Source organism: Dipodomys spectabilis, unplaced genomic scaffold, assembly GCF_019054845.1.
Source record: "Dipodomys spectabilis isolate Male_0828 unplaced genomic scaffold, ASM1905484v1 ptg000112l, whole genome shotgun sequence".
Taxonomy (NCBI): domain Eukaryota; kingdom Metazoa; phylum Chordata; class Mammalia; order Rodentia; family Heteromyidae; genus Dipodomys; species Dipodomys spectabilis.
In genome coordinates this window covers 1,157,624-1,229,712 of record NW_024870789.1, presented here as the reverse complement: position 1 = coordinate 1,229,712, position 72,089 = coordinate 1,157,624, and the positions used below count along the sequence as shown (strand labels likewise).

General features: G+C 42.3%; 1 protein-coding gene across 1 annotated transcript; it reads right to left on the bottom strand.

The window, feature by feature from the left end:
- Positions 1–30,890: 30,890 nt before the first annotated feature.
- Positions 30,891–65,635, bottom strand: LOC122114863 (spermatogenesis-associated protein 31A1-like). Its single transcript, XM_042688125.1, has 5 exons — positions 65,397–65,635; positions 46,251–46,587; positions 45,984–46,043; positions 35,378–35,502; positions 30,891–34,047 (listed from the first exon to the last, which is right to left on the bottom strand). The coding sequence occupies exons 1-5, from the start codon at positions 65,633–65,635 to the stop codon at positions 30,891–30,893; spliced, it is 3,918 nt and encodes a 1,305-aa protein (XP_042544059.1).
- Positions 65,636–72,089: the final 6,454 nt, after the last annotated feature.

Sequence of the window (72,089 nt, the reverse complement as noted above, 5' to 3'; positions counted from 1 at the left end):
ATCTCAGGCAAAAGCTTAAGGGCCTTTAGTTTGTGTAAAGGCAGCCCAGAGGGGAATCCTGAGGAATTTGGGATTGGGCTCCTCCCAGAGTGAGTGTGCAGAGTTGATGTGAGAGATCCATGGGCAACCCCAGTGGGAGTCTGGTCAGCTATCACAGGGAGCAGGCAGCAAGAGGAGTCATCACCTACAATTGCTGGTCCTGAACACAAAGGGAAGGAACAGGAGGGTCAGGATTGTTGGATCCCCCAGCCTATATAAAACAGCTAGAGGCCTAAGACTCACTGGAAGGGCTCAGAACTTGGTACCAGGTTTTCACCCTTGTGAACTCCCAACCCTGACACTAAATGCTTACTCACCCAGAAAAAATGTCAGATTGGTGACTTGTGGATGTAGAAAAGGCACTCAGTCAGGAGGCAATCACCTCAGTGGTCCTGTGGGTGGGCCTGAGATGGCCACCCTGCTTCTGCTCAAATTTCCTGAGGGGAAGAGCAAGGACCACTAGGGTAACCTAGTTCCGAGTGATGGCACCAATGAGTGTCTAAGCGTGGAAGACCACATGGCTACTAAGTCATGTACAGCAAAGTGTAATGTCAGCAAGCTGGCAAGCTAACCCTCTCAGGTAGGGATGGCAGCCTGTCTTTGTGTAAGGTCGCTTCATAGAAACAGAGCCTGTGGACTGGGAATAGTCTGTGGTCTGCTTTGAGTGAGTTGTGGAGTGGTGAGGTACATGAAGGCAAGGCATGCCATTACGGTGGGGCAACAATTTATGGCGACAGCTGCAGGATAGGGATAACAGGTGACTCTGTGTAGCGAAGCGAAAGGAACAACCAGGGCAGACAAACCAATTGTGCTTAGGCCTGGCCTGATCTACTGGTTTTGGGCAGGGCCTGTGGAACTGTGATGGAGGATACCAACACAGAATGGGGGAGGGCAGGCTAACAGAAGTACTATCCAGGCATTGCTCATGATTTTTAAATGACCCACACACTATCTGATAAACATGTGTGCACATGCACACAACTGCTCTGCCCTCTTCTGGACTCTGAATTTTTTCCTCCAATATTCTACAGATAGACCATATTGATTCATTGAACACACTTTTCTTACTCAGTTTGAATTAGTTCCTCTTGCTGTAGTATGTTGAACTTGTATCTTCCTTTTGGAAGAGCAGGAATTAACCCAGGAGGGTTTTTAACAGAGCAGGTATTTAACTGCCAAAGTGATGTAGACATGAACTGGACACAGATGAGGCAAGAGTCACAAGGAATCTCAATAGAAATAAGTGTGTGTGTAGAGATCCCTGTGTTATAGCCATGCAAAGGTAACACTTGATCCGAAACAGAAAATCTGCTCATGTTTCTTTTTTCTTTTGCAAACCAGAGAGAAGTTTTTATTTTCCAAAGAGGTCGTTGCCTGGTTATCCAATGATGCTTAGCACATCATTAAGATTCACTGCAAAAGACGAAAAGGTAGCAATGCTCTCCTCTGTGTTACCTTTTGCTAAAGATAATTGAAAATAAACATTGAAGGGCTAGCAGAAGAAGCATACTGCTATTCATCAAATAGGGAATTCCTATAGATTAATAGTTGCTAACATTTTTATTGTGAAAATACCATACAGAGGGGTTACAATTACATGAACAAGGTAACGAGTACATTTCTTATCAAGCTTTATTGCCTCCTCATTTGTTTCCCTTTACCATACGCTCCTGTCTCCCCCCAACCCTTCAGCCCCCCCCCATCAGCGCCAAACTTGTAAAGTTCATTTTTCGACATAACGTCTTGTACATATCATTGATACTTTGGGTCCACCTGTATCCCTACTTAAACAATTGGTTTGTTCCTTCCCCTCCTCAAATTATACCAACATCAAATACAGTGAAAACAGGGCTTATACTGTGGTGGAGGGACATACAAGAAATTACCTTGTCACTAAGCCTTTCTCTCTCCAGTCCACAGATACCAGCATCTCACCAAATAGAAGTTCCAGATACATCTGTCCCTCATTGTTCCAATTGTGCTGAAAGACTTACTTTACCTGTTTTAGTTCTTTGGTGGTCCTCCAAGAAGAGAAAAGGATATGTTGAAAAGTAAGACCATTTTGTGTAGAAATGAAGAGAGCAAGCAATGCACACGACATTTACCATGACTCTCAAGGCATTCATCGACAAGGTAAAGCCAAGTTTCCCTTGGGTGTATTCTGCATTGTGCAATTCATTCACAATTACTGCCTTTATAAGATCTGGCTTCTAGAAGGTACTCTTTGGCTATGCAGTTCCATCAGCAAGAATTATGTCTTTGGGTCCCTCTGAACACATAGATGTTACCCCCACTGTGCTGTAGCTTTTCCTCTGCTTTGTCTCCCACTCCATCCATTATCCATGCAAAGGAGGAGCAAGCAATGGAAAAGCTGAGGCCAATCTCTAGCAAAGGATGACCAGCCACAGAGAAGGATCCATTTTGTAAAGTCTAGAAGAGAAGGGAAGCTGGGATCTCATGGGACACATGGTTTTAGCAGCCTTCTTTGTCTAGTCTGGAAAATTAGGATCATCTTGATGATTGAAATATTCAAACTATTTTTTCAAATCTTTATCCAAAGAATTGTAAAGGTTTAAGGATGTGGCTTGACTTAAAGAGAGAACTGGAGGAATGTGGTCAAGCTATCAACATGAAGGATGTCCTGCCCAGAACTCTAAGTGTTGAAGCAAAGTCTGCAAGGGTAATGTTTGGCTCAAGCTGTGTCATTCAGGCAAAAACCTCACTAAATGAGATGTCTGATCTCACTATGGACAATGAGATTCCCAAAAGTTCAGAGACCACCTGACAATTTCTTGACCAATACATATCAGGCAATAGATAAGTTGTGCCTTAGCATCTCTCCTTCTTGAGTGAAACCTTCTGGAATAGCCCTCCTAGACAAACTGGGAAGACAGCACCCCACATTGCCACAGTTTCACAAACAGCCTCCAGTGTCACAATCTACTGTCCCATTCATGAATACATGGTCATGTACTCAAACAAATGTATGTCGGAACCCCAGTACAAGCACCTGGTCAGGAGAAGGCAGATTGTGGAGGTCCGGGCTCAGATTTGGGTCAGTTCATGTTGAAATCTGGGTAGTGCCTGTCCAAGGATATGGCATCTGTTTCACCCTCTGCACATTTTTTTGGGAATTGGGGGATGTTACTTGGTTGTAATAGACAAGAAGGAATGAGCATCACAATATAGTTTGCAGGGATCCACCTGCCCTATCCAACTAGGCCAGACCCTGAGCCTGAGTGAACTGCACAACAGGAGATCTTCTGAGGATCTTATGGCCACCCTGGGTTTCATTCCTCCACAACCTGCCGTCCTTCTCTGACATCCCCAGTGTTAGTATTAGGGCAGAAGTTCTTGTTCCTGCAGGTTGTGTCTACTTGTGATCTTTTTCTTGAAAGGATCCCTATTCTATCCCATCTTCCCACCAAGCCTCTGAGGGTTTGGGATGCTCACCTGAGATTGAAGGTGTGCAGATTCACTCTGCCATGTACTTCTCTGAAGGCCAAGGTCCTGAAAGCTCCTGTTCCTGATACCTAAATCAGGCTTTAATGTCTCAGGTCTACTAAGTGGCCTGAGGTCTTCTCTACCCTTTGAACTGTGACTAGACCCACAGTCAGCCCTGTTCAGCCCTCTGACATGATCAGGTCCACTTTGTCTGTCATATTCATCCTCAGCCCTTCTGCAATATGATACCCTCTCTCATGGTAGAAGCCCAAAGGAAGGCCCTTCCCAGATGCTGGCATCTTGATATTGAATTTCTCAGTCTCCATATCTGCAAAGCAATATACTTCTCATACCCATACACAGAATCACATACACAATCTGCTGTATTCTGCTAGAGCCAAATAGAATAGTCTAAGTTCTACATGAGTAGACCAACATAGTATTTGTCTTTTGTCTCTCGCTATAATTCATTTAGCATAATAATAACTAGATTCATCCATGTTGTAGCATCTGCCAGAATATTCTTTCTTTCAAGGCTGAGTAATATTTTTATTATACGTAGAACCATTCCTTGTTTATTTGAGTGTTGGATTGTTTGCACATTTTTATACTACTAATAAAATTCTTAGCATATAAATGTACAAATCTCTACTCATATTTCTACTTTTGATTCATTTGGGACTGGAACTGCTAGATATAATTATATGCTTGATTTATTCTGCAATTTCCACCGTAGATGTACTATTTTCATTAACACCAGCATTGTACAGGTTTCCAGTTCTAATCACCTCTTCAGTATTTTTTCCTTCTTCCCTCCCTTCCTTCCTATTCTCATTCCCTCTCTCTCCTTTCTCTTATTTCCTCTTTTCTTTCCTCCCACACTTTTTCTCCGCTTTCTCTTTCTTTCCATTCAATGGTTATCCTAATACTTATGAACTGGTATCTCATTGTGATTATGATTTATATTTATCTGATAAGATAAATATTTCTGATAAGAAGAAGACTTTTTGGAAAAGTTCTCAGAAAACCCACAATCAAAAGTACAATTATATCCCTAGTAACTGCCAGTTAGACAAAAGGAAACATGACCCCAGTTACTGAAAAATGGACAGGTTTGTCAAGTTCCTGGAAAAAGCAGCTGTCAGATCATAAACAGTTAAAAAATATATAGTGGCCTGCATTCCTATGGTTAGCCTTATGTATTCCAACCAATGATCTTCTTGCTATGTATGATTTAACCAATCCTGTATTCTCTAAGTTGGAAAGCCCCTACCCTTACTGAAAATGATTATGCCCATAACCAGTGAGCCTACCCTGAAACTTGCCGGTGAAATGCTGTCCAATTATGTAGAAGCCTGGGAAACTTAATCCAATCATGTAACTGTTAGAATGGAAGCCCCTCCTCTTGCTAGAAACCCTATAAAAATCCTATGTTTATTGCAGCATTATTTACCATAGCTAAGATATGGAACCAATCCAGATGCCTCAGTAGATGAATGGATCAAGAAATTCCATGCCTCCATCAGAAAGAATGACATTGCCACATTTGTTAGAAAATGGAAAGACTTGGACAAAATTATATTAAGTGAAGTAATCCAGGCCCAAAGAAACATAGGTCCCATGGTTTCCCTTATTTGCAATAACTAATATATGTCTGAATCAAGCAGAAAAGGTCAGCTAAGTTGATATTAGGGAAATGAACCCTAAGATATGTATTCAAATGTTTTTTTCTTTCAGGTGATTGTTTCTAATATATTTATAAGATGATTTCTATGATGCTTTGTATGTCCCTCCCCCATGGTATAGTCCCTGCTTTCACCGTATTTGATGTTGTTATAGTTTGTGGAGGAGAAGGGAAAAAACAAGTGGTTTAAATAGGGATAGAGGGGGACTCATTGCAACAATGAGATGTACAAGTCGTTATGTCTAAAAACGAACTTTACAACTTTGGTGAGGGGGGTGGAGTGGGGAAGGAGGATTTAGTGGTGGGGAAAGTGAGGATGGGAAGGGATGGGAAGAGGAAACAAAGAAATGTACTCATCTTGGCCATGTTATAGTAACCCCTCTGTACAGCGTTTTCACAATTAAAAAAAAAAAACGTGCTGATCATGTGGCTGGGGCTCACAACACTGACCCACTGTGTCGGTGACGATTATAAGTTCAGGCTCCAGCTTGCAAAGAAACGACTCTTTTGCTGTTCTCATTGTACGTGGTCTCTGGGAATTGCTCAGGGGTCTCAAGTTTGAGTCTAACAGCTTTTAGGAAGGATGGTAAGATTTTTAGTACACTATTGTTGGATTTGTGGTCATTTGGAAGTATGTTCAACAGTTGAGGTTTATATGCTAGTATTCCATGGTGTATGTGTACATGTGTATATAGTACCTAAGTATGATTCTGCATTTTGAAGAATTAATCCTCCCATCTCATCCTTCTGAGTAGCTAGGTTTGCAATTGTGAGCCACTGGTATCTGTCTCAATTTTATAAATGCCAGTTCTCTCATAAAAATCCTGTATTTGAGTGATGGAAAAGCAGATATTGTGAAAGGAAAAGGACTCCTTACTGAACTTATGAAAAGATAACTCCTCTGTAATCATCTTTATAATAACAATAAAAGATAATAATAATAAGAAGAAGAATTCATAAAAGGAAAAAATCCTCTTTTTTAGCAGGTTTTGGTGGCTATGCCTATAATCATAACTTCTTAGGAGGCTGAGTGTGGTTGGGCAATAACTTCCATGAAACTCTTATCTACAGTTAACCACTGAAGAAAGGTACAACTGAAGCTGTGGCTCAAGTGGTAGAATGCTAGCCTTGAACAAAAAAGCTCAAGGAGAGAGCACAGGCCCTCATTTCAAGCCTCAGAATCAACACACAGAGAGACAAACACAAATCCTCTTTAATCCTCTTGTTTTTCTCTTTCTTGAATATATTAGCCAGACAATATTAAGTCTATTGTCTATTACTCTCTATAACTGAGTCACTGTGACTGTTTTTTTTTTCCATGAATTTTCTCTTGGTTATGCAGAGAGTTTTCTTGTTTTGGGTTTTTTTTTTTTTTTTGGTCTGGTCATGGGGTCTGAACTCTGGGCCTGGATGCTGTCCCTCAGCTCTTCAGCTCAAGGCTAGCGCTCTACAACTTGAGCCACAGGGCCACTTCCGGCTTTTTTCTTATGTGGTGCTGAGGAATCAAACCCAGAGCCTCAGACATGCAAGGCAAGCGCTCTACCACTGAGCCACCTTCCCAGCCCGATGCAGAGAGTTTTTAATGAACAAAGTTTGACAGGGTGCCAAAAATTCCTCTGATAGTTGATGGGTGTCTTTTTCTTCTGAGACACATTGAATGTGGGGTTAAGGGGGTGATTTGCTACATCCAGTCTTACAAAATAGTTAAAAATCCACTTTCCAGCTTGATTACCTCTCCACAAATGTAGACAAGCAAGAAAGTTGTTTTGTGATTGTGATTGAATAGGCATTTAATTGGACTACAGTCACATAATGAGCAATCAGCTAAAGGACTACAGCTTCCATATAGACAATCAGCTAAAAGGACTGCAGAGAAAAAAGGGATCTCCTTAAAAGTAAGAAAAGTGAGGGAAGGGATGGGGTTGAAGTGGTTGGTGAGAATGTTATAAGGAGTGACATTGATCAAGAGGCACTGTATTCATAAACTGCTCTGCTGAATGGTAACTCCTTGGTACAATTACCTAAAGAAAATGAAAATATATAACAGCAATCAGAATCTCCTCCTTTTGTGCAGCCAAATGGATTCAACCATTGGAGGGAGGTGAATTGTTTTCATCTGCCACAAAAGAAGGTAAAACTTCTTGTATATTTTAAGCAGATTAGAGACAATGCTTGGAACAGTGACAGGGTCCACAAGGTTTGAATGGTGAGTGGAGCCACTGAGCTGCAACTTACTGGATGCAGGGGTTTTTCTCCATGGTGGTGCCCTGTATAGCATGTGGCTGTCAGTGTGAAAATTGGCCTTCTTCCAAGAATCACTAGCTTGTGCACAGATGGGAATGAGCTGCTCTCAACAACTCCAGACTTTTTTTTCTTAGATGTGCACAGTGTATATAAAGGACAAACAAGTCAAAATTTACATCTTCTTTTGCCTAATGTTAAAGAGGCTTCCCTGGAGGGAATAGACAAATACATTGAGTATACATTGTGTTAAAATTCGTGGGAAAGAGGGCTCTGAAAATCTCTTAGGAAGAGAAATAGTTTAAAAAAAACTTCCTTCGAAATCTTCTAGATGAATAAACCTGACCACTGGCTGATAGAGATGGGAGAATGTCTAGATTGGAATACTCCCAAATGATGACCTTCCTTAATTACCTGCCATTCTTTCATTGCTATTATAGGTAGAGTGGAATCAAGTCCCTTTGAGGAATATGTATTCCTACCAGATGTTTATAAATGCACTACCAGTGGGAAAGCTACAGGTGAAAGGAACACACTTTATATATTTTAGGCAGAATGGAATTGTGAACCTGATATCTTAGAGATTATTCCCACTAGACTTTATTGGGTGGCATTTTGATTGGGATGGGTTAAGGATGGTGAAGTAGGGGAGAAGCCCTGCATGCTAGATTGATCCAGCTGGTTTAGCCCTCATTCTGTATGTGCAATTATTTTAGTTCATACAGTTACATGTGAAAGGGTAAGTCCCAATGCATAAATTATATTAGAAGACAAAATCCCTACATAAATGTTTTGTTTTGTTTTTGGAAGAACTGTTTTGTTTCTGGAACTGTTGTGAATGTACCTTTGGAGCTTCCATAGTCCTGAACCTAGTCACTGGAGTGGAGAAGAGGGAGAAGAGGAGGTGAGGCAAGGGGCTACCCTGTCCATGTCTGGAAGAAAGATGTTTTTGGTAAACACTAGTGTTCAATACCAGAGTTCATTATTTCATAGCATAAAATGATGCTCTATAGATATACCAAGGTGACAGTGTTTGGTAAATCCAGTGAACTAGCCAATTTATGACTACATGTTTAAATGGGGAGAAAAATATGCATCTTGAGCACAGATTCATTATGCTCCCTTTGGGCAGTGTTTGCCCGGACTGGTTCATTATGTGGTGGTGAAAGATGGAAGGAAGCCCACTCAGAGAAAAAGAGCTGTGTGTGGGTGTCCTCAGATTCAAATTTCATGAGAAGCATTGGTGAATGTATCTTCTGGCTGTTCTGTAGGGGTATGTTATGTAGAGGGAACATAGCTTCTTGATAATCATGTAGTAGTATAGATCTGATAACAAGCTCTTAGAAATGCTATTCTTAGTATACTCTGTTCTTTATGCCTCATATAACAAAGTGTATGCAGTAATTTCATACAACTCTGCCAACAACTTTTACCCACAGCTTGTTGCTGTCTTGTCATTGAAAATTTGTCCCTGAGAAAGTAAAAACTACAACCTTTACTGGTAAATTAAATTGCAGTAGTATATATTTGGTTATCAGCATCTTCATGTAGCTTAGAGATTTTGAGCTAGTGGATATTCCCAGTGTATGGGAAAGCATGACACATATGGTAAGATATCATTTTTCTATCATGAAAGGCTGTGTGTATACATGCAGTGCCTAGGAGAAATACAATGGAATGGTTTGTGTGAAACTCATGCGAGACTTGTGCTTGTGTTTTTGTTTCCTGTAACTGTGGGAAAAAACAAAGTGTGTTTAATAAGCCTGAAAAAAATAAAATAGGCTGAAACATAAATGTATGTTTAGGAGTCTATAAACATGAAAATAAGTGAGTCTGCTCAGAAAAGAGCATCATAGCAAGCCTGATTTCACTCCTTAGGAGGTTTTTCTATAAGATGTCAGCTCTTCCTTGGTATTTTAAGTTAGGAGGATTGTAAACATCCTGTCTGTTCTTTTGGGTGATGGGTACTTTGTGGGTATTTGGTTTAGTTTGTGCTTCTCTGTCTATGCTCAAGTTAATGAGATCCTGTGTGCTTGTCCCAGACGAGATGGGAACCTCCTCCTCTTTCTCACCCTGCCCAGCAGAAAAATACAAAACTGATACTCAGATTATCAGGTAAATTGGGGTCATTCATTGTGAATGAGCGTTTTTATACAGTTTGTTCTGCTCACTGTGATGCTGGCCTGTGGAGTGAGCCAAGGAGAAGTCTTAAATGACTCAGAGCTAAGATTGGAAACCAGTGAAAATTTTAAAAATTGGTATATTTTCGTGTTCTGGTAAGTTTCATGTAGTTGGATAGATACACTGTAGACAAGGACATATGGGAGTTGCCATACAAACAAAAAATATTAGGTCCAATCTAGACAATCTTCAAACATTATATTATACTGTAAAAGGCACAGAAAGGTGGATGGGGGAGACAGTGCAACATCAACACTGGTATTCAGTTGGGAAATGTACAGCAGGGGTCCCCAGCAGAAGTTACATTTAGGTTGTACTGCTGCTTGCAAACCCGGAGACTTTATGGTTTATTAAAGAACTAGCACACTGTTAATGAGATATGTCCCTGGCCCTACATGAAAAAACCCTTTTCAAATATCACTTTATTCTTAATTAACTCTATGAAATAATGGGTTTAAATATGAAAATTTCATAGTTGTACCTGCTCTTTTAATGATATTCTCTTAGTGAGCCTCCCCTTTTTTCCTTCTTCTTCCTCCTACTGGTCCTCCTCTTCAAAAATAGTCCCTCTTCACATCTTTAAAAAAGTGTCTAGGCATGCAGAAAAGCTCAAAAGCTATGCACACATGACCATATAAGATGCTGCTCAGTGAAATGAACTCCAAGAAAGGTACACAGGAGGTTCTGTATTTGTCGCTGTTGCGTTTAATGTAGAATGTGATTTTTTGTTTCTTTTGTTTGTTTGTGCTCTTCCACAATTCCCCTATATTCTCACCAGCATTTGTTGTTGTTTCCTGATTCTGGCTAGGGTGCGATGGAATCACAATTTCATTAAACTTTCATTTTCTTTATAAATGAGGATCTAAACTCAAAATTAACAAATTTTTCAGAAGATGGTTAATGAAGATAATTAATACCATTTGTTACAAGACCATATGCCAGAGAGAGCCTTATTTAATAATAACCCTAAAGCATGCGTGTGTAATATTGAATAAACATTTCACAGTCATTGCTAGTTGCATGTGGTACAGAATTTCAGGGTCCATATTAGATGTCCCCCTTACCAAGAAGAGAGGAACTTTCTGTACTTACATCTGTGGTTCTTCTGTGGTTTCTCCATTAGAGAGGAAGCAGCTTGCTTTCTCAGCCCCGATTTCACAGCCTTGAGGGAAGAACTTGAAAGAGTGATACTGTTCCCAGATCTAAGGGAAGCGCTCTGGAACCAGCAACAGGCATGTTTGACCCACAGAAAAAGAAAGCCTTTGACATATATGTCAATTTGGAGGATTATGTTGGCTCTACATTTGTAGTAACAGTGACATGTCAGAGAATGAAGAATAGCCTTCTTCTATCTGAGCAGTCAACAGGGGAGCCAAGAATTTGATCCTTTGAGTGTTAGAATTTTGAGATCATTAAAACGCCATCCCCTCCAGAATATGGTTTCCAAGCATCCATGAGTCTCATGCCTGAACAGCAAAGTCAGCCAGTGATGTCATCCTATAGGACTGCAGTGCTAGACTTGGGCCCTGAGGGGCTACTTGCTGCAAACACACTGGTTTCAAAGGCCTCTCTGACTACTCTTCTGGTAGCTGCATATCCACTTCCTGTGGATCATGCCCTCCATTACTAGGGAGTGGCACATCTAGAAACCGCAGGACACAAGATTCCCACCTCCAGGACCATGGTGTAGCAAGTTGTTTCATGTACCTGATTATAGAGCTTTGAAAGACCCAGACCCAGACTGCATGAAGAAGAGCCTGCAGGAGTGAGGTTGTCACAAGGCTGGAAGGTGAAGCATACTGCCCAGGTCAAGAAAGAGAAATACTAAGAACAAGTCTCTACCTGTGCCAAAGAAATGAAGCACCCTCCAGAGAGGCATTTGAAGAGCCAGAGAAAGATTTTTAATGTCAGTGTTCCTTGGTAAGGGCAAAAAGTGAGGTGGGCTTCCTGCATTCTAATATCCAGTCAGGCAGAATGTCAGAGTCAAGCCATTCTACAAACGGAATATTCATAGAGATTGGGGTGGGTGAAGAACAGTCATTCCATAAGCACTGTTTGGTGGATGCTAGGAGAGAAAGTCTGTTTTCAGCCGCTGCCAGAAAATTATCTGAGGAAGATGACCAAACACCACTGACAAGGTGACGGTGGTGTGGACAGTGCACATGCTGGCCTGAGGCATAGGACTGTGCTGGCAGGATGACTGACTAGGGAGATAGACTTTCTGGGAGGCAAGGCTGTCCCAGTTCTGTCCCAGTATGGAATCTGCCTATCATTGGTAGAATGGCCATGACCAGTGGGGCTGGTTTAATGGCAATAGACCCTACTGTTCTTGATTTTGTCCTAAGTAGGAAGAAGCCATGTGATAGTGGGAATATCTACTTACAGGAATCTGAAATTCTTTGTGCAAACGTGTTCTTCAAGAAAAATGTCACATCATGCACAGCAATGTCAATTTTTTAAACCTGTGAATCCACTCAGTACTGATTTTTCTTCCTATCCAGATGTTGGTTACTTCATAGTACAGCCTCCCTTTTCCTCCAAGGTAGTGGCTTCTCTGCTCTGCAGGTTAGGGTAGGGACTGTTATTATCTATTCTTCAGGAAAGTAACTAGAATAGATGGGCACATGGGATGGTGCCACTGATGACTCCAAGCTCATCCCAGATCCTTTACTGTTTCTTACCTGTCCATTGTTTAGTCCCTACAGAAACAAACTTCAGAAAGGCTTTAAGATGTGTGGATGAGGAAACCTGGGAAGACATCATGACAAGGCATTGCTGACCCTACTTTTTAGTGGTTAATTGGGTATTGGAGTGTCTGGACTTCCCTACCCAGGCAAGCTTCAAATTGTGATTCCAAGATCTCAACCATCACCACCTGGTCTCATGGCACTTTTATATGTTCTGGTGGAAGTTCTTAGGCATTCATGAGTAATTGCTTGCACACAGTAATTCTTCAGATGTGTAGTAATTCTATGAAACTGTCATGTCCATCATCTGCTGCAGGATGGGCCTGATTGACTTATTGAACTGAAACCACTTAAAGTTCAATAAAGGCCTGTATTGGGTTGATTTGGTTGTCCTTCTGGAGTTTTCGTATGACACACTTTCACCTCTGAGACTCTCCTTCTATCCTAATAAATATTTTGAATAAACTTTGTTATAACTCTGAATACAATTTGTGTCTTGGATGAAATTTCTCATTGCAGTCAATGATGGCGATAGTCAGATTTTCTGTGACATTTTGATACATTTCAGTCTGAAAGTTGTCCTTGGTTGTTTTCCCCACTATCCTTTCCCTTCCTACTCCTCCCCACCCCCGAAGATGTAAAGTTCATTTCTGATATAGTGTCTTTTGTGTATCATTCTTGCAATGGGTCATCTTTTGTTCTTCTTTCAGCATTTTGTCATTCCCTTCCCCAAATCAGACTTGATTTTAAACCTGCACCATTGGATGAACTTTTTGGATTTTTACTTGTCCTTTTATTTGCCTGTCCTGAGGGTTGAACTCGGGGCCTAGGCGCTATCCCTGAGCTCCTTTCACTCAAGGCTAGCACACTACCACTTGAGATTTTTTTCTGAGCACTCTAGCTTTTTCTGAGTAGTTTGTGGGAAATTAGAGTCTAATGGCTTTTCCTGCATGGGCTGGCTTCAAACTGTGATCTTCAGATCTCAGTTTTCTGATTAGCTAGGATTATAGTTGTGAAACACCAGTGCCCAGCCTCATCTTTTCTTTATTATTTTCCTATTCCCTGTGTAGTTCCCGATACTTGTCTTATGCACTCTGTCCATGCAATAAGGCAACCATGGCCAAGGAGTATATTGTTTACTCAAGGGATAAAATCCTACCATGCAACTTAATGCTTCCTTCCAGGTGCCAGTGAGCATATTACAGAGTCTAGAACCTCAACTATTCTTTTCTTTTTGAATATTTTAATAATATTTATGTATTGTACAAAGCAGTTGACATTCACTGAAGCAGTTTATGAATACAGTTCATCTTGATCAATGTTACCCTTTTCAACATTCTCACTCATCCCTTCCAACTAAGACTAATCCCACAGCTCTCTCTTCCTTCTAGAACCTCACTTACCCACATGGAAAAGAAACAATTGATTCCTTAAAGGACTTTGACATGATTTGTTAGCAAATATTATGCTAATGATTACCTGTGCTGGAGGAATAAGTGTTGATATCTTGTAAGTCTTGGAGCTGTTACCTCATTTGGAATCCATAGCAGTTTCCATGACTGCGTGGTCCTTGAACTGTATGACTCAGATGTAAGACTCTCATGTGTTTAGGCAATTACTTAATTTCTCTGGAAGTTGTGAGAAAACACTGAAACTTCTGGTTAGATTAATGCACTAGCAACTGGCTACTGAAGACACCACCAAAACAGAGTACTCAAACTTACAATTTTTTTAATCAATAGGGATTTTTTGTTAACATTTACAAAATTTGAGGCAGCATAATAATGGCTTGATAACATTGAGCAAGACACAGAATTTTTAGGAGTGGAGAATAATTAATGGTAAAAGTGGAAAAATGATCACATCTAAAGAATTGACTAGAAAAGAAGATAAAAAGAGAGGCCTTATTAAAGAAAAAAAAAACATATAAGCATCTTGCAAAACAGGATAAGAGAATTTCTTCTGGGGGAAAAAATTGTTTTAATAAGTAGTAGAGAAGCTGGCTCATATAGAGAAAGCTCCTAACTAGATTTCCCCTGACCAACTTATGTAAATGAAAGATGCGGTGGGACATCCCTATTGGGCAGTGAATCATGTCTCTATGCCACACCATGATTGGTTAACATTTGTACGTGAAGACGTTCAGTTTGCACGTCAAGTTAGGACTTCTTTGGACTGTTTATTCTGGCGGTTGGGACAGGCATAGGCCTGGAGGATGGCGGGGAAGTGCACCTTGTGGTCCTTGAGGAGAACTGTGTTATACACTGTAGATAGCTGTCGTTGGTTCAGATGTGAAATCCAGGCGGTCTTGGGCCCTTCTTGGGATGTACCTGGCCTGAGGCTCCTGAGGGCTCATGTGAGTGTGCCCGCAAGTCCTGGGAGGTGCCAGGTGAGAACCTCTGCGAAACACTAGAAACAAAGGCCGATGACGCTGAAATCCAGCTTGGAGGGGAGTGATTTACTTGGTGTTTCACAGAGGCTTTCCTGCTTGGGCTGGCTTCAAACTCTGATCCTCAGATCTCAACCTCCTGAATTGGTAGGATAACAGGCAAGTACCAACAAATTGCTTTCTCATATATTTTTTATATTTTTGTTGTCAATTTAAATTCTCATATCTATTTTCTGTATTGATAATATTTTAAATATATCCAGCTTTTAATTTGCATGTTTATTAGCATCAATTAGTTGTTGATCATTACAAGGTACTTTCATATTTATATGTCCATATATGAATACAATATACTTTGTACAAATTCAACCAGTCACCTTCCTGTTTCCCCTGCTCCCCTTCTCAAAAGTTTGAATGAGATCATATTCCATTTTGAAACATATACATGAAGTATTTCAACCATATTCACCGTCCTTCATCCTCTCTGTGCAACTTTCCTATTACTGCGAATACCCATACCCTGCACCGAAGTACCTGTTTACACTCCTGTCAGTTATTTCTTTTTTTTTTTTCTTTTTTTATTTGGGAACATACTGTACAGAGGAGTTACAGTTACCTGGGCAGGATAATGCGCACATTTCGTACCAAGCATTGCAGCCTCCTCCTTTGTTTACCCTTCACATCCCTTCCCAGCCTCCCCGCTCCCCCCCTAATCCCAATCCTTCTCCTTTCCCCCCTTCCCCCCTCCCGCCCCCGCAATAACGTTGTAAAGCTCATTTTGGACATGACAACTTGTACTTGACATGACAACTTGTACTTCTCATTGTTGCAACAGGTCCACCTGTATCCTTAAACAACTGGTTTTTCCCCATCTCCTCCACAAGTTATACTGACATCAAATATAGTGAAATCAGGGGTTGTACTGTGGGGGAGGGACATACAAAGCAAAAAAGTGATAATCTTATAAATGTGTTAGAAACACCTGCATGAAAGAAAAAAACATTAAAATACACATCTAAGGGTTCATTTTCCTGACATCACATTATCTGACCTTTTCCACTTGACTCATACATATACTAGATATTACAAATAAGGGAAACCATGGGACCTACGTTTCTTTGGGCCTGGCTTACTTCACTTAATATAATTTTTTCCAAGTTTTTCCATTTCCTAACAAATGGGGCAATGTCATTCTTTCTGATGGAGGCATAGAATTCCATTGTGTATATATACCACATTTTCTTGATCCATTCATCTACTGAGGGGCATCTGGGTTGGTTCCATATCTTAGCTATGGTAAATAATGCTGCAATAAACATAGTTGTGCTGGTAGCTTTAGTGTGGTCTTGTTTGTAAACATTAGGGTAAATGCCCAAAAGTGGGATTGCTGGGTCATAGGGGAGCTCTATGTGAAGTCTCTTGAGGAACCTCCATACTGCTTTCCAAAGTGGTTGAACAAGTTTACATTCCCACCAACAATGAAGTAAGGTTCCTTTCTGTCCACATCCCCTCCAGCATCTGTTGTTGTTAGAGTTCTTGATTTTTGCCGTAGTAACTGGGGTGAGGTGATATCTCAATGTTGTTTTGATTTGCATTTCTTTTATGGCTAGGGATGTTGAACATTTCTTCATGTGTCTATTGGCCATCCTTCTTTCTTCTTCAGAGAAGTTTCTCTTTAAGTCTTTCACCCACTTATTTATTGGGCAGTTGTTTCTTTGAGGATTTGTTGTTGGGGGGTTTAATTTTTTGAGTTCCAAGTATATATTAGATATGAGACCCTTGTCCGTTGTATGGCTAGTAAAGATCTTCTCCCAATCCGTGGGCTTTCTATTGATCTTGCTAGCTATGTCATTTGCCCTGCAGAAGCTCTGCAATTTTATGCAATCCCATTTGTCCAACCTTTCTTTGATTTGTTGTGTTTCCGGGTCTCTATTCAGAAAATTTCGGCCTGAGCCAAGGAGACCTAGGGTTTCTCCTATTCCATCCTGTAATGTTTTCAGAGTGTCTGCTTTGACTTCAAGGTCTTTGATCCATTTGGAGTTGATTCTGGTGCAGGGTGATATATAAGGATCTAGCTTACATTTTCTACATGTAGTTAACCAATTTTACCAGCACCATTTACTGAAGAGGTTGTCTTTCTTCCATTCTATTGTTTTAGCTCCCTTATCAAAGATTAGATGGCTATAGGTCTGTAGGTTCATTTCTGGGTTTTCAATTCTATTCCATTGGTCCTGAGGTCTGTTCTTATGCCAATACCAAGCTGTTTTGATTACTATGGCTTTATAGTAGAGTTTGAAGTTTGGTATTGATATTCCTCCAGCAGTGTTCTTTCCATTCATGAGCGTTTTTGCTATTCGGGGTCTTTTATTGTTCCATATGAATTTTTGGATTGCTTCTTCTATTTCCTTGAAGAATGAGGTTGGAATTTGGATAGGTATTGCATTGAATTTGTAGATAGCCTTGGGAAGTATTGCCATTTTCATGATGTTAATCTTTCCAATCCAGGAGCATGGGAGGTTTTGCCATTTTTTAAGTTCTGTGTTGATTTCCTTTTTCAAGATTTTAAAGTTTTCATCATAGAGGTCCTTCACTTCTTTAGTTAAGTTAATTCCTAGGTATTTTATTTTTTGTGGGGCTATTACAAATGGAGTTGCTTTCCTAATTTCAGCCACACTTTTCTCATTGTTGGCATACAGAAAAGCCATGGATTTTGGGGGGTTAATTTTATAACCTGCTACTTTGCCAAAGTTTTGAATCAGCTTGAGTAATTTGGGAGTGGAGTCTATGGGGTTCTTTAAATACAAGATCATGTCATCTGCAAAGAGGGAGAGTTTTATTTCTTCTTTCCCTATTTGGATCCCCTTTATGTCTGCATCTTGTCTTATTGCTGTAGCTAGGCATTCTAATACTAGATTGAAGAGAAGTGGAGAGATTGGGCATCCTTGTCTTGTTCCTGAGTTAAGGGGAAATGGCTTTAGTTTTTCACCATTGAGTATAATGCTGGCTGTAGGTTTGTCATTTACAGCCTTTATTGTATTGAGGAATGTTCCATGGATTCCTAATTTTTCCAAAAAGTTCATCATAAAGGAGTGTTGGATCTTGTCGAATGCTTTTTCTACATCAATTGAGATAACCATGTGGTTCTTATCCTTGCTCCTGTTGATGTGATGAATAATATTAGTTGATTTGCGTATATTGAACCAGCTTTGAATCCCTGAAATGAATCCTGTTTGATCGTGGTGTATGATTTTTTGGATGAATTGTTGAAGTCGATTGGCCAAAATTTTGTTGAGAAGTTTTGCATCAATGTTCATCAAAGAAATGGGTCTATAGTTCTCTTTCTTTGATGAGTCCCTGCCTGGTTTTGGGATGAGGGTCATGGCTTCATAGAATGTGTTCGGTAGTGAGCTTTCTCTTTCAATTTCATTGAAGAGTTGGAGGAGTATTGGTGTGAGCTCTGCTTTGAAGGCCTTGTAAAATTCCGCTGTAAAACCATCTGGTCCTGGACTTTTCTTAGCTGGGAGGTCTCTTATTGCTGTTTCTATTTCAATGCTTGATATGGGCCTGCTAAGCTGGTTTAACTCATCTTGGTTTAGTTTTGGCATGTCAATATTTGCTAGGAAAAGGTCCATTTCTGTCAAGTTCTCAAACTTATTAGCATAAAGTTTTGAGAAGTATTCCCTTATAATGTTCTGAATCTTGGTTGTTTCCGTGGTGATGTTTCCATTCTCATCTCTGAGTTTATTAATTTGGGTGTGTTCTCTTCTTTTTCTGATAAGATTTGCTAAGGGTCTGTCAATTTTGTTAAGTTTTTCGAAGAACCAACTCTTTGTTTTGTTGATTCTTTCTATAGTTTTTTTGGATTCTAATTCATTTAATTCTGATTTAATTTTGATTATTTCTTTCCGTCTACTGGATTGGGGTTTATCTTGCTGCTCTTTTTCAAGGAGGTTTAGATGTGTCATTAAATTGCTAGTTTCAGATCTCTCCAATTTGTTGATGTAGGAGCTCAGAGCTATAAACTTGCCTCTGAGTACTGCCTTTGCTGTGTCCCAGAGGAGCTGGTAATTTGTGTGTTCATTTTTGTTGAATAGCATGAACATTTGAATTTCCTTTCTAATCTCTTCCATGACCCACTCTTGATTCAGCAGTGTGATGTTCAGCCTCCATGTGATACCAGACTTTCTTTGGTGGCTTTTGGTGTTGAGTTCTAATTTTATTCCCTTGTGGTCAGAGAGAATGCAAGGTATAACTTCAATGTTTCTGAATTTGGACAAGTTTGCTTTGTGGCCTAAAATGTGGTCTATTTTAGAAAACGTTCCATGTGCTGCTGAGAAAAACGTGTATTCGGATGCTGCTGGGTGAAATGTTCGGTAGATGTCTGTTAAGTCTAGTTGATCTATGCAGCTGTTTAGATCTGCGGTTTCTCTGTTGAGTTTTTGCCGAGTTGATCTATCTAGTGGGGAGAGTGGTGTGTTAAAATCCCCAACAATTAATGTCTTTGGATCTATATGGGATTTGAGGGAAAGTAGTGTTTCTTTGATAAATTTGGGTGCTCCATTGTTTGGCGAATAGATATTTAGAATTGTAATATCCTCCTGAACGAGAGATCCTTTAATTAGTATGTAGCGACCTTCTTTATCTCTTCTCACGAATTTTAATTTGAAGTCTATTTTATCTGATATTAAGATTGCAACTCCCGCCTGTTTATGGGGGCCGTTTGCTTGGTAGATTTTGTTCCAGCCTTTAACATTGAAAATGTGTTTGTTTTTACGGGCAAGATGTGACTCCTGCAGGCAGCAGATAGAAGGCTCTTGTTTTTTAATCCAACTAGACAGTCTATGTCACTTAATTGGAGAGTTCAGTCCGTTAACGTTAAGAGATAGGACTGAGAGGTATTTGGGAGTTCCTGCCATGTTATCCACCTTCTTGGGGGCTGCGAAAACTGGGTTCTTCCTATGGTTCTTGGATTCTCAGTTTGGGTGCAGTTTCTTGGCCTTTGTTGTGGTCTTGTTGGTTTTCTATGTGTAGGACATCTTTAAGAATCTTTTGTAGGGCTGGTTTGGTGGAGATGTATTGTGTCAATTTTTTTTTGCTATGGAAGGTTTTTATTTGGCCTTCAGTTATGAAGGAGAGTTTAGGTGGGTAGAGTATTCTTGGTTGATAGTTGTTTGTTTTTAGGGCATGGCATACATCATTCCAGGCTCTTCTTGCTTTGATTGTCTCTGCTGAGAAATCTGAGGTGATTCTAATTGGTTTCCCTTTATAGGTGATTAACCTTTTCTCCTTGACAGCTTTAAGGATCTTTTCCTTGGTCTGAGTTGATCCTGTGTGGATTATAATGTGACGGTGGGATGTCCTATTCTGGTCTGGTCTATTTGGGGTTCTAAAAGCTTCTTGTATCTGAATAGGCCTATCTTTTTGTATGTTTGGGAAGTTCTCTGCTAGGATCCTGTTAAACAAATTTCCTAGACCATTAACTTCTGTTTCTAGGTGCTCCTCTACACCCATTATCCTTAGATTAGGCCTTCTGATGGTGTCTTCCAGGTGTTGGATAGATCTACCATACTTCTTGGACTTGTCTTGGATGGTTGTATGTTCTTTCTCTATAATATCTAGGCTGTCTTCAATCCCTGAGATTCGATCTTCTGCATGGTCTAACCTGCTGTCAAGACTCTCTACTTTGTTTTTTATCTCTTTTCCTTCTAATTGGTCAGCTTTGATGGCTTTAAGTTCTTTGTTGAAGTTCTGCTTTAGGTCTTGTATGAATTTCTTTACTTCCTTAATTTGGTGTTCAGTGTTTGTTCTCAAATCACTTAGTTGATTGGTTATGGTTTCTTTGGACTCCCATTCCTTCTGTTGGGTTCCATTCAGCATTCCCTTTGTGGTCTCCCTGACTTCCTTCAGCTCTTTGTTAATGGATTCCATGAATGCCTTTAGTGATCTTTGTGTGTTCTCTACCTGGTCTCTCAATTCCTGAATTACTCTTTGATTAGCTTCCTCCCGTTTGTGGGATTCCTGCAGTTCTCTTTCCTCCCGTTCGTGGGATTCCTGCAGTTCTCTTTGAGTGTTCTCAGCCTGCTCACGCCATTCCTCCCTTTCTCTTTGAGTATTCTCAAGTTGTTCACGCAAATCCTGTATCAGTTTTTGAGTAGCTTCCTCACGCTTATTATATTCCTGTATAAACTTTTGGGATGCCTCCTCTCTCTCCCTATCACGGTCATGCAGAGTCCTTTGTAAGTTGTCAAACTTCTCATTTATCATGTTTGCCACCAGTGTTTGTAGAGCTATTTGGGAACTCTCCTCTGGATTGTTCATTATCTGATCTGACCCCTGATTATCAAGATTGGGAATTGAGATACCCGGATTTGCCATTTTTCTTGGGTTTTTTCGGCTTACTCTGCCCATTTGAGATGAAAATAGCACCAGTTTTGTGCTAGAACACTATCTTAAGGCAACCATCAACCAACGTTTGCATTTATACAGTCAACAGTCTACAGATACAATCTAGTTCAACAGATACATCTATTCAACATCAAACAACTATATGTTAATGGGCTTCGAACCGCAGAGAAGAATTTGGAAAACCAGAAATTTTTAGGGTTAGGGAGAGATGTGGGTAAAAATTAGGAATAGATTGGTGTGGGGAGGCACAGGGAGAGTTAACTATGTTCTAATCTCAATGCAGGAAATCGGTTGGGTAGGATGCAAGTAGAGAGGGAGAGAAAAAGAAGAAAGGGAAAGGGAAATGAAAAGAGACCAGAAAAAAAATTAGAAACGTAAATATTAATATAGTTATGGAGATTGAAAGACCATCTATTTAGAGAGGAATGTGAAATAATGAGAAGACAGGAGGGAGATAGAGGAGATGTGAAAAACTTAAAAAATGCTTAAAATATTATAGAGGTATAAAGAGGTAGTACTGCTATTAAGGAATTTAAGTCTCAGAGGTTTTGGATTGAGTAATAAATTTGTGGATTAAGTGTGTACACAATGGGGGATAGGTTCTACTATTTAACTATGGGTTTATCTGAGGATGTGCAGGACAAGAGTTAAGTCACATACAGAAGAACAAAAGAAAGGAAAAGGTGAAAAGGATAAGAAAGGGAGAAAAAAAAAGATCAGAAGTTCAGTAGAGCTAGACAAAAAACAAAAAGATAAGAAAGAAAGAAAAAGAGAGAGAAGACAAGAAAAGAAAGGAAAACATACATTCACGTATTCCTAAAATAAAAATTATAAGAGGGAAAAAAAAGTTAGTGGAAAACAATTATTTTTTCAAAAAAGGCAAAAATTAAAGATTAATAGAAGTTTTAGAAAAGGAAAAAATTTTTTTATATATATAAGGTACCAAAAAAAAAAAAAGAAAAAAGAAAAGAAGAAAAAAAAGTTCTTTGATTTTTTTTTTTTTTTTTTTTTGGGAGGGGTGGGAAGAATCCTGTATCTCCCTTTTGTCTGTAACCAGCCTCTTGTTGGAGTCTCTGGTCAGCTTGAGGTCCTGTGGCTTGATTGGTTTCTTAAGTCAGTTTGTTCGAACAGGCAGAAAAATGCTCTGCTTTACCCAAGATTTTGAGATCCCCCTCCCAGGTTAGTTTAATGGGAGGGTGATCTGCTTTGAGAATCACAAAAGAGGGGTGATGAGGCTAGGTTCTGGTAGAGTTGAGGCCTTTCAACAAACAGTAGCTTTTCCCTGGGGCTATTTTGTGGAAAATTCACAGAGCCCACCCTGGAGCCATTCTCAGGGTTTCTGTTTTTCAATTGATTGTGGAGGCTGCTAGAGGGAGGGGCAGCCTCTGGCTCTGGTTACCCAGTGAGGAAAGCCACTCCAATGGCTGGTGCCTGAGCTGGGTGACTTTTCCCTGGATGGAGCTGAGTCTGGCAGGTCACTTCGCCGTTAAGTTCTTGTGACCTGTTAAATGACTCGTTTTATTCCAAGGCCTGAGTTGGAGCTAGCAGCTCCACCGAGCTTTGTCGGTATCCAAGATGGAGATCACCGGTGCTGGGGGGGGAGGGGTGGCCTTCCCTCCTCTGCTCCCTGAGAAGGAGTGAGGACGTCGGGATCCTGGGTCGTCTCTGGTCTGCAAAGTGCAGGATGAAGATGTCCGCTCCTTGTCGGTTCTTGCTGGTGTTGAGTAGAATCCTCTCGCCCGCTGCGTCTGGCTCCTTCGTCCCGGACTCTCTGTGTGAGCGCTCAGGTATGGCCGCGGCTGCGGTTGCCGCTGCGACCCTGCCGCCGCCGCGGCGGCTGCTGGCAGGCGCTCAGATGTGTCTCCTTGTCTTGGCTTCCCCTCTCTTGTCTAACTCTCTGTCCTGTGATGGCACACTTGGTGTGATTCTCTGGCTTAGGACTGTTCACTGGAACTCTAAAACTGCTTTCTATGCGAGAGCTTGTTCAGATTCCAGCTTCTCCTCCGCCATCTTCCCGGAACTCTGCTCTGAAATTCTTAATTCTCCCTGTGTACTGACAAGGTTTTTAGGGCAATGTTTAACAGAAGCATTCATTCCTATTGAAGTCTTGTTCCTGATTATAAAGTAAATAGTTTTTAATATTTTTTACTTAAAAGTTGTGTATTAATGGCAGTTATCATTAGTGAGAATGAACCAATCATTACCTTTCATTTATTTTTCAATCCAGTCCTTATTTAAAATTAAATAATATAATAGTAGAAAAAATGTAAGGTAAATTTGCAAACTTCCCCACTGCTTCCTTATTTCATGACAACTGCCTATGCTTTCAGCTCTATAGATGTTCACCTATCTTCCAACAGCTTGGAGGAAAAGTCATACAGAAAGTGAAACTGAGCATCACTTTCCAACCTTGAGGTCATTAAGGATCAGATTGAATTTTGGGTGAAGGTGTGAACTCATACAAATAACAAATGGTATAAATCAGGGTTTTAATTTTCCTTGAGAGCCTGTTATTACAGATTTACTAGCATACCTTCATCAGACTGACGTTTCCTACAAGTTTGGACATTTTTCTGTTAGCTAAAAAGGCAAGAAAGAAGGGAGAAAAGAAAGGAGAGCGTCAATCATTGTGTCTATTAATCTGTGCATGATGATTTTTTTGTCTTCAGCTATGGTGGTGCTTGCTTCAGGTGTCCGTAAGTAGCAGCTTCTAGCTAGCTGTGCAGCAACCTCAGCCTGTGGTAAGTTTCCTGTTGTCCTCTTGTAAATTTGCCCTGAACTACCTCAAAGTGTTTTATGCTCTTAGCTATTTTTCATTCTTAGAGCTATAAATTCAATTACACTGTATTTAATGAAATTGAAGACAATTGTTATGATATAATTTATAGCTTTTTTTCTTGCTTAGTATGCATTTGTCTGTGGTTTGGCTAACTTTTCCTTTTACTGAATGTCAATAAGTGCTCCTAAAGGTAATTCAGGTTGGAAAGGATCATTGGAATTTATACATTATTTCCAAGTATGTCATCCCTTTTGAGTTGATAAACAGGTTAGAGAAAGTTGACTAGACAAATGAGGTACTTATGAAAAACTAAAACTGAGGAATTTAAAATATATATGAGCCCATATCAGAGCTACAGGGAGAAAGCCAAGACACATCATGACACCTCTATGCTGTGAAGGTGCTATGTGTAGTGCCAGGGACAAAGTCCCAGGACCTCTGTGGGAGGTTAGAAATATACCATTGAATAGAAGGACTCCACAGGAAGCCTGTGCTCAAAAGGGATGGGCTAGAGGCAAGGGAAAAAGGGTAGAGCAATGAAGAAGAGAGGGGTAGGAAAATGCAGATGTATTACCTAGAAAATTAGGAAGAGTGAGGGAAGATGTGTGGACAGAGTTGTTGAGAATTTTGAAAGGGTGACGTTGACCAAGATACATTGCATTTAGAAAACCCACCGTGAAATGGCAACTCCTTTCTACAACTACTTAAAGATAATGTAAAAAATTAATTTAATAATAAGAAAGTAAGGATTACCTTTCATGGTAATGTTGTGAAGGGATTTATGGGAAGACTCTTTGGAGATGTATTAATCTATTCATGCTAGTACTACTGAATATGTTACTTTTGCTATTATCAAAAAACCCACATCAAGTGATTTAATGCTAATATAGTTAAACTCAAATTTTCTTGTACTCTTTAAGGGGTAAAACTATTTTTCAGTGAAAGATGAACTTGTTTAGGAAGTACAACTTAAATTTAATGCTGCTGCATGTAAGTTCGTTGTTGTAAATCATGGTGGTTTAACTACAGAAATGAGTATTTTTCTCCCATTTTCGAGTATTTTGAATTAGAGAGGTTAATTAGGACTTTAATTCAGTGTATTTCTTAACCATCACAAGTGAAGATATTAATTATGGCAATGTAGAAGATTCTGATGTCAACTATATTGTATAAAACATGAGTGAGTATACTGATTATTGTGACTCATACAGGCAGTTGCTTTGGGTTTTGAAAATTCTAAGCCTGATCTAGTGAGGAAAATGCTGGTTAAAATGCCCTTTCTCTACATTATGGGATTTGTAGATTTTTTTGTCAGTTGTAGGGCTAGAACTTTGGGCTTTGGCACTGTCCCTCAGCTCTTCAGCTCAATGCAAGTGCTGTACCACTTGAGCTACAGCACTTCTTCTGGTTTTCTGGTGATTTATTGGAGGTAAGAGTCTTACATACTTTCCTACCCATGCTGGCCTAAAACCCAGATCCTCAGATCTCAGCCTCCCGAGTAGCTAGGATTCTGGGTGAGTCACTAACCCCTGGCTGATTTGTAGAGTTTTACTGTGTGACATCTCATTCTCTTAGCTTCTCATTTATGTTGTAATCATTGGGCTTCCAGAGTTTTTATTCAAAAATCAGGCCTATTGCAAATATCACAACTTGTTCTGAGTAGTTTATACACAGCAGCTGATCACTGACTCATACTTGGTACCTGAACTGGATTAGAGAGTTATCGGGCATAGTTTAGGCTGGTGATACATGAACTTAACCATCTTCTTGCTCCCCAGTATCATTTCAACACATAGGAATTATAATTGACCAATTAAATAACCCACATTTTGTAGCTTCCAGATTTTGCCTATTTTTTGTGGTTCCATTTCTTCATTTAATTTAAGCATATGTTCATGTAGCATTGTTAAATAATTATTTCTCACAATGTCACTAGCAATACATGTAACAGAAGAGTCTTTGAAGGGCCCTGAGTGCAGGGATTAGAGACCTGTGCTGAGACACAGGCATTCCTCCAGAGCAGGAGAAGAGAGGCCCCATCCTAAGGGTTGCACATTGTGACCCCTGACATGTCACTATATTTTGGTCAGTTTTTCCAGTTTTTCCAGTTGTCTAAAAGAAAAATCTGGTTATTTTAGAGATAGCAATGGCTTGGTGTTATTTTACACAGAATCAAATGCTCCTAGAATTTACTTTTGAAATCTGTCTCTGAGGTTCTTCTAGAGGTCCAGTTTGATGTTTGGGATTTGGTGTCAGATACACTGTTTGCAAGAGAACCCCAATTCAATATAATTTTAACTTTTCACACCTTGAAACATGAACAAGCTTTCAATGTTCAACATTAACATTAAATTGCTATAAATTAAAAGTTCATTCATATTTCTCATATAAAGTATAGCTGATGAAATCTGCAAAATTGATGACAAAAGAACAGTCTGTGATATTCATCTTTATTTCCTTTCTTAATGTCCTTCCCTACAAGTTATAATTCACTGAGATCTCCATCCCCCAAACATTCAGAAAAATCTGTTCACCGTAAATTTTGTGAGGGTTTCATTCTAATTCATTCTGCATTTTGCTTTTGTTGGTTGTCTTTTTGTTTCCACAGTCTTGCTACTTAAGGAACTGTGAAGGATTTCAGATACTACTGCCTCCTAGCTGTAGGTGACATCAGTCATGAACACTGAGTGCAGGTATGGTGACAAGCACATGATCTTGCCAGAGGTATGTAATTAACTAGGAAGTAACAGAGATGACTTATGTCTCTTTGCTCTTCCTCACAAGTGCTTGACTATGTATTAATTTCCACACAGAAAGCCCACTCTCTCTACATCTCACATTCTGAAACCATGGGTTGTAAAGTCACGCATATCCCATACACCCTGTACACATTGGAGGCACTAGACACACTGCTGTGGTTTCAACTTTGATTTCAATTTACCAAGAGTGAAATTTCAGAATGATGTGATTTAATATAAACAGATATGATTGAACCATTAGTTTCTACACTGTAGTTCTCAGCCTTCCTAATACTGAGTAATTGATATTTTTGCTCAACTCATCGGTTTACTATCTGTTGGTAGATCAGGAATGTGTCTAATGTTTTCCATGCAGTTAATAACTGAGTATTTTCGGGATTATCTTATGAAAAGGGATCATATTTATTTCCCACTCCCTTGCCATAAATTTATGGTTTAGGCTTTAGGAAAATAAGTAAATTTAAAAAGTATACAATTAAAAACCAGTATTCACTAGATCCAGGGGAGAACCCTAAGGGTACAATTCTCAGAAGGACAAATTCATGGACAAACAAAATAAACACCAGGAAAATGTACTCTAAAGGTAGGGGTAGTGGGATAAAATGAAAGAAGTAAACAAATGAAGTGAGGCAAGGAGGGGATAAGGCAGTCATAAAATTCAGTGCACAACTTAGAAAATTTAGATAAGAAATGGTGTTGAGAGGGGATGATGGACAACAATGAAAGGGATGATATAAAAAATAATATTTAGCTTTGCTTTAAAGATACTAAATAGGACCTCTATTTTCAATGAGCACATGGCCAAATAGCACATAGAAATAGAAAATCCACTGTTTCTTAATCAAGGAATTGTTTTGTAAAACTTGGGAGAGGTTTGATGATTTGGCTATTTCTCTTTGTGCATCTCACAACATGGTTGTACAGATATCTCCATAGTAAGCTGACTGATTTTCTTTGAGGAGGGAGGTCTGTTCCTAGAGTGGTATGGATGGATTATATATGAGGTCTGGTTTTGGTTTTTGAGAAAACTCCAAACTAATTTCAATAGATTAGTTTACCTTCCCACCAACAGTAAATAAGAGTTCTGTTCCCTCTGCAACCTCACTAACATTTGTTATATTTCTTGTGTGGGTGCGTGCGTGTGTGTGTGTGTGTGTGTGTGTGTGCGCGCTTGCGTGCGTGCGTGCTTGCATGTGTGTGTGTGGGTGCGTGCGTGTGTGTGTGTGTGTGTGTGTGTGCGCGCTTGCGTGCGTGCGTGCTTGCATGTGTGTGTGTGTGTGTGTGTGTGTGTGTGTGTGTGTGTGTGTGTGTGTGTGCTGACTCTGGGGCTTGAAATCAGGGTTTGGGCATTATCCCTGAGTTCATTGCTGAAGGAAAGTCTTCTGGCACTTGAGTCAGAGTACCACTTCTAGCTTTTTAAATCTCTCATGGACTTTTCTGCCATGATCCTAAGATCTCATCCTTATGAGTAGCTAGGATTACAGGCCTGAGCCACTGGTGCCCAGCTCTTATTGGTTTTCTTGAGATAACCATTCTTGTTGTGGTTTTGATTTGTATTTCCTTTATGCCTAAAAACGTTGAACAATTGTTCATGTATTTGCCACCTTATTTTGAAAACAGATAAGGAAAGTATCCACTACTTGGTCATTAAGAATGAAATGATGTAGTTTGCTAAAAATTGTATAGCCCTGGAGATCTTCATATTGGGTGAAATAGGCCATTCCCACAAACACATAAATCACATAGTTTTCTCTCATTTGTAGAAACTAGGAGAAAACAACCAAACCACCAAGGGCAATGATATAAAACGGGGATTACAGTGGAGTGGTGTGTATTTGTGTATTTGTGTGTGTGTGTGTGTGTGTGTGTGTGTGTGTGTGTAAATGCATTAATAACACTTGTTGAAATGACATGGGCAATTTAATGTAAATGAAAACCTTGAAACATTAATTAGATATTTACTCTTAAATCACTTGTGTTTGATGCAAATCTTGACAGTAACATTTCTTATATATTTTTAGAATCATAAATCATGATAGTGTTCCTATCTTTTCTTCAGCACCCAGTATGGGTCTGATATGAAGCAAAAAAAATCACAAAAAAGAAAAACACAAATTTCCTTAAACATGCCTCGTGTTCTGAATTTATTTTGGCTTCCAAATGGTTTGAGGCCTAAAAGGGGCAAGTGATGGTTTTTTTTCATGTCATATAATTTTATTTAATTATAAAGGTGATGCACAGAGGGTTTACAGTTACAAATATCAGGTAAAGGGTACATTTCCTTTGGACAATTGTTTTTCCCGTCCATACCCACCTACAAGTTGTAAAGTTCATTTTCAACATACAGTGATCTATTTTTAAGCCAGTATTGTTTCTATTTAAACAAAGGTTCCTGCAGATATATTATGGATGTTACTAGGACAAAGGTAACAAGATTCCAGTAGAATGTGCCCATGGGCTCTTCAATATTGATATAACTGATTGAATATCAAAGCTTGTCTGAAATGATAGTAGCTTTTGGAAGGAGATACAACACAACAGAACAAGCTTGGACTGATGTCGATGTGGAGTCATGTGATGCAAGGGGAACATCCTCTGCTCAGATCCTCTCACATTCCTTCCCAGCATCAGATGGTCCATGTTAAAAAAAAAAAAACCCACACATTCTCAGTGTTGTCACCAACCTTCAGAAAGGAAGTTATGATTTTTTGGATACCATCTGTTTATTGATCCTGGTATTATAAAGTTGTATTTATACCGGACCCTACTCAACATACCCTTTTTTTTTAATAAGGTGGATCAGCAGGGATCATTGTACTGTCACTGCTTAATTCAAAATGGTATGTGGATTTATGTTAAAACCACGTGTTGCAGAAATGTACCTACCAGCACTGGGCCTAGGCTCTCTGTGCAGTTTCTGGTGTACACTGCCTGAGTCCATAGAAGAAACAACTCAAACTTGTTTCCTGTAACACATTCCTAGTTCAACTTTCAGCTTATAGAGCTTTAAAGAATATGCAGGTACATTGCTGGGCACCTGGGGCTCCTGCCTGCAAACCAACTCACTCCTGAGTCTGAGATCAAAATCTTGTCCCCCAAAGTGGCTCAGGTCAGGACAAGGCCAACATCCCATACTTTCTCTCAAACCAACTACACTATTCTCCATCCATGATTAGGATTCTACATTCCAGCAAAAGGAACAACAAAAGGCTTTAGAATCTAATTCCAAAAGTCTCAATAAACCATTAGTCAACAGCCAACATTCTGGAGAACAGGCTGATTGATCTGTTTCTATGCTTTCTGGAATTCAATGCAACCTAAACCAGTGACCCAACAGCACCAAGGATCACTAGACATGAATGGCAGCATGGCTGTCCCTACAGACCCCTATCATCCAGTGGCTGAGACAGCTTCTGTGAAGATTCCCAGAGAAGTGATAATGGCAGATATAAGACAAACATAGGCTTTGCTAGTCAACATTCTCTCCTAGATGAATAGCCCGCAAGTACAACAGATAATGTTCCAACCGAACCAAGTTCATTAGTTTGAGGAACATCCCAGTAAGCTGTCTTCCCAGGCTTCCTCATCCTGACAACCCCAAAAGGCTTTGTGAAGTTTTTGTACTGATTAAATAACAGGATAGGGAAAAGGGGGGATTGAGGCTGAGTCTTCACTAGCATTATGTCATTTGCCCATCCCTTCTAGAAGCTTCTTTGAGGAAGACCACAGACTGCCCATCCTTACACCAGCCGAAGGCACAAAGAGAAGTCAGTACATCTCATGACACACAAAGACTGTATTAAGCAATATGTATTTGAGGGGGAGACAGAGATTGTACTCATTCACAAAAAGCAGATTTGCTTTGCATGGACTGGAGTTAGTCCTCACAAAAAGGAGCCTCACAAGGAAGTACATGCTAAGCATAATATGCATGACTGCCTAACCCACCCTGAGGACATTGCCCTGGGCAATGGGTATGCTGCCCTGGGACATGTGTCTCCCTTGGCCTATGCTGGCAGGCATGGCTGAGTAGAGACACAGGCTTTCTGGCAAGCAAGTCTGTCCCAGCATTGTTATGGTTTGAGAGACTTCTGTCATTGAGAGGACGGCTATGGACAGTGTGGCTGGTTTGGGGAAGAGACCCTGCTGGTCTTCATTTGGACTCCTTCTTGGTAAGGAGGAGCCATGTAGGAGTGGGAATGTCTATCTGTGAGGGCTTGAAATTCTTTGTGGAAAGTTTTGTTGGAGGCAGAATGCCTAACGTGAATTTTTTTTCTAGGATTCACCCAATGGTGTTCTTGAGTGTCTGGGCTTCAGGCCCTCCACTGTCTTGGATTCTGCTTGTTGTTAAGTCTTGGTTCTTGCTATTGGCTGACTGGATTTTTGAATTTGACAGTGAGTCTGCCTGACTGTAGACTTTTCTAGGGAAAATAGACATAAAAAACTTCATTATTCGGTTTCCGAACTGACTCTCCGGGGGATGCTGTGCTTTCTCTGACACAGGTAGGCTGGAGTTCTTCACAGTTCTTGTTTTCCTGACCTGGGCAGGAGAGTTCAGCTTCCAGCCTTGTGAGGGCCTCATTCCTGCTGGCTTTGCCTTCTGTGTTGGAGCTTTGGGCCTCTCACAGCTCTGTGTCTCCTTATGCCCATGAAACATTTTGCTGTACCATGGCTGCTGGAGTTTAGATGTCTTAGGTTCTTGCTGCTTCGTGATTTGCACTCCCTTTGGCAAGGGAGTGCGTCGCTCATAGAAAGTGGATGTGCTGCTTCCAGAAAGGTTCTCTGAGCTAGTTAGAGAGCTCTGAGAAGCAAACATGTCGTCAGCAATCAGCATCTCGGGGGCACCACCTTGCAGGAATGGGTCAGCATTGCAGTCCTGAAGGATATCATCAAAAGGGGTGCTTTCGCTTGTACTGGTTGATCCTGTGTGTTCTTTAAAGTATGAATCAAGTGGATAGTTGGAAATTGAAATTCTCGGTGGTAATAGTGTTTCAGTGGTCCTCACTAGTTCTGAATTTCTGAGTTTCAAGTTATTGAAATCCAGGTTAGTGGGCTTTTTATACTCTCCCATTTCCATGAGACCTTCTGTGTACTCAGAATTGGGTGCAACAAAGACCTCTTCAATGGACACACTGTGGCAGAGGTTTTTTTTTTCATTTGTTGCAGATATGCCCATTTCTGGGCTATTTGTTGTTTCTAAACTGCTTCCTTCTGATTCTGGCACAATGTTATGGTGCCACTTTCTTCCTAGTAAGATACAAGATGGAGTCTCAGAAAGCAGTCTACCTTCCTCTCCACTAGGAGAGACCTCCAAGGGACCACAGTTATGATTATCCTGTGTTCCCCTTGGGGTTTCAGATTGTGATGGAGGTTGAGAAGGTTGTAAGGCATGGCCTTCAGTTTTTTCTCTTTCTTTGCTCTTTTGTTCTTTGGGAAGGGCTTCTCTCTGGCATGCACCCTCCTTCACTGTGTGATAGGCCTTGAAGTTACTACAGGCCATGTAGGGTGAAGCTCCCTGTGAAGTTGGTAAAGGGGGAGCCTTTTTCAGAGTAAGGATGTTTATCGGTTTGAGAATTTTTAGGCATAAGCCCCACTGGTGCTTTGCCCAAAGCTTCTTGATATGCACATCTAGCAGCTGTTGAGTGGCAGCATCAATGTGGGAAACCTCCTGGGAGGAGCTCTTGCAGGTTTCCCTGGTATTTAAGGGTGGTTCTCCGCCAGTGTTCTTGCTAGAGTTGGAGTTACCACGGGCGGGCAAGGCATGATTTGTCTTGCCCCAGTAATGACTAACATGCATAGGGACCTTGTCGCTACAGGTCTGCTCCCATTTAGTGATGAGATGTGCTATTGGGGTTTCTCCTAGATAGTTCTTATTTGAATGAGTTGGGGGAAAATATCCTGAATCATTACTTGGTTTCTTCATGTCGCTTTCTAATTTTTTCTGTGTTTTGTCCTCTAGAAAATCCCCTGAGGAGCTTTCTGCATCCCTGTCTAGAGCTCTCACTACTCTCCTCATAGAGAATTGCAGATCCGTTCTAGAGTTCTTCCATCCTTGGGATACTGGACACTCTGGGGTTGTTTTCTGAATATTCCGGTAACAATTCTCTACAGATGTAGAGTTTTGTAAAAATGCATGTTTGTGGTCTGTCTGATCTCTTCCTGTCAAATTCTTAGGTGACAGCTGGATCTTGTGATTTGTTTTACATAGGTGCTGTAGGATCCTCCCTTGGAGGTGATGTTCCAGCTTTTTCCTCATCTCTAGACTAATAAAATCACTGGAATCATCACTAAAGCCTCTCTGGTTCCAGGTACCCTGTTCTTGACTAAAGGTTTTGTGAGACTGTTTGACCACAGAGGGTAAAGTTCTATGACATTGTAGGTGTTTCTTCTTGAGATGATGGTCTAATTGTTGAACAACAGGTGGGATAGTACAGGACATCACTGGAGGTGAAGTACAGGATTGTATTAGTGTACAGAAGGTGCCATGGGCATAGGTCTGGATCTCAGCCACTGAGGAAGGCTGAGGCCACGATATGGTTGGAGTGAAGGGTTGTGATTTGACCAAATGGTGCTGTAAAGGCTGTGGTAGAAAGTATGGTGGAGGTACTTTAGCTTGGACTTGTACCGGCACTAAGTGCAAGAAACTATTGAATAAAATAAAGGGTAAGTCTAGTGGATGACCAGACATTTGGACAGGAGCCACCAGAGACTCGCTGTGCAGGAAGGGAAGGCCCCAGAACAGTTGGCAGCATTTCTGCAAGACCATGGGGAAAAACAGCTCCTGAGAATCAGGAAGCTGCTGTGGTTTTCCCTCGGTGTTCCAGAAGGGCTGAGGGATGGCAGTGTCTTGTGCACTGCCTAGTGACTTCATCATGTTCCCCCGAGAATCCAGAGGGTGTTCTTTCTCCTGAGAAGCTGATTTCAGCTTTGCCCTCTTACTAATTACTCTGTATGGCAGCTCCAGGAGATCAGAGTTGAGGGTTGGGATAGGAGAAGGCACCCGAGAGCTGTTGGTTGGAGAGCTCTGTGGGGTGGTTTCTGGTGGGACTTCCCTGATGTCACATGGGGGAAGACCCGAGTGTGAGTCGTGCCTGGGTGGAGTGCAGGCCACAGGTGGAGGAAAATGAGAACAGGGAAAAGACCCTTCTCCTAGAGCAATCGACGGCTCCGGAGGCTGAGACACACTCTGGGATGAGTGTGACTCAACAGAAACTGAGGAACCCATGTGGACTGGTGACAAGGTAGAGGCCAGAGGCTGCAAGCCCTCGGGTGAAGGAGATGGGGAAGCCTTCAGGGACACAGTGCTGGAGAAAGTGTCCTCCTCAGAGTCCCTTGCTGATGGGAGGGCTGTAGAAGATTCTGAGTTGAAAACTTCACCTAAGGCATCTCCTTTTAAGAAACGCTGAAAGCTTCCAGTGTCATCGAGTTTCCCTAGGGCGCTGTAGGAGACAGGAGACAAACTTCATTCAGCAACAGACAGTCCCAGTATGGGCAAAGGTATTTACCTGCTGTCCAGGGCACCCACAGTACCACACCCTGACATTTACACAGCCCTTGCTTTTCTACATCCTGTGGCTTCCGCCACATCCCAGGCCAACCTAAAGTCTTCCTCAACCCCAAGACAATTCCATTCTCTGGGGTAGAAATGCAGGCACAGGGACATGGGGAAAACCTTACCTACTCAGAAGGGAAGCTAAGTCATGCATCTCCTCAAGCTCTTCCCGAATCTCTCTGCAAACTAGAAACAGATGGTGGTTAGGGCAGATAAGGGAGGGCCTCTGGAACCTACAGGAGGCTGAAGGAAACATCTGTCTATTAAAGAACATGGAAGATCACATTGGATCCTAGATCTGTATCCATGGCCGCCAGATGTGTACCAGTGCTAAGAGGGCATATAGAGGGGTAGTGCTTCTTTATTTACAAGGGACCACCGGCCTGCAAACCTCCATCATCTGCACCACCTCTTGGGGCACCCGGAAAAAGGACATCTCATTGCTAATACAGTTTTTAGGGAATTGAATTGGGCCACATGTGGGCTTGAAGTTCCCAGCTCCTCATCAAGTCAGTGTTACCTCTCAGCCTCTCAGCCCCTCCCCCTGTGTGACACACCTCCGCATCATCAGTGTGACCTCTCAGCCTCTCAGCCCCTCCCCCTGTGTGACACACCTCCACATCATCAGTGTGACCTCACAGCCTCTCAGCCCCGCCCTGTGTGACACACCTCCACATCATCAGTGTGACCTCACAGCCTCTCAGCCCCTCCCCCTGTGTGACACACCTCCACATCATCAGTGTGACCTCACAGCCTCTCAGCCCTGCCCTGTGTGACACACCTCCACATCATCAGTGTGACCTCACAGCCTCTCAACCCCTCCTCCTGTGTGACACACCTCCACATCATCAGTGTGACCTCACAGCCTCTCAGCCCCTCCCCCTGTGTGACACACCTCCACATCATCAGTGCTACCTCACAGCCTCTCAGCCCCGCCCTGTGTGACACACCTCCACATCATCAGTGTGACCTCACAGCCTCTCAGCCCTGACCTGTGTGACACACCTCCACATCATCAGTGTGACCTCACAGCCTCTCAGACCCTCCCCCTGTGTGACACGCATCCACATCATCAGTGTGACCTCACAGCCTCTCAGCCCCTCCCATTTGTTATGATGCATGTCGCAGCTTCATTCCATGCAGAGAACCTGAAAAATGTCTCCAGTTCTGGTTTCTTTCCCAGGACTCTCCTCCTAAGGTTTTACACACTGAAATACTTGGTGGCCTGACTCTTGCTGACAGAGACCGAGATCAAATCCCCTTGGGAGAACGTGGGGAGCCTACCTTTCAGAGCAGCACGTTTCTTCCTGCACTTGATCTGGCCTCGTTTCTCCACAGGATACTGAGAGATGAGAAAAACGTGACTTAGACCTCTTTACTCTTTTCCTTTCCCTAGACAAGTTTAAGATATTTTGTGTTTCTGGATAAAATGATGTCTTCAACTATGTCCCTGCATTTCCTTTCTTCACAGTTAGTGTGGCTGCTAATTATTTCTGTTTTTCTTTCTTTTTGGGGGGCAGGGTCTGGTTCATGGGGCCTGAACTCTGGGCCTGGGCACTCTTCAGCTCACGGCTAGCACTCTACCACTTGAGCCACAGCACCACTTCTGGCATTTTGCTTTTTGCTTATGTGGTGTAAGGAATCGAACCCAGGGCCTCACCTATGCAAGGCAAGTGCTCTATCACTGAGCCACCTTCCCAGCTCATTTCTGTTTTTCATATAGGAGATAGACAACAAAGATCCCCTCATTGCTTTTTCTGTTCTAAGGACCAAGAACCTGATTTCCAGGTGCCTCTCAGCTTCCAGGTTGGTTTTTCCTTCCTGAGTCCAAAGGTGACCTTATCCTCTGGTGGGAGGTTGACATGGATCTTGAACAGTCCGCTAATCAGCCTAACACTGGGGAAAGTGCAGTTTTCAGGCACCTGCTGTGACATAGGATTGAGTGTTCAAGTCCTCAGCTCTCAGGACCTCAGTCCTTGGTTGCTGAGTTTCAGGGTTTGAATTAACCCTGGTACTTGCTGCACTCCACACAGCTGTTCTGAGAACTCAGAATACTACCTTATGGTACTGACATTGTGCCCTGTGTGCTGATAGTTCCTAGGAGATGTCTCTTTTTTCTGGAATTTCCCCTCTAGAAGCTTTGTTACTTGTTTTTGAGAAGTGCAAACATCAGTAAACTAAAGAACCATTTAAAAAATTATCAAGCAGTTGTACACGGGAGTTGCTATTTCACAAAGTGGTATAACTGTTAATTCTTTCTGCAGTGTGTCCCTCCCCCCCCCCCCCCCCCCCGCTCAGCCCTTTCTTTCTTACTGTGATAGATTATATATTGGATTCTTGTCTACATATCCCCCTCTTCTCCATTGAATACCCCCCTTTTCTTTGACCCCTCCCCACCCTGTCAACAGCACATTTCTGATTTTTCTATTTTACTGAACTTGTACTTTTGGCTTTCTAATAAATTCCACTTTAAAATCTCCTTTGACTCTACCATATCTCAGTCAATACATTTGTGTACACATGTGTAACATCCTCCGTATTTGTTGAGTATATACACTAAATCTACCTTCCACATATCAAGGAAAACATGGACCCTTTGTCTCTCTGGGACTGACTTAATTCACTTAATTTTCCCAAGTCTTCTATTCCTATACAAATGCTACAGCATCAGTCTAACTGATAAGTAAAATTCCAGTGTGTGTGTGTGTGTCTCTATCTATCTATCTATCTATCTATCTATCTATCTATCTATCTATCTATCTATCTATCTATCTATCTATCTATCTATCTATATCTATCTACGTACCTACCTACCTACCTATTTTTGGGTGGTCTGCCCTTAGAGATCTTACCTTAGTCAGTTTGTTCTTTCTCTCAGGTGTTGGTGAGGATGGATTTTCCTTGAAGCAGGGAAGTAGCAGTAGCAGGAGGTAGAGCCCCACCCCACCCACAATGGCAAGGATCATATCCATTGCAAAGGTGGCGAGTTCAGGGCTCAGCCATGGAATAGCAACGCTTTTCAGTGACAAGAGAGGATTCTCCATCATCTGAATCGCACTATTGCTCTTGAGCAACTGAGCTCTGGGAGTTTCTTTGGCAATATATAGTAAATGAAGGCCTACATCACAAAGGCTTGGTTTTCTACTAAGTCACAAAGGGGAAAGAGTGATGTGTCACAAAGCCCTACCACTGCCACTAGCTCAGCAAGTCCTTCATTCTTGGGCCCTCTAGATTCCTACCTCCAAATTCACCTGCTCAACCTGTCAGAGGCATTCTTCCATCCATTTCCTATGCCTTTCCCCTTGACTCAGATATTACCTGTTTCTTTGGAGATCACTGCTTATAGTCTATGTCGTTATCAGTTTTGAAAATTTAGAGTTTACTCTTCAATTTGTGTTTTTCACTTTGCTTTGTAGTCTGCAGCTCCCAACTCTCCTGTGTTACTGAAAATTCAGTTCCCTGAATTCAATGTTAATTCAATGTCAGTGAGATTAATGTCTTAGCGTAAAGGAAATAAAGGTATATTAATTTGCAGGCAAAATGAGACCAACTTGAGCTATTGTCTGAGAAAGAAGAGCAGAACTTGTGGGTAGGGGAAAGAAGAGGTTTTTATGGACACACCCAGGAGCAAGGACTTCCTGATGGATTTAAGTGCTGAGGCATGAAGGTCCAGCCTAATGGTGTTCTTGGGCCTGATTATTTCCAAATGTGTTAACCAGCAGTCTCCAGAGATGTAGTCATCGTCCTAAATGTTCCTTCAATACCTTGGAAAGCAAGATAAGGAGAGGAGTGTGGTGACCTTGACTCAAGGTATGAGAATCATCCTGAATTTCCTCTTCTAAGGAATGGCAATTAGGTGTGTGGGTGGGGCGATAGGAGAGTGAGAAAGAAGAGAAAAATGCTGCCTTTGAAAAATTCAAGTAACTGGAGGCATCTTGGTCTAGTCATGAACTAAATCCTCACATGTAAACATATTCAGATGTCAGGTCCTATTACATTTTCCTCACTCGCAATTGTACCCACCAATTTCTTTAAAAAGAGTTATTGTCAATGTCTGGATGCTTCCTGCTGAAATGGAATAATGGCCTATGATGACTCGGTCTCTCATCTGTAATCCCAGCTAAGCAGGAGACAGAAGTAGAGGACTGGAGTCCAAAGCCGCTCTGAGGAAAACTATCACAATGATAACTGAAAAAGATCTGAAAAATAACTAAAGAGCCATAAAAATAATGGGACCCTAACTCTGCCTAATGTGGTCCTGAGTTCAAATCATACTATTGCCAAACAAAACAACCTAAATAAAAAACTAGCAAGGAGCTAGGGCTCCATGTTCTTCCAGTTACTACCAACCTCAACTTTCTCTTTTGTGTGGTTTTTCATGTGTGCTGATCTTGGGATTGAACCCAGGGCAGAAGCCTCTTCCTGAGCTTTTTGCTGAAGGCTAACAGTGTAACTCTTGAACCACAGCTCCACTTGTTTCTGCTTGCTTTATAACAGCTATCCTAGTGGATGTAAAGTGGTGAGACCCTGTGGTTTGGCCTTTTCCTAAATACTAGTGATGTTTCATGGGGCTGTATATCTGCTGTGGAAAAATTCCAGTTGATGTCCTCTGCCATATTCAAATTAGGTTTATTTTCAATTCATTATTATGTGCCAAATCTAGGGCCTGAAGTCAGGTTCTGGGTGCTGTCCTTTGTGTTTTTGTGCTCAAGGGTAGTGCTCTGCACAGCTCCACTCTTGGAGAGAGGTATCTGTGTGATAAATTGGAGATAAAATTCTTACATGCTTTGCTGCCTAGGCTGGCTTCAATCTGTGATCCTAAGATCTCTGCTTTTGAGTAGGTAGGATTACAGACATGAGCTAGTGGTGCCCAGAAATTCATAGTTTTTTAGTCATTTAGTGTAGAACTCTCATTCCCAGCTGGAATAGACATAGTAAAGTGCTAACCCTAGACACGCTTTTGTTCTATGTAATTATTTCCTTAAAGCCACAGTAGTTTATTCTGTCCTAACCTCTCATTTTAAATGAATATGCAAATTTTAAGGGAGTGCTCAATATTTTGCACTGTATGCAAATATCACTCAGCTCATAACTCACTTCGTTAGTCCGAAGCATATTGAACTGTCGAAGAGGAGGTATGGACTGGACCCAGTGTGTGAGCACAGTTGAGTCTCTAAGGGCTCCTGGCCAGGCTCAGCCTGGCAAATGTGTGGGATTTATGTCTGGTCTGCACTTCCTCACGGACACCAGCAGAGGCACTCGCAGCACCAAGTGGCGATAGTGTCCCTAGGAGCATCTGGGTTGGAGGCTCAGCAGGCTCCAGGGCACAGAGCAGTGTGCTGGAGGGTTGGGGTGGGGTTTACAGGTTGAAGCTTATTTTTGGTGTGCTCTGGCTACTTGAAACACACAAGAGAAGAGAGCAGCAAGGAGGCATTAGCACCAAGCGGAGGACTGGAGTGATGGACAGTGGAGGACACTCAGACGCGGATATGGCCCTACCGCCGTGTTCAGGATGCTCGTGATTCTTTCTATGCAGACCTGGAACCCAGGAGTAGCGGGATACATTCGTGAGTGTAGAAAATCGTTTACAACTGTATCAGAAACTGAGAAAACGCCATTGCATTACTATAAACTTTTATGAAAACCGTGGCTGGCCTGCTTCTGAAAATGAAGCTAGCACGAGGTGGTTTATAGTTGATTTGCCCTCCTAAGTCTGGAAGATGAAAGTACTTTTGACTCTGGGAGCCCAGGTGTCTTGCAATCCCCAAGAAAGCTCTCATTGTGGTAAGGTTAACAGGCATGTTGAGAGAGGAGAGAATAAGATGGGATTGCTGGACAGGAAGATCAGGCCAGTGTCCTCACTGTTGTTTTGGTGTGGATAAATCTACCAGGAACTTTGTTACTAAAAGAAATCACTGGCCCTGGCCCAGGTGGCTTGGTCCTGCATTAGCATCATAGGTGTATGGAGTTGGCTCTCTACCCAGTAAGCAGACCAGAGAGGTGCAGGGCTGTCAGGTGGGCACAGCCTCCTTAGGCACAGAGAACAGACAGGTAACGGGAAGCACCACCATCTGAGACTTTCTTTCTTAAATTCTTTTTAAAACTGAGATTAATGATTTGACTTTAAAAATGTTTACTGTATTATCGAGGTGATACGTAGAGTGTTTACAGTTACACAACTCAGGTAAAAAGTATTCCTTTTTGGTCAATGTCATCCCTTCTCTCTCTCTGTCCTAGTTTTTCCCTCCCATCCCCACTCACAGCTCTATAGTTCATTTTCAACATAGTGTGCAGTGAGAATCTTGCAGCATTTGCTCATCCATTGCCTTGTGACTCTTATCTCCATTTAACTTGCAAAAAATTCCCAAAGTGTAGGTATGGCTTAAATAGTAGAGCACCAGACTTGAGTGGAAAAAACATGAGCATGAGGCTCTGAGTTCAACCTCCCAAAGAAACAAAAAAACAAACAAAATTAAAACATCTTCCTAGAGTATATTGACATGGCTCAACTTTATACAAAGTTATACCTCTATAAATAATTTCTCTGATTTTTAGCTATTAAGGTCACTGGTTATTAGCAACTTAAACTTCCTCCCCCTTTAAAAAATAATGTAAAAGCATAACTTCTTTCAATATCACTTACTTTCCATTAGTTGGAATTATTGTGCTGAATTTGTCAGATCAATGTGGCCTGGACAACTGTGATTCTTATTCCTTGACTGTTGATTTGTTAAACCATGCTAGTCTCCGTGTGGAGCACACAGCTGTACTGGGGGTGGGAGTCACATGTGCATAGACAGTGATGTTAGGCAGCACTGTTGGAATCTGAGAGTCTTCTGGAAATTCCAGCCCTTGAGTTTTCTCCTTTCTTCATTTCTTCCCCAGGCTTCTCTCTAGCTTGTTGAACCCTTCTTAACTCTGGCTCTTGCCCTGGGAATGTGCCTTCCTGAAATGCTTGATATCTTCCTTTGTGTTCTCCTGTGCGGTTTTGGCTCTTTGCAGCCACTGTGAAGGTCAGAAGTGGCTGCTCAGGCATCTGTGAGGGAGAGGGTACAATACTTTACAGAACCTGTAACTGCCACATGTCCTGGCTAGTGGGTGTCTCCTGTCCCCCAAGATGTGCTATGCTTCCACCCCAGATGTCTGAGCGTACTTCTCACCTGAGGAAGATTCTTGCACAGCTCACTGCTTGGCCCTGGTAAGGAGGGGGTGTTTCACAAACCAGATCCCAAGTTCTCTGTTCATGAGATCTCTACCTTGTGTTCTGGTTCACGGCACTCCAAAGAGAAACTAAGACTCATACCACATGTCTGCCATTTGTACTCAAGTTTTTTTATTATTTTTTAAAATGCCCCGCAAGGAGAAAATATTTGCAAAACACATCCAAATGCTTACTGGTAATAATCTTTGTCCACACTAAAATATTAGAAAATAACAATAGTTTTCTTGGGATCCACATAGTTCATTGTTTAGACCAGAATTTCAATGGAATTGTGAAGCAACAGGAAGGGAAATGGCTTTCCAGATTCTATAGAATGGAAATAATCCTCTGAATTAAAGAAATTGAATAATATATTGTTCTGTGGCCATTTAAACCATTTCACAATAGAATCTGAGAATTTCGTAGAAACTACAGAATTGGGAAAGTTTGGGTTTAACATAACATGACTTCTGTTTTGAAACTGTGAGGTCACTGTCACTGATGTGGAATCGATCTGTGTGGTACTGTCCCAGAACCTCTTGCAGACAGGAGACGTCTTAAGAAAACTGCAGGTTAAGTCTGGCCCTGCTGACATCATTGAGTGACCCCTACAAATGATTCCTACAAGTCCATCCATTGCACAGATAGAGCCCTGTGCTTCTGATGTGAATACATATATTTCCTCCCTCTATACACAGCCTTCTCCCTTGACTGTACATATACTCGCCCAGTGTATCTTTAATATTCTGGATTGGTAGAGCCCAAAGCAGATTACATTTTGCAAATCACAATTTCATGAGTGGAAGTATATGTGTACATGGGGAAGAGACTGTATGTTTGTAACATACCCTAGGTGTTTTATATTGCTTTTGAAATTACCTGACAGGGTTCTCTGATTAATGACAGGGTCTGATAGTCCTACCCAGAGGACCTGGGAGGCCTAGGCAAGTGCAGCCACAGGACTCAGTGCTTTGGGGCAGTGGGCTCTCAAAGTCTCCTTCAAGTCTGTGTTTAAAAGCAGACACTGCTGCTTTGCCTATTCTCTGTATTTTATTTCACAAAAGGACCCAATCTTGACAGACCATGCAGAAGTTATGGGTCCTGTCAAAAAGTGGGGTGTGGTGGGTTGTTGAATGTAGCTGGGATGGGAATGTGTCCTGATGTGAATGCTGTGGGAGCCTGCCTGGCTGCAGAGGTAAGCCTTGTTCCTAGACTCTTCTGTCTTGACTGGTGCTGTCACTCCTCTACCTCCCATCTGGCCTGGCAAATGAGGACGGCACAGCTCTCCTTTTAGGGTTATTTCAGCCCATTAAAGACGCATATTTATGGTCAATATGTGTTCAGAGTGATATATAGGGTAGATAACAGAGAGTTTTAGAAAGTTGTACATTAGTTCTTAGATCAGTGGTCGGTGTAGTTCAGGAAATACTCATCAAATGTCAACTGTGGGTCAAGCAGTATAATGCAAGTTGAGGAAATAAAGATTAAATCTGGTTCCTTATGAAAATGACCTGCTTTATTTAAGCTGCATTGGCAGTGATTTGAGAGTCACCTCACTTGATTGCAACCTGTTTTTTTGCTGAATGAAGAGCTTCTCTTTTCCTTTAGAATTGTTATGCTTCTCAGAAATGTGTCCTGAGTACATTTAAACCTCAGAGGGAGTGAGTGAATTGGGAAACTGCCATTTTTTTCATAAGGACACACTTTGCACTATGTTTTATGGAGAGAAGTAAATTGCTCAATCCTAGTTGTAGCAATCTCTAGTTTCATGTGTGATTACAAGCTTATGATTTCTACCTAGCTTGTTTCTCCCCTAAGGTGATGGTTCTCCAATTGGTTTTGACAGTTCACTTGTTAAAAGGAAATAACTAGAAATGGTTGTTTTCTTCTGAAGCTTTTCAGGATTCGTCCATTGAAAAAGAAATTTTATTTATCAATAAGGCTCATCATCAGTTTTTCATATTGAGATTTTTTCTGATGAAGCAAGAGAAAGAAAACAAAAACAGGTCTTTTTTGTGTGTGTTCTGGTACTGCAACTTGAACTCAGGTCCTGGCTACTGTCACTTACCCCCTAGTTTTTCTACTCAAGGCTATTGCTTTAGCACTTGAGTCACACATACACTTGTAGCTTTCTGGTGGTTGATTGGAGATAAAAGTCTCAGGAACTTTCCTTCCTAGGCTGGGTTTGAACTGGGCTCTTCAGTCTTCAGCTTCCTGAGTAGTCACAGTTACAGATATGAGCAGAGGGACCAATTTCTTACCAACTTTTGAAGAGAATGTCAGAGGCTCCCGAGCCTGCAGTGGTGTGCATGTCAGCCAGCTAGAGGCAGTGCTGTATGTAATTAGCAGTGTTCCTGTCAGGACTTATGGAAAGTGTCACCTTGTGAACCCTTCCATTTCCCTAAGTGACTAGCAGTCAATTATGTGAGTTGATTCTAAAGCCTCTTATTTAGAGTGTGTAATTCTTTAAAACTTGATCAAATTGTTCCTCTCAAGGGAAGACTGTGTCAGCATAGGTATTATTTCTTTTTCTGCACTAAGCTTTGCATACTTTGTGTTAGGAAAATAGAAATGTGGTTTCATAGCTTGGATGTTATCTGCTCTTTCTTAGAGTTTGTATGAACTCAGCTTGTGGCCTCCACATCAGGGCTCAGATTACAGACCAGACTCAATAACAGAACCAGAGAAGAACATTCTAGAGGTTTAGTAAACTTTGTATTCTGTGGAGTGAGATATGCCTATAGGTTAAACACAGGGGTCCTGAACCAAAATGGAGGAGGGGGCTGATTGGTCCAGGTGTCATAACAGAGAGACAAGACAGGAAAGACAAGGTGAACAGATAGAAAGCAAAGTCATGGAGGTTGAGGATCATAGTTGGGAGAATATGGAGAAGTTAGAGAGGATATGAAGTTAGAGGGCATAGAAAGCAGATGTGAGGAGAGTCAGAGGTTATATCAGATAACAGTGAAGGTGACAGGGCACAGCAGAGAAGGAAAGGGAGATCAAAACCACAGCAGAGAGCACACAGGCAGGGGCCATGATAGAGAGAGGACAGAGTGAACAAGGAGCACTAACAGAGGACAAAGAGGCTGGGGGCAGAGCCAGCAGAAGATACAGTTCAGGGGATATAGGCAAAAGACATCAGGAAGGTCAAGAGGTGACAGAAAAGAGAGGAGAGGGAGGTCGTGAGGCACAGTAGACAGGACTCAGAGTGGAGGGCTCATCGCAGTCAAGGAAGTCAGAGCCCAGCAGAGGGAAAGGACAGGAAAGGCTAGGGCATAGCGTGGACAGGGAGGTCGGGAGCACAGCTGAGAAGTTAGGCAGGTCACAGAGGAGAGGGGTGAATGAAGCTATAAAGGAAAGGAAGATCGGGAATCACAAACAAAGGGTATTTATCTCAGGGCACAGTCAGGGAGAGAGAAAACATGGAGGCCAGAGGGTACAGGCAGAGAAAGAGAGGGGCCCTACATCTTTGTGCTTTTATTGTGCCCAAAGTGATATCCAAATAGGGCCCCAGGGTTGCTCTATCCTGGAGTGTGAAGCATGGATGTGGTAGTTCAGGAGGAAGTGAATGTAGTCAGGTTTATTGTGAGTACAAATGTCTGAGTGGTTTCTGTAAAAGGAGTTGGAGGAAAGTGGAGCGAGATCTGTCTGTTTTGCTCTTGCTGCCATCTGGACCCCTTTGGAAAGGATGTCACAGTGAGCAGGCCCAGCCTCTGTTAGGAGTAGTTCAATTACAGTTAAAAATGAATATGAAGACAGGACAAAATCATAAGCGTTCCCTACATGGGGACAATGTCCTCACAGAAAATGTCAGGGGACTGAATGTGTGGTGAGTTGTTTCACCATCATGAAATAGGCAAAGCAAGCCTTGTGAGCCGTGTGACATTCTCAGTAACTTGTGTGGATGAGAAAATCCAGGCTTTGGGAAAGTGAGAAGCATTCTAAGGTCAGACACCTGGTGCCTAGCCCAGAGCTTTCTGTAGTCTGGTTCTGGAATCAGCAATGACGAGATTATTACTACGTGAGCAGAGGGGACAGAGAGGGGGCTGGACTGCTGTTTCCAGAGGCCATGAAAAAGAAAGGTGTAGGGGGGAAATGGAGCAGGTGGCTCAGTTAAACAGGGAAGGAAATGAATCCCCACTCGGCCTCAGCCAATGCCATGTGTTTGGAGAGGTTGATTCCCTTCCTGGGATCCCTTTGTACACAAAAGGAATGGGGTAGACTGATCTGCTGAAGACATCATTGCACCTGAGTTCCTTCCACTGTTATGCCTGCAGAAAACCTCTCCCTTCCAGAATGTTCTGAAATTTCCATTTTCCACAGTAATACTTCAACAATTGGGTTTTCTTTTTTCTTTTGTTAATTTTTTTGGGTCCAGTCTTGAGGCATGAACTCTGGGCCTGGGCGCTGTCCCTCAGCTTTTCAGCTCAAGACTAGCACTCTACCACTTGAGCCACAGCGCCATTTCCGGCATTTTTCTTTTTGCTTATGTGGTGCTGAGGAATCGAACCCAGGACCTCATTCATGCAAGGCAAGCATTCTACCACTGAGCCACCTTCCCAGCCCACAATTGGGTTTTCTTTACACTTCCTTGTGCCAGGAGCATGTTAGAAGTTTACCGGTCCTGTGAACATGGTCTCAGAGTAACACTCGTAAAAGCCCGACACATGTAGAGAGGGCTGCAAAGAAAACCCCTGAGACTGAAGCTGTTGAGCGTAGAAACTGTTGTGTGACAGGCATCCATAGATATCAATCAGCCCATCACATAACAAATTGCACGCTGAGTGTGTGAAGTGAGCTATTTTGAATGGACCAGAAGAGCGAACAGTGTGTCAGCCACAGTGGAGACTGTGGTTACCCTGGTAACAGACACAGCTGGTGCTGACCTGCGTGCCCTGCGCACCCATGACCGGAGGAAAGGCTGAGCCTGAGGCCCTGGTGAGTGAAAATGGAAATGATGTTGTAATAACCAGCGTGGCCCTGATAATAAGTGGGGCGCCGATAATCTGCATGGCTCCGTGGCCCGGGCGGCTGAAGGGGGCGGGAATCAAGAGGTGAGCCTCACTGCTGCACAGCCGGCCACCGGAGGAGGCGGGACATCGAGAAGCTGGCCCCGCCCCGCGTGGTGTGCCACAGGAGGGGAGTGTCATGCCGCCGAAGGGGCGGGGCAAGCCGCCGAAACGGGAAGGGCGCAGCCTGTACATAGGCTGCCTGTTAGGAGTCCTGAGGGAAGACCGAGAAGAGGAGAGTAGGGGAGAGACCAAGAGTCCTGAGGGGAATCCTGAGTAGAGTCCTGCGGAGAGTCCTGAGGAGGGTCCTGAGGAGGGTCCTGAGGAGAGTCCTGAGGAGAGTCCTGAGGAGGGTCCTGAGGTGAGTCCTGAGGAGAGTCCTGAGGAGAGTCCTGAGGAGGGTAGGGGAGAGAGAGCAAGGAAGAAGTAGAACAAGGGAGAGGGGAGACACTGAGTGAAGAGAGGCGACAGCAGGGACAGCCTGCCGAGTAGCGCAGGGCAGGCCTGAGGAGGCAGGCCAGCCTCCACAGCCATCCGGGACGGCCTCCAGAGGTCATTCGGGGCCTCCTCGAGGGGCCGTCTGGGACCTTTCTCTGGAGCGGCCTGTGGAGAGGCGCCTCCTGCGCAGGCGGGGCAGGCCTGTGGAGAGCAGAGAGGCTGCAGAGAAGGAGGAAGGGAAGAAAAGGAAAAGCCTTCCCCTTCGGAGCTTTGCAGCTTTGGAGGTCTGGGGTTGGAGGTAGCAGAACAGCCGACTAATTTGTGGTTTGCAGACCAACTAATAAGATCGGGGCTGCCTACTGGAGACTTGGAGGCTTCATGGTCGAGGCTGCTCTTGGTTCTGGGTATCTAGCCCAGGACAACGTAGTCACAGGACCCCTTTCTGGTGTAAATAGTGTAAATAATTTTGTTCGTTATGTGAACCGTGCCTCGAAGGATTTTCTCACTCTTTAGAGGTCATTGGCAAACCTGTGTCACTTGTTTCCAACCTCTGAGCCATGTAGGGCTGTTTGAATTGCATGAAAAATTTTCTTTGGCTCTGGACTGGGCTTCTAATGAATCCTTAGATAGTTTTAGGGAAGTCTAGAAACTTTCAATACAGAGCCAATCATTACTTTTACAAACCAGTCGTTTTTCAAAATAAAATTATATAAACTTCCAGTTAAGCAAAATGAAAGTAAATTCTCAAACCTCTCCACTAGTTATTGATTTCATGACACCTATGTTTTAAGCACAATGGCTATTTACATATGTATGTGCATGGAGAAAATGCCATGTGATATGTGAAACTGTGCATCTCTTTCCAACCTATCCTGTGGACAGGTTCAATTCTGGTCAAATTGAAATACTTCCACCATGAGAAAGAACAAATGCTACACATCAGGTTTTAATAATCAATGAGAGCCTGTAGTTAGCAGTTACTAGCATATCACAGTGAAAGCTGATGTTTGCTACAAATTCAAGCGGTTTTCTACCTCTTAATTAAAAAAGAAGGGAGGTGAGAAAGTAGAGAGTTGGAAAATTTTTCTCAGTGTGTCTCTAGCCTGTGAGGGATGATGATGTCTTTTGTTGTTGTTGTACAGACAAGAGCGATGCTCCACTGTCCTCTGCCTTGTGCTTGGTATCCTTCATCAGCAGCTCAGAGCTGTCCAGCAGCCACGGCCCTGGATTTGCTAGTCTACATAGGACAGATGGTGAGTCTGCTATTGCCAATCCACTCTGGTGTCTTCCAAAGATTTTATATCCTTAGCTATTTTCCATATAGCTACAAAACTAGTTATACTGAAATTTAAGAAAAGGACCCATCAAGATATCATTTGTTAGCTTGCTTCTTGCTAAAACTTTGTGTTTATTTTTTTTTGGTATCTTTTCCCTGTATTGAATGACAATAAATGCTGATGAGGAAGACTCAGTCAGAAAAGAAATATTGGTGGTCATAGATTATTTCCAATTATTTCATCGTTTTTAATTTTAAAGTATTTCATTTTAAAATAGCATGTGACTGGTCAAGAGAGCTGATCATAAGAAAAATATCACAAAACTAAAATAAACAAAGAAAAGCCATGAGGCAGTTTCAGAACAGCTGGGTAAAGTAACCAAGGTAGCACATGATGCCTCTGTGATGTGTAGGAGCCGTGGCTTGTGATAGGGAGATGCCTGAGTCCCAGTACCTCAGTGGGAGGAAGCCAGAAATGTATCATTGAAAATAAGGATTCCTGTCCACGCTAACCATGTGAAGGGAGCTACGGGATCACTCTCTGGAGATGTATTAGTCTATTCATGCCAATCTAGCTTTACTAAATACATTGCTTTTCCTATTGAGCAAATAACACTTTAGTTGATTAAACAATTGAATGCATTATGAACTCACAAGTCCTGTTACTCTTTCTTTTCTTTCCTTCTTTCTTGTTTTCTTTCTTTCCTCCTACTAAGTAGATGTACAAACACATTTGAATTCCTTAGTTGTCAGGTTTTGACTACAATGCATTTGATGACACCCAATGCCTACTAAAGTTATATTTTCAAAATAATAATTTCTTTTCTAACATTTCCACTTCCTAATGGCTTCCAAATTATTATAGTAAACGAGTAAAGACTGAAGTTAGTTTAAAGAGACTCAAGGCTTGTGTCTTCTGTTTCTGACCTTCAGAGAAAGAAATTTAAGAGTCTGGGTCCCTTGCTTTAAGGACTGGGTACCGTAGAGGCTATAAACAATAGGAAGAAAAATTTAAAAGTAGAAGTTCCACTTATTTCTAATATATTTAATGTAAACAACTCATGTTTGACATATTATAACATGTCTATTAAATGACTATGCAAAGTTTATCTTCTATTTGAGGGCTTCTTCATATATTCAAATGACACATTAGGGAGATTGAGAATTATCTAATGGGGCTGGGAAGGTGGTTCAGTGGTAGAGTACTTGCCTTGCATGCAAGATGACCTGATAATTCCTGAGCACTACATAAGCAGAAAAAGCCAGAAGAGGTTCTGTGGCTCCAGGTCTGAAGTGTTGTTGGATATCGCCCCCGCCAAGAGTTCAGGCCCTAAAACTGATTTAAAAAATCCATAATTAAAAAGCTGGTGATGGTAGAGAGGTAACATATTAGTATCATTTAATATATACTCTGAGAGAATGTTTGAAATCCTTTATTGTGATTTTCCTAGAGTTCCTGTGATGAGAACAGGCTGGACTTGCTTTAGTTCCTGTAGGATGAGTCAAACAGATAGCTTTTTGGCTGTACATAGTCTTTGGGACAGCAGGTCTTTCTCCACAGCTTGTGCTCTGGAAAATTGCTGGAGGCACAGAGAAGTCAGTCAGCCAGCACTTAGACCAGTCTAAAACAGGGTACATCCATTCATGTTGCATGCGAATAACTGAAATTGTTTCCTAAGACAAAAGAGCTACAGCAAAGGCTTTAACTCTCCATGAAATAGTCGGAGTGGTAAAGAAGCCTCAGGGTTAAGCCCAGAGGTCTGAGCAGGTGTCCTGGGAGCAGGTATTGAGCTAATTGTCTCTTCCCTGTAGACACCTTCGATTCTGAAGGAAGACCCTGCTTCCTTCACCCTCTCCCCACTTGCCATATCATGTTCTGGAACCCTAATGAGTCATTATGGGGAGAGGAAGGCACGACATCCCATTTGAAACACTATTACAGTGGCCTATCATGTGGGACTATCTTGTATTTCACATTATCCCACTTAGAATTTGTCCTCTGTGTATCTCTGCTCTTGTTCTTATTAAAACTTCAGGAAAATATGAACTTACTTTCACTTTTCACATAGTGAGTCTCCTTTTTGTGAAATGAGTAAGTATTTTAGGGCAGTGTCCATCCTGGGTCAGCAGGGCCAGTGGTTATTTTTAGTAATCACTGGTGAGAGGAAGGTGGGCCCAGCCCACACCTGTGAATTTCTGTCAGCCTTTCATCTCCCTTGGGAAGCATCTTCCTGTGTGTCAGGATTCTGCTAGAGGTGAGCAAGCGGTTACATCGAACTAAGATAGGAACTTGCAGTATGTTTTCCCCCATTGAAAGTATTATCCATGTAGGCAATTGATAAGGACAATCTAATTCCTGGACTGGGTACCACTAAAATGGAATTACCCTTCAATAGAAGCCTCACAGTATCCAAAAATGATGGTGTGTTTTCCTCATTTGCAAAGCACACTGTCAAGACAGCCACAGAGGGGCTGAAGAATTGGAATTGTGGTGAAGAAACCCTGTGTTGTGAGCAATGTCATATATAATATCAAATTTTATTAAGTAGCCATGAATTAGAAATATATGTTCATTTGCTTCACGTTAATTCACCAAACACATAAGAGCCTAGGGCACTAACAATGTAGTCTATTTTATTCTACCTTGAATTATTAATATTAATTCTCCGACCATACCTTACACTTCCAATTAATTGAAGTAACGAGCAATGTAGGCTAGGAAAGGGTTAAACTGGTGGGCACAGGGTTTCAAGAGGCCTTGCCTAAGGGCAAGAGCTTATGGCCAGATAAGATACTGCACAGTAACAGAGCTGTCACTGAGCTGTTGAGGCCAGGTGGTGTCAAAAATCAGAGTTGTTTCCAGTGACATTCTGGTTCAAGGTACACAACTTATTTCAAGAAGAGTTGAGTTTGATTCTAGAGATGATTTTCAGGCACACTTCATCCTGAAGAATAAGTGAGTGGGTGAAATCAAGCTGAGGATTGACCTGAGCTGAAACTTCCAGGATAGAGTTGGGACTTAGGCACTTGTAAATCCTTGACACATAAGCTGGATGGTCTGATACTGGGTCAGTGTGTGCGTCCCTGTACTAGGTATTACTCTTTTATAGTTTACATGATGGAATTGCACCAAACAAAAGATCTGTTATGTTTGGTAAGCTCATGGGCTTAGTGTCTGTGGTATGATTTTATATATTTGCACATGTGATTATTTATTGGCACAAATTATTTATCAGTTCTTGCCTCATGCTGTGCCAATGGATATTCACTGTTGATGTATGCAAATAAGATGTAAAATTTTTGTTTCTTTTTTTGGGGGAGGCGGTCTGGTCGTGGGGCCTGAACTCTGGGCCTGGGCGCTGTCCCTCAGCTTTTCAGCTCAAGGCTAGCGCTCTACCACTTGAGCCACAGCACCCCTTCTGGCTTTATTCTTGTTTGGTTCTGTGGCGCTGAGGAATCGAACCCAGGGCCTCATGCATGCAAGGCAAGCGCTCTACCACTGAGCCACCTTCCCAGCCCTGAGATGTAAAATTTTTCTATCTGGCAATCATATTCATCTCAGGTTAACCCTATTACTTCACAAAATGATATAGATCAAGTGTAGGCCTTAAAGCTGCTGTTCTACACATTATACAGAAACACAGCTGTTTCTTGTCACTGTGACATCTGGAAGGGCCTTGGTACCTCAGCGGAAGATCGTGAGTTGTGTTTTTCTTGGTTTTCTTCCTTAGCTTTTCAAAATTTACCTACAAATGCAAACTTCATGTTGGCTCTGTCAACTGTGAAGTGCCCAATGAGCAAGCCATGAAAATACCATTGTAGGGTCCTTGATTGCCTTCCAGCATGAGATGGAGCATGGAGAGAAATCAGTCAGTACTTACTAGATTTCTTCCTGAATGTTCATCACAGCCCTAGAGGTAATATGTGGAAAGGCTGTCTGTGTATGGGGCCCCCTGGGCTTTAGAAGCTTGCTCTGTGCAATGGGAGCTTCTAGAAGTACTTTTATTTTGAATCCTGGTATTTAATTCAGCTAAGGCTTCTGTGAATGGGTGAGAAAGGAGGAGGTGGGGGGCAGTGGAGAAGCAGCCTAAGCCACTAACAATAGTCAAGTTGTGGGACCAGTCTTTTGTGTGAGGTAACCAAGTAATTACAAATGCTGGACTCCCTTTGGCTTCTACATGGAACGTTTCTTTTTTCTTTTTGAGATAGTCTCCCAATGTAGCCTTGACCTGGACTTGAAATTATAGTCTTCCTAGCTCAGCCTCCTGAGTGCTGGAATTAGAGGCATGCTCCACTACATCTTACATGGACTTTACAGATCTGCAATATTTGATAAGACTAGCAGAAGAGCTTGAGAACGACTGGTCGGCACTGCTAGTGAGTAGGAGGCAGCCATTCACCTTGCCCCTTTTAGAATGCCATCAGTGTGCTTTGTTTGGTTTGATGTTATGCTGTGTTATGTTATGTTATGTTGATGTGATGTTAGGTGAGAGTTGGCTCCCAAACTGCCTTGAGCTCCACAATATTCATCAGTCCAATGCTTATATATTTCCTTTTCTCTCTTTAATATTTTATTAAGTTTTAGAGAAAGCTTGTTTGACTCTGGCATATGTAGATAGCATTTCTAAACCAGTCCACTGCAGCTTCCTTACCTGCAGAGACCTGGGTTTACCTGTGGCTGTGGTTCCTGCTTCAACAAATGGCCCCAGGCAGAGGGGACTCAGCTGGTTTCTTACTTTATTAGTGAATTCAGTCAAGCAGTTTAATTGGCAAGCTAATAGCCACTCCTCACCATAGGTTCGAGGTGAAGTGTTCAAGGTTGATTAATTGCAGTTGTGGAAAGCTGCAGGGATGTGGGATATAGGGATATGGCTGCCCTGTGGGAGAGGCTGCTTCCAGGGCTACACTCTGGGAACATGCTGAACCTTTCATTTCTATGCACTCATTTGTAGGGCTTCCACAGAAAGATGGACATGTGAAAAAGAAAAGAACAGTATCAATAAATTATTGAGGATTGTAATACTAACCAGTAGGACCGTGAGAATTTGGAGCATTTAGCCATTTCTCATCTAATATTTCAAGTGTACAACTTCCAAGGACAAGAAACTGTCAAGCCTAATTTCTAGCTTTGTCCCCCGCCCCATGGTAATATTGACCTCAGGGAGGCCAGAGCTCTATTGTAATATTTTCATTCCTCATTTTATCCAGTCCTGGCAGTGAACTCAAGGCCTGGTCACTATCCCGGAGTTTTTTTTTTTGTTTTGTTTTCTTTTTCTCAAGGCCAGCACTGTACCACGTGAGCCACAGCGCCACTTCTGTCTTTGTCTGTTTATGTAGCAATGAGGATCACACTCAGTTCATGCATGCTAGGCAAGCATTGTACCACGAAGCCACATTCCCAGCCTTCATTCCACATTTTTAACTTTAAATAGTAATTACAAAATTGTAGTAGGAATTTCAGTCAAGGCTATGTACTCTCAGTCAAAACCCAACAGACTTCCACCTACCAAATGAGGGGTGTTTAGGCAGAGAAGAACAGGGAAGGACGGTGTTAGATAAGTATCAGCCTTGTCATGAAAGATGAAACTCTGTCATAGAATGGAGAACACTGGGAAATCTGATTCCTGAAGCAGTGTGGGAAGGATGGTGTTAACAAAATGTGGAGTCTTATGAGTAAGATTGGTATTAATACTAATATTAATAATAAGATTGGTAGTAATATTAATATTGTTACTATTAAGGACAAGATAATATTGTTAATATTTCGCCACTTGTCCCTAGACACTTGCCTGTTATGGCAACTATAGCTATTAAGAATATTCAGTTCACCTGGCAATTACTCAGAGAGTAGACTGTATGTGTTCTCATAACACATACACTGATTAGTTTGGTTGAACCTTTCCATGAGTCACGCATGGATCAAAGCATTGAATAGTACATAACAAGTTACACAATTTTTATTTGTCCAGTGAAATAATATTATCTCCATATTAACATCACAGTTTTTCTCAAAGTACCATGGAGAAGATAGGTTTTTATAAAGCATACAGAGTCTGGTGTTGGTAGTAACACTTGTAATCTAATTACTCAGAAGACTGAGATCAGAGGATCATGGTTTGAAACTAGCCTAAGCAGAGAAAGCCAGGAGAGTTTTATGTCCAATCACCATCAAAACAAAAAAGCTAGATGAGGAGCTCTGGCTCAAGTGGTAGAGCACTAGCCTTGAGCAAAGAAGCTTGGGGCAATGCCTAGGCCTTGAGTTCAAGCCCCAGGAACACACACACACACACACACACACACACACACACATACACACACACACACACACACGCACACACACACGCACACACATTAACAAAGCAAATTGATCTTTATGGAAATTTTTTTTTCCCTCAATCCAACTTTTCTGCAAGTTTAAGTTGTTTCCAAATAAAAAAAATAAATAAAAACAAGCCCTTACAAACAACTAGCATCACAATCCATTTAAGAATGGGCAGTGGGTTTTGTTTGAGGCAGCTTAGATAGGTTTCTATTGTCCTCTATCAGCCTTCTAGTGCTGGGGGATACGCGCAGGTACCACAATGTCTGGCCTTATTTGAGATTCTGGAACAAAGAAGTGGTTCTTGGATAGGGCAAGCAGGGGGACACACAAAGGGAGAGAGGGCAAATGAGCAAATGCAGTCATTATATGCAATGTACATTGTGTAAAATTTGAACTCTGTAACTTGAGGATAGGGATGGGCTGAGGAAAGATGGTGGAAAGAGTGACATTGATCAAGATGCACCGTGCTTCTACCCTGACTTATGGAACTGAAACTCCTTAAGGGATAATTAATTAGAAAAAAGAACTGCATCATTGCACTTAGCAACATTTTGAGTATTTGAACACAGATTTTTGTTGAAGCAAATGAGTAGATCTTAGCATCTAGGCTCTAAAGCTTACAGTTGCTTTCTATTTTACTAAGCACACAGCTATACCTATGTGCAGGGCTATGCATAGAGGATGTAGTTGAGAAATGATGTCTGTACCTCCCCAGTAAAACTCCACAAGTCCTGATGTAGGTGCTCTTGCACTTCCCTCCTCCCTGTCAGGTACCATGTCAACTATCTGACTTGTCCTCCTCACTTAAACATCAAGGCTTGGATGTCAATGCTAGCAGCTCATGAGAGGCTCTCCCTTCTTTCTAAATAAACAAATTAGTTCTGGATACAGACCCACAAATTAGGCATCAGAGCCCTTGGAAACAGTATTCAGATTTTGCTATATTAAGGACTGTTTGGAGGACAGTACTCTTTTGTAGGCATTAATTACTTGCAAAATTAATTACTAGTAAAAATCAATAATTTCTAATTTCTTAGTTTATAAATCAGAAAATTCAGGTACCGCCTATCCTAAGGGATTATGGGCTCCACAACCCAGATTTATCCAAGCTTCAACTGGCAAATAATTTGGAAATAATATTGTGCAGGAAATGGAAATAGGAGTTTTTTCTTTGTTGCTATTCTTTTCTTTTCTTTTGTCTTCTTTTTTCATCTATGTATCTAACTATGTATGTATGTATGTATGTATGTATGTATGTACGTGTTTGTGTGTGTATGTATGTATATGTGTATGTATGTATGTATGTATGTATCTATCTATCTATCTATCTATCTATCAATCTACCCACCATTTCTTTGTTGAAAATGGGGCTTGAATTCTGGGCCTGGCCGCTTTTCCTGAGCTCTTCACCTCAAGGTTATGCTCTACCACTTGAACCACAGCACACCTTCCTATGGGTGTATTGGTGATAAGAGACTCACTGCCTTTCTTGCCCTGGTTGGATTTGAACCGAGATCCTCAGATCTCAGCCTCCTGAGTAGCTAGAATTATATGCATGAGCCCCTAGCACATGGCTTCCTTTATTTATCTTTTTTTTAATTAAATTTTTTTGTGTGAAATGCTGTACAAAGAAGTTACAGTTGCATGAGCAAGGTAAGGAGTCCATTTCTTAACCAGCATTGTTGCCTTCTCCTTTGTTTTCCCCTACCAGCCCTTCCCTCCTACCCCCACAACTCCTCCCTCTCCCACCAAGTTCTAAAGTTCATTTTCAAATTAGTGCCTTGTACATCTCATTGTTACAATGTGTCAACCTGTATACCTATTTAAGCATTTTGTTTTTTCCCTTCCCATTCCCAAATTAGAAAAATGTGTATCCAAGATGCAGGGCACCTGAACCAACTACAGTGAAAACAGAGGCTATACTATAGGGGAGGAACATACAAAAGAAACAAAAAAAAACCACATTGTTCATTATAAATCTGTTTTAAACAATAGCTCTAAAGAAAATAAAACCACTTGTTTCCCTATTTTGGAGTTCATTTCACTTATCATCATCTTATATGGTGATATGTACATAGCCTTTGACCATTTCTGCTTGTTTCAGACATACATATATAAACTAGTTATTGCAAATGAGGGAAACCATGGGACCTATGTTTCTTTGGGCCTGGCTTACTTCATTTCATATAATTTTTTCCAAGTCTTTCCATTTCCTAACACATGGGGCAATGTCATTCTTTCTGATGGAGGCATAGAATTCCATTGTGTATATATACCACATTTTCTTGATCCATTCATCTACTGAGGGGCATCTGGGTTGGTTCCATATCTTAGCTATAGTAAATAAGGCTGTAATAAACATAGTTGTGCTGTTAGCTTTAGTGTTGTTGTAAACATTTGGGTAAATGCCCAAAAGTGGGATTGCTGGGTCATAGGGGAGCTCTACATGAAGTCTTCTGAGGAACCTCCATACTACTTTCCAAAGTGGTTGAACAAGTTTACATTCCCACCAACAATGAAGTAAGGTTCCCTTCTGTCCACATCCCCTCTAGCATCTGTTTGTTATTAGAGTTCTTGATTTTTGCCATTCTAACTGGGGTGAGGTGGTATCTTAATGTTGCTTTGATTTGCATTTTTTTTATGGCTAGGGAGGTTGAGCATTTCTTCATGTGTCTATTGGCCATCCTTCTTTCTTCTTCAGAGAAGTTTCTCTTTAAGTCTTTAGCCCACTTATTTATTGGGCAGTTGTTTCTGTGAGGATTTGTTGTTGGGGGATATAATTTTTTGAGTTCCAAGTATATTTTAGATATGAAATCCTTGTCCATTGTATGGCTAGTGAAGATCTTCTCCCAATCTGTGGGCTAGCTATGTCCTTTGCCATGCAGAAGCTCTGTAACTTCATGCAATCCCATTTGTCCAACCTTTCTTTGATTTGTTGTGCTTCTGGGTCTCTATTAAGAAAATTTCGTATATTGAACCAGCTTTGCATCCCTGAAATGAATCCTGTTTGATCGTGGTGTATGATTTTTTGGATGAATTGTTGAAGTCGGTTGGCCAAAATTTTGTTGAGAAGTTTTGCATCAATGTTCATCAAAGAAATGGGTCTATAGTTCTCTTTCTTTGATGAGTCCCTGCCTGATTTTTGGATGAGGGTAATGCTGGCTTCATAGAATGTGTTCGGTAGTGAACTTTCTCTTTCAATTTCATTGAAGAGTTGGAGGAATATTGGTGTGAGCTCTGCTTTGAAGGCCTTGAAGAATAGTGGGGATGGCGGCGGGGGGATCCGGTGGGGGGGGAGGCTGGGAAGGGATGTGAAGGGTAAACAAAGGAGGAGGCTGCAATGCTTGATAAGAAATGTACGCATTAACCTGCCCATGTAATGTAACCCCTCTGTACAGTATGTTCACAAAAAATAAAAATTAAAAAATAATACTAATAATTAAACAAACTTATAGAATTCATAAAAAAAAAAAGAAAATTTCGGCCTGTGCCAAGGAGATCTAGGGTTTCTCCTATTCCATCCTGTGATGTTTTCAGATTGTTTGCTTTGACTCCGAGGTCTTTGATCCACTTGGAGTTGATTCTGGTGCAGGGTGATATATCAGGATCTAGCTTTAGTTTTCTACAAGTAGTTGACCAATTTTGCCAGTATCATTTACTGAAGAGGCTGTCTTTCTTCCATTCTATTTTTTTTTGGCTCCCTTATCAAAGATTAGATGGCTATAGTCTGTAGGTTCATTTCTGGGTTTCCAATTCTATTCCATTGGTCCTGAGGTCTGTTCTTGAGCGAGTACCAAGCTGTTTTGATTACTATGGCATTATAGTACAGTTTGAAATTTGGTATTGATATTCCTCCAGCAGTTTTCTTTCCGTTGGATTGAGGATTGTTTCCGAGGTTTGTTTTTGCTATTCGGGGTCTTTAATTGTTCCATATGAGTTTTTGGGTTGCCTCTTCTATTTCCTTGAAGAATAAGGTTGGAATTTTGATAGGTATCGCATTGAATTTGTAGATAGCCTTGGGAAGTATTGCCATTTTCACGATGTTAATCTTTCCAATCCAGGAGCATGGGAGTTTTTGCCACTTTCTAAGTTATGTTTTGATTTCCTTTTTCAAGTTTTTAAAGTTTTCATCATAGAGGTCCTTCACTTCTTTGGTTAAGTTAATTCCTAAGTATTTAATTTTTTGTGGGGCTATTACAAATGGAGGTGCTTTCCTAAATTCAGCCACACGTTTCTCATTGTTGGCATACAGAAAAGCCATTGATTTTGGGGGCTTAATTTTATACCCTGCTACTTTGCCAAAGTTTTGAATCAGCTTGAGTAATTTGGAAGTGGAGTGTATGGGATTCTTTAAATACAAGATCATGTCATCTGCAAAGAGCGAGAGTTGTATTTCTTCTTTCCCTATTTGGATATCCTTTATGTTTGCATTTTGTCTTATTGCTGTAGCTAGGCATTCTAATACTAGATTGAAGAGAAGTGGAGAGAGTGGACATCCTAGCCTCATTCCTTAGTTAAGAGGAAATGGCTTTAGGTTTTTCACAATTAAGTGTAATGCTTGCTGCAGGTTTGTCACATACAGCCTTTATTGTATTGAAGCATGTTCCATGGATTCCTAATTTTTCCAAAACCTTCATCATAAAGCGGTGTTGGATCTTGTCGAATGCTTTTTCTGCATCTATTGATATAACCAGGTGGTTCTTATCCTTGCTCCTGTTGATGTGATGAATAATATTAGTTGATTTGCATATATTGAACCAGCTTTGCATCCCTGAAATGAATCCTGTTTGATCGTGGTGTATGATTTTTTGGAAGAATTGTTGAAGTCGATTGGCCAAAATTTTGTTGAGAAGTTTTGCATCAATGTTCACCAAAGAAGTGGCTCTATAGTTCTCTTTCTTTGATGAGTCCCTGCCGGGTTTTTGGATGAGGGTTATGCTGGCTTCATAGAATGTGTTCCGTAGTGAACTTTCTCTTTCAATTTCATTGAAGAGTTGGAGGAGAATTGGTGTGAGGAATAGGAATAGAGTTATGTGGGAAGACACAGGGAGAGTTAACTTAACTAAGTCCTAATCTCAAAGCAGAAAATAGGCTGGATAGGATGAAATTATAGAGAAAAGAAGAAGAAATAGAAAGGAGGAAAAAAGAGACCAGAAAAAATACAAAAGTAAAAATTAAAAATATTATGCAGAAACGAACACAAAATATTCAGAGAAGAACATGGATATAATGAGAGAAGGGGAGGGCTATAAAGGTGATGTGAAAAACTTACTAATAAAAATACTTAAAATATTATATAGGTTTAAAGAAGTAGTACTGCTATTAAGGAATTTAAGTCTAAGAGGTTTTGAATTGAGTAATAAATTTGTGGATTGTGTGCACAATGGGGTTAAGGTCTAATAATCGACTACAGGTTTACGTGAGGATGTGCAGAACAACAATTAAGTCACATAAAGAAGAACGAAAGAGAAGAAAATTGTAAATGATAAGAAAGAAAGATAAAAAGATCTGAAGTTCAGCAGAGTTAAACAAAAAACAAAAAAACATTTTTTAAAAAGAAAAAAAATACATAAAAATGCACACATATATATACCCCTAAAATAAAAATTATAAGAGGAAAAAAACTTACTAGAAAACAATTTTTTCAAAAAAGGTAAAAATTAAAATTAAAAAAAGTCTTAGAAAATTTTTTTTATGAAAGGTACGAAAAAAAAAAGGAAAAAAAGCCTTTGTGTTTTTTTGGGAGGTGTCGGAAAAATCCTGTATCTCCCGTGTGTCCTTAACCAGCCTTTTGTTGGAATCTCTGGTCTGCTTGTGGTGTTTGTTTTACCTGTGGCTTGGTTTGGTTTCTTAAGTCAGTTTGTTTGAACAGGCAGAAAAATGCTCTGCTTTACCCAGGATTTTGTGATCCTCCTCCCAGGTTAGTTCAATGGGAGGGAGATCTGCTTTGAGTATCACAAAAGAGGAAGATGGCTTTTTCCTCAAGTTTGGAGATGCTGTGATGAGGCTAGGTTCTGGGTAGAGTTGAGGCCTTTCAGCAAACAGTAGCTTTTCCCAGAAGCTAGTTTGTTAGAAAGTCACAGAGTCCAGCCTGGAGCCACCCTCAGGGTTTATGTTTACTGAATTTCAATTGATTGTCAAGGCTGCTAAAGGGAAGGGCAGCCTCTGGCTCTGATTACTCAGTGAAGAAAGCCACTCCTGGGGCTGGCGCCCAAGCTGGGTGACTTTTCCCTGGGTGAAGCTGAGTCTGGCAGTCAGCTTAGGTTCTTGTGACCTGCTAAATGACCGTAGTTTTCTTCCAAGGCCTGAGTTGAAGCTGGCATCTCCACTGAGCTTTGTCATTATCCAAGATGGAGATCTCTGGTACTGGGGGGTGGGGAGGGGTGGCCTTCCTTCCTCTGCTCCCTGAGAAGGAGTGAGGATGTTACGCTTCTACTCACACCGAGTCTTGTTTCCTGGGTCGTCTCTGGTCTGCGAACTGCAGGGTGAAGATGTCTGTTCCTTGTCGGTTCTTGCTGGTGTTGAGTAGAATCTGCTTGCCCGCTGCGTCTGGCTCCTTCTTCCCAGACTCTCTGTTTTGCAGGTATGGCAGCCACGGCTTCCACCACCACCGCTGCCAGCACAGCGGCAGCTGCTGGCAAGTGCTCAGATCTGTCTCCTTGCCTGGATTTTCCCTCTCTGGCCTAACTCTCTGTCCTGTGATGGCACACGTGGTGTGATTCTCTGGCTTAGGACTGTTCACTGGACCTCTAAAACTGCTTTCTATGCAACAGCTTGTTTAGCCTCCAGATTCTCCTCTGCCATTTTCCTAAAGACCTAAAGTTTGTTTTTCTGACATAGACTATGAACCTCTTATTTTTGATTGACCCCATGAAGCCAAAAGTAGATCTGTGGATCAATTGATAGGTCACTAGCTTTTAGCAAAGAATAAGGAAAGATAGAAAGAAAAAAAGCAAGCAAGAAAGACAGAAAGAAAAAAAACAAAGAAAAAGAAAGAAAGAAAGAAAGATAGAAAGAAAGAAAGGAAGAAAGAGAGAATAAGAAGGAAGGAAGGAAGGAAGCTGGCAAGGAAGGAAAAAAGGAAGGAGAAAGAAAAGAAAAAAGCTCAGAAACAGAGGGCAGACACTGAGTACCACATATACATTCATTAACTTCAAATCACTTATGGCTCATTATGTAATGCTAGGTAAGCAGAAAGCTGAAATCTGAGGACTGCAGTTTGGGGCCAGCCTGAGTAGATAAACTGTAGAAATTCTTATCTCATCTCCCATTAATCAGTCATAGGACAAAGGTTAAACTATAGATCAATGGCAGAGCTCAAGTCTTGAGTGAATAAGCTAAGGAAGAGCTTGTCGTCCTGAGTTCTATCCCAGAAATGACACAAAAATCAACATAACTCCTAACTTGAAAATAATGTTAGAACAAATAATGCTTTAATGTGTTGAAAGTTTGTGAAGAAGAACATTATTTTCCTTACTGTTTATGCCCAAATCTTCACTTGCCAGCACTAACCATTGTACTAAAAAAGTTAAGGCTCTGCTGCTGATTTGGATTTGTTCTATGTCTCAATGAAACCTTAGATTATGAGCAACGTATACTTATTTACCTTTTGCATTTCTCTAATAGTAATGAGCTTATCAGGAAGCAAGTATCCACATTGATAGCAAACTGAATAAAGCTCAGTAGGGTAAGCTTATATCTCTTTATTCACCTGTGTTGCCAGCATGGATTTAAAAAACTATATCCCAAAATAAATATTCTGTGGTTGTACTAAACTGTACTCAATAAAATTTCCAAGAATCTGGATCAATTTGCATCACAATTGGCATATGCAGCAGGATTCAGAACAGGCCAAATGCTTCCTCATGCCCCATAGCAGGGATGATTGCAGGGGTGGGCAGCAAGGACCCTGTGGTACCCCATGACAGCATCTCCCTACAACCCCAAGGATAGAGGACATGCAGTTACAGCAGTTACAGGTAATGTGGACCCAGGGGAAAATGTTGACCGGCAGAGCACCCCAGGAGAGACAAAATGGGGTCCTGGCTGCCATCTTTCTGTCACTGTCAGGTGAAGCTGGGATCTAGAGGGCAGCCATGAACTGCCTGGGCCCATGGGTGAGGTGACACTGGGAAGATGGGTAAGGCTGGGCTGCAGGGAGTAGATGCCATGAAAAAGCAGCTCAGGCCCAGTACAGACTTGATAGTTCACTGATTTAGGAGAGAGAAATTAAAGGAAACTAAGCCAGAGCTGAAAAATAGCAGCAGTAGCTAGAGTGCTACACCATGGGTAGGCACCCTTACTTGGCTGGACAGTGACTGGGTGAGTGTCCACCACACGTAGTGGGAGATGTGGCAACACCTGAGAAAGTTGATACCAAACCTGTGCCTCTCAAATCAGAGGAGGACAGCAAGGCAGGGTGCAAAGGGACCAGGAAGAGGCAGGGACCCAGCAGGAATACAGGGGACTGACCCAGACCCGCACAGAGGGAGCCTGAGCGGGTGTCAGAGGGCTGTACCACCTCCATACCAGTTGATGCAGGGGGAAGTGTTTGAAGACATCTTGGACTAAATAGAAAGTCCTCTCTCTCTCTCTCATAAAAAAGATGAGCAAGTAAATAATTCCACCATGCCATTCTATTGATATACACTATAGTATATATTTCTCTTACATTATGCATAGTGGTTTGGCTAGGGAAACCTGATTGACACTCCTCCTAAGCTGGGTTAGTACCTTGTGGAAGGCTGCAGTCTCCTATTTCTCTGGTGACATTTTTAAATGAATTTTGTGGTGCCTGTTAATCTCTGTGAGTGATTTCACTGATTTTTCTGTTCCATTGTCTCTTGTCATCATTGGTCTAGAGACGTTCCCTTAACTCCTCAATTTCAGCAGGGTCCCTTTCCATGAAGTACTCCCCTGACTTTTAAATCTGATCCCTTCCCAGAGGCAGCAAGTTATGTAGGGATAGTAAAAAACACCTCCTCCAACCTTGAGTGTCATTGCTGTCCCTGGAAATATTATTGTTAAAGAGACCCAAACCTCCAGTCCCAGAATTGCTTGCATCATATCATGGCAGCAACCAGTTTAGTGAAACAGATTTGAACTCTTGGTCTCTGCAGGGTGGCCATACCCTCCTTCATTAGAGAGGGAAAGGGTGGCATCATTCTCTACTTCTCCATAAAGTCCACTGAACTGTGCCAACTAAATATTTTGAATTTCACATAAAGTGGAAGCGTGTCTTATTTACACTAGAGATGAAAGTAAAACCACAATGATTATAGTAGAAAGAACATTGTATTATAAATAACATGTCTACATTTTCTATCTATAATATCTATACATTGATGATATCTACACATTGCCCTGCCCAATCAGTAGCACTGTGCTTTCTCCTCTTTCTACAAATGCTAACTACAAACAATAAATAGACACAGTTCCAAGTGCTTCAAAAGTTATATCCATGTGCTCTCTAATGCCCAGGATGCTTTTTCTGTATGGAGTGGCATTTTAACTGGGCAGGTCATTTATTGTCTACCCTTGAGTAGTAAAGACAGAGTTCTAGAAGAGGCCTTCCCTCTATGGTGTCTGGAGCTAAGCTTTGTTGTGAGCCACACTCACTCTCAGTCAGCCTTGACAGGAGACTCTTCAGTGCAGCCTACTAAAGGCTAGAATGAATAAAAGGCAGGGAGGCTATCTCCTGGGTCCCTTGAATTCTCTAGGCAGGATGATAGAATTGAATGTCATATAAGCTTGGTAAGAGAGTCTGCAGAATCCACAGGCAAATGTGGTAGTGACCTGCACCAGAGAAAGGTGTCAGGTCAAGACTCGTGGGCATTCCTCTACCCTCAGGAGCTGGCCCCTGAGGCACTTCCGGGAGTCCTGGATGATAGGACACTGTCCAATTTCAAGTGTAATTGTGACAGAAGGAGGAGACTATAGATATGTGATTCTGAGTGTTACCTGGACATGAGCAGAGTGGCAAGTACAGTGTGGCTTGTGGACTTGAGTTTGGAAGTGCTTATTCCCAGGCCTGTGGTGGACCACAGCAATGTCAAGAGAAGCCAGGACATTCAGAAGTGCTCCAGTGTGGCATCCAGTTCTAGGGCCTTTCAGAAACTGAATTTTGGAACTGGATTTTGGGGATCACAGTATGGATATAGAGAAGGCTGGCACTGGGAAGAAGGGGTATGGAAAGGGCCAGTGTCATCTTTTCTGGACTTCAGAGGATTCTTTGATGAGGCTCCTGTTGAAGTTCATGTGGGAGCTAGATGAGCCAGTCAGCTTCCTGTTACTGTGTGAGGCCACTTCCAGAATAGCCCCACTGCTGTTGTCTGGGCAACACTTGGCCTGATCCAATGGTGTGGACTGGGAGCTTCCACTGGTATTGAGGTTAGTTTTCTGGGCATTACAATTTTATAGATGGCATGTTTACTCTACAAAGAAAGAAGAACCAACTTCTGGACACCAATACACTCTGTGATTGGTGCCTCAGTCAAGGATCTAGGTCCAGCTACCTTCCTCCTTCCTCAACTAAAGGTCCATAGAGACATGACAGTGAGGAAGTGAGAATCAGAGAACAAGGACTCTCAGCCCAGGAACACGGTTGGTCATGGAAAGGAATCACCTGGATATCTGGCTCCTGTGTCCCATCCCAGCATGTTCCCTGGCCCCTGCCCACCAAGGCCCAGGAACTTTCTTCTTTCAGACCTGGCCAATGCTGAAACGCTGCTTGGTATTAAGGCTTTTGGTGTTAGTCTGGGTCTGGAGCTCCAGTGCAAGAGACAGGTCATAACTAAGGAAAAGTGTGGCTTTGAGCTGAGAGAATAGCATGCTTGGGCCCCTCCTAGTGTCTGCCTGAACTGTAGAACCTGATACCAGTTCCTCATTGGCCTAATAGAGCGTCACAGTGACACAGGTACAGACCTAGGCTCTCAGGACTCCATCATAGGGACAACCCCACTCATGTTGCCCTGTGGTTCCAGCTCACCTGGGCTTCTCGCTGAGCTGCTCTAGGCTCTTGAACCAGGCATCACACTGTTGTTCTGGTGTGAAGGTATAATAATTGCAGGTGGTCTTTAGCTGCATCACCTGCTCCAAAACATCGAATTCCTGGTGAGGACAGGAGAGGATGGAGACATGACTGGGCTGTGCTGGGGAATGGATTTCTGCTCTCTGCAATGTGAGCCCCTCATCTTCCTCCCACCCAGGTTCTCCTTGTTTGAACATGATTGCTTACACAGTCAGTCTCTGGATGCTCTCCTTAGTCGCACCTCAGACACCCAGCGTTCTGCTGGAGGTGCCTAGCCTCTCTACCAAAGGTCCACGTAACTCCAGTGAATACACCTGATAATCCAACCCTGCTATGGGCATCTACCTGTGTGGACAGTTGTAACCCACCTTTCTCAATTTCTGGAAATTAATTACTCTCTCCTAAAAGGCAGACAGGAATGTGGTTAGAGATGGCCCTCCTGCCTACTTTGGATATTCTACCGCTGGGAGCAGGACAAGTATACATGGAACAGGGTGAGGCCAATTTGCAGAAAGGTACTTTCCCCTCCTAACTCCTTCCCTAAGGACTGAGGTTCTGGGACCCTCTTGCCTAAACCTATGAGAAACTTGGTTTTCAGGACAGATGGCTTTCCTAGACCACATGCTGTGTGTCTTTCAACCTTGGCTATATTTCCTTTTCCCCAGCTAGCCAGTCTTGAGGAATTTGCTGTTCCACCTGAATATCTGCCTGTGTCTCTATGGTCAGGCAGCTCTGAAAGTAACAGGGAAAAACGGGTGCAGTGTTCTGCTCAGAGAGGAGAGAGAAGGCTCTCAAAAATGCTAGAACTAACACCTCAGCAGGGGGACTTTACTAGCCCCAGGGTGGCAACTGTGCCCTGACTACTCACATCGAGGAAGTCCTGAAAGGCAGTGCCAATCATCACGAGTTCTTTAGGAATATTCCTAGGTAGGGAATAGTGTCCTTGACTAGCAACTGTAAGATTGGTAAGGGTGGTAGTTTAGGCCCATGGATCCTCTCCCAAGAGGTGCTCAGCCATCCCAAGCCCCACAAGGGCTTCGTTATTAGAGTATGCTGGGGATCATATGGCAGTTCTTTGTTGAAGTTCTCGCTGGCAGTTGGAACTCCAAACCGCATCTGCATCAGGTTATGTCCCATACTGGCATTAAAGAACCCCAGCTGGTGTAGCCTGTGCCACCCAGCTTCTCTATAGTCCTGGTTCTGGTGGGTCCAGCACCTCTTCCACAATGAAAACAGGGCCAGAATGCTGAAGACATGGAGCCCATTTCTCAGAGTGCATATAGAGGAGTGGGGAAAAGGTAAAAAGATCTCCAGGGGAACTCTCTTGTCTTACACAGCTGGGGCTTTGGGCACAGTTACTCACGAACTCCTTTGACAGCCTCAGACATCTCTTGGCCTTCTTCTACTTGGTGGCAACTATGGAAGTGTCCTGCCATGATTGGGAGTGGAGTTCAAGAGGTCTTTCTCCTATCCACAATCATCCAAGACCATGAGCACAGAGTTCCCTGGTTGTCTGTGACAAAGGGCTTAACACCTGGCAAGCCAGTTCTAGCTCAGTTTCTAGCTGAGTTCCATTAATGTGGGATCTCAAGTGAGGAATCTGGCCTCATTGTGACTGTTTCCTCTTCTGCAAGGTGTGTGGGAATACACCTGCCTCAGAGGGCTGGGAGTACTCAGTATCTTCCCCCACCAGTGGTGCTGTCCTGATTAACACCAGCACCAAGGCCGTTTCTGAATTCTTGAACATCTCTTTCTCTATTGGACCTCATCGTCCCTTGTGAAATAAACCTAAACCTCCTCATCTCTTTATATGCCAGATGAAAATAGTGAACAGAGGGCTGGCAACTTGTCCTGTGCTCTGTAGCTATACAAGGGGAAATATCCTTCAGCCTCATCAGGCTATTGACTAAGGTGTTGTCCTCTAGCCCCTTGGTGTGTGCCAGGGTGCCTAGAGTAATTGAGGCTCAAAGAGAGAGGAAAACTGAAGCTTTCTGCCTGGCCCAGGTGCCGAAATCTTTGTCCTTGCATTGGCCCAAGTCTAAAGCCATTTTATTCTATCCCCACAAATATTCTACCATTCTCCTGTGGAAGTCAGTTCTATTATTACACTTGAATTTGGGCCTTCTTCAGGATCCCTGATGTGGACAATTATGCCCTATGACTGAGGAAATGAATCCTGCTTCCTTGTTACATAGTAGCGGCTAGAGAGTTTAGGAAAGACACTCAATGAGATGATCATTCCCTTTTCATTTTTAAAGCATCTAGGCTCTCCACAGATGTGTAGTACCTACCACGGCTTTTGTGTGATCAGCAGCAGCTACTGCTTTAGTTAGCCAACACAGTGCCTCCCACATTACATCCAGAGCCTGGATGATTTGGCTCTAACTCAATAACTTCCATGTCCATTTGGCCCCAGCGCAACACTGAGAACCACACTGGCACTGCAGAGCAGGAATCTCCCCAATGAAGTCCATCCAACAGTGACAGCAATAGAAGCCAGCATTCTAGGGGACTGGTGGGACCTGTGTCTTGGCAAATGGACTCAACCACTCCATTAACACAGTCTGCCAATATAAAATCCCAATAGGAAGCAAGACACCCCAATCTGGGTTCAAGTGTCCTCCAGAGATACCCTGTTTTCCTGCAGTACAACTATTGTGAGGGGCCTCTTGGTCACTGCCTAAGCAGCCTCCTCTCTCCTTACTCCAGCTGACACAGAATTGAAATTGTTCAAAATAATTTCAGAGAACTAACAACAAACACTTGTCCTCCCCTCACCCAAATCTCCTTACCTTCAATAGCAGTTCTCTGCACCTGGCCTGGTTATTTTCTTAAGAAATTATGACGACAATTTCTGAAATCTTCGGAAGTTATCTCTACAGGAGGAGACAAGAGAAGGTGACAGTTGGAAAAATGAGGGGGGTGTGGAGGATGAGAGAATGGATCTCCATTTTGTTTTAAAACCAAGACTTCCAGGTGCCTGCACAAGAGTGTCCGAATACATCTTTTGAAACTTATCGATACATAGGCTTGGGGAAAGTACTTGATCCTGGAAAAATGGGCGGGGGGGTATATAATTTCCAATATGCCATTCTGCTTTGATTACAAAAACGTAGTGTGGGTGATGCCAGCCTTTGTGCCGGCACAGCTCCTGCAGAGAGAGGACCCACCTGGAAACCATTATCCAGGTCCTCTCCAGGATGTGGATGGAAGAGTTTCTGCTGCAGGGCAGAGATGATGGCAAACACGGAGCAGAAATCCTCAGCACTAGGCACTCCTGGGCCGAAAGACTGAGATTTGGATGATTCTAACACCAGATTTTACTATGGTTGCTGGCTTAGCCTCTCACAGTTAGGTTTGGGGGAGATCAGGGCGTACAGCAGGGAGTATGGGACAAGTAGGCAGGATTTTATGCAGCCCAAGATCTGGGTGAGCACAGAGACAGTGAGTGGCCTGCTAGAGGAAAGATTGTCTGTTGGAATGTGGGACTCGATCCACACAGGTCTCTGAACACAGTCAAATCCTGAGGATAAAATTTAGAATAGTGAGTCCCTGGTCGCCCCATGGATCATACCTGGGCCACCTTGATCCACTGCTGCACCAGAAGAGCTCTGTCTGGGGCCCTCATGATGTGATCCCCAAGACAGCTTGTGATTACACAGGATGACACGCTGTTGAAGTGTGTGACGTTGGCCCAGACGGTTGGGGCCAAGTGCTCCTTGACCTTCTTGTCACTCTTAGACCAGATAGAGCCCAGGCATTGGTAGGGCACTACTTTTTGAATAGCTCCTGAGGAAGAGAATGGTGTCACCTGGCCTTGTCATAGATTACAATGCCAGGTGCAGGCTGGGATGACACTAGTAGGAGATGGAGCTAGGGAAGTGCACATGGTGACCTGAGCCTGTGGGAAGCACTGGGTCTGGTGTGCTGACCAACTAGAACACCCAGCACTTGAGTGACATAGAAGAAAACATAGGCGGGAAAGTGAGAGTTGTATTTTCTCTACCTAATCCCAGTCTATCTAATTGAAATTAGCTCTGTCTTCATGGCGCTAACCAGCAGCATTTGCCCTCACATAGCCACCACATGCCTGTCTCCTGGTGCATCATGCAATGTCTACCTCTAAGGCCAGTCTTGTCTTCCCTAACCTCTGATAAAATAGGTGCCTAAAACGTCCTCATGCTGGAGAGAGTTCCTGGAATGAGGATGAGCTATAGGCCTGGCTGCCCCTGGGAGGGGAGTGGGTCTCATCTCTTTTGATTACATGTCAGAAATTTGCTCTGGCATGGTTAGGTATTGTTGAGCTGGGATTTAGACAAGGTCGTGGCCCCGGGAAGAAGCAGCTACAGAACAGGCAGCAGAATAGAGCAGGTAGCCCATCCTCCCTTCATCCCTGCCTAGGACCTCACCACATCCATCATGGTGAGTTGCTTGGCCACCAGATCAGGAGGAAAAGCCAAGAAATCCAGCTTCTCCTTGTTCATCCAGTTCTGTGAGGTACCACAAGAAAGACTTGAAGGGTCTCCTGAGAAAGCTGATGCCTCCTAAGGCTCTGAATCAATGGAACCTGGGACTTCTGGGTCCAGCTCTGAAAGACGTTCTGTATATGGCTCAGGCTCTTGACCCTCAACAGCATCTGGCTCCAGCTCAAAGCAGGTGCTGGAGATGACTCTTATTCCAGCTCTATACATTGGTTCTGGCTCTATACATTGACTCTATACATTGGTATTGGTTCTGCTGCTGAGCTCGGCACCAGAGCCAGAGAGGTATTAGACTCTAGGTTGCAGTTAGTTGATGAAGTTTCTCCTGCTGAGCTGGGTACAAGAGACACAAATGGAGTAGTTTCTAGTTCTGTTCTATCTGATGACCGTTCTCCTGCTGAGTTGGGAACCAGAACTACAAGTGGAGTAGTAGGCTGTAGGTCTGAACTAGCTGATGAGGATTCTTCTGAGCTGGGCACTAGAGCCACAGATGGAGTAGACTCTAGGTCTATGCTATCAGATGACTGTTCCCCTGTTGAGCTGGGCACCAGAGATACAGATGTAGATTCTAGGTCTGAGCTCGCTGTTGATAGTTCTCCTGCTAAGCTGGGAGCCAAAGCCACAGTTGGAGCACGATGTAGGTCTGAGCTAGCTGATGGTGATTCTGAACTGGGCACCAGCAGAAGAGATGAAGTAGGCTCTGGGGCTAAGCTAGCTGATGATGGTTCTTCTGAGCTGGTCCACAGGTGGAGTTGGCTCCAGCTGTGAAGCTGAGGCCAATTCTCCTGCTGGGCGTGCCATACAAACTGAGGCTTGTGCTAAATTTCAATTGAGCTCCCACTCAGAACTAGAGCCTTTGACTCCCACTGGGCTAGGCACCAGAGACGCAGATGGTGCTAGCTGGCTCTCTGAATGTGACACTGGTTTTCCTGTTAGGCAGGGAACCACAGCTGCAGGTTGGGTTGGCATCAACTCTTCGTAAGGATTTTGGGCTGGTGAAACACCTGGAAGAGCACATAAGATTTTTCACATTACTGCAATGCTCTAAGTGTTTACAAAGGTAGAGAAGACACCCTCTGCCCCAAAATTTCCAGTTCCTCACTTTCAATAGGATACCTTCTAAAATGCCTCCTACCCCCTGTGCCTTTCAGGTTGCTTCTTGCTTCTAATTCTATGCCACACTTAACTATGCCTCCCAGTGTGGCCCTCCCTGACTCCCCTTCTCCCCTCCCTATTCCTACCCCTGGATTCTCCTCCTCAGACTCAGCCTTGTTGAGCTCCAGGGCCTCCATCTGGGCCTGGAGAGTGTTGACATGAGATTTCACGTGGCAACCAGGCATGTACGACTGCAGGTAAGCCATTAGTTTCTTGAAGCATGAACTTTGCAGAAGTTGGCAGAAATTCTCTAAGTACAGATCCAAGCAGGTGCCCAAATGGAGGAGATGGCACCGGGAGGAGATAAGGTGTGCAGCTGAGTCTGAGGCCTGGCCTCTCCTTCTTCCCATTGAATTCCCTGAGCACCAATGATAGGACAGGTGTTAGGGCCTGTTCCATCCATCCAGTGTTCAGTGTGGACCCTACCCCAAGCCACTCTGCCTGGCAAAGCAGGGGCAGACTAGATTATCCAGGCCAGAGCTGCAGAGAATATCCATGCATGGATCCCAAAATCAGTACTCTGAGCAGCTCTCTTGCCTTCACCAAGCACCACAGTCTCTAATGTCTCTAACATCTCCCCACTAAAATCGTCTCCAAATGACTTGTCCCACGTGGCACACAAGATTCTGATGGTATCTCAGCTAGTGCATCTGCTGCCTCTTTTTCTGTGATCTACATGTAATCTATCCTTCTCCTGAAGATACAGCCTGACCCCAGGCTCTCACTGAGGGTCCAACACCAAGCAGCAAGGCCTCCACACTTGTGTCACCTGATAAATGGTGGGCTAGCCTGGCTGGAATATGCTATAGGGAAGATGGATTCTTCCAGGGGTTTCTTATGAGCCCTAGGCATCCCTGGTGCTCAGATTCTCATGTCTTTCTCCTAAAGCAAATCCTTTCACCTCAATGCTCCAGTACAACATAGGTTGGAAGAAGGACAGCTGGTGATGGAAAAAAATTGGCTACGCACTGGCAGAAAACTGAAACTAGAGCCTTATACATCAGTTTGCACCAGA

Bases quoted from the DNA above. Each gene is read 5' to 3' on its own strand.
- LOC122114863 (XM_042688125.1), bottom strand. From the start codon at position 65,635: ATGTTCAAACAAGGAGAACCTGGGTGGGAGGAAGATGAGGGGCTCACA. The intron at 35,503-45,983 runs GTAAACTTCTAA...CTCATCTCTCAG, and splicing joins AGACCATGTTCACAGGACCG to TATCCTGTGGAGAAACGAGG. The intron at 34,048-35,377 runs GTATTTCAGTGT...TGTCTCCTACAG, and splicing joins AGCAAGAGTCAGGCCACCAA to CGCCCTAGGGAAACTCGATG.